This window comes from Coenobita brevimanus, chromosome 15 (assembly GCF_032717465.1).
Source record: "Coenobita brevimanus isolate Jiangsu-jjx chromosome 15, ASM3271746v2, whole genome shotgun sequence".
NCBI classification, from domain to species: domain Eukaryota; kingdom Metazoa; phylum Arthropoda; class Malacostraca; order Decapoda; family Coenobitidae; genus Coenobita; species Coenobita brevimanus.
In genome coordinates, this window is record NC_136968.1 from 3365552 (window position 1) to 3437640 (window position 72089).

The window sequence follows — 72089 nt, forward strand, 5'->3', positions numbered from 1 at the left end:
CTCTTGCCGTCTCCTGCAGGAGGGAGGATGAGCTGCCATTGGCCAACTTGGGGGCAGCACCTTCGGAGCGGCTATCGGCTGTCTGACAAAGGCGGGAGCAGCCTTTTGCCATCTCCTGCCGGAGGGGTGAGCAGCTATCGGCCGACTTGGGGGCCACACCTTCGGAGCGGCTACCAGCTGTCTGATGAAGGCAGGAGCGGCCACTTGCCATCTCCTTCTGCCAAGGGGAGGAGCGGCTATCGGCTGTCTCCTGCAGGAGGGGGTGTTGGGCGGCTATTGGCTGTCCCAGGAAGGATACCTTCTGTCGAAGACGGGAGCGGCTATCGGCCGTCTCCTCATTACCCTCAGGCCGGTGAGACACCGATTCCCTTATGAGGGTTGGGTGGCTATCGGCTGACCCTAAAGAGAAGGCACCTTTGGGGCAGCTATTGGCGCACTCCAGTAGAAGGCGGGAGCGGCTATCGGCCGTCTCCTGAGGGGCGCTAGTCGGAGCTGGACAGACAGCTCCACCCCGATCTGATCTGGCGGTCCCACTCCCTGAAGGTAGTGTCGTCTTCCTGCTAGGGCGACGGTGAGGCAGCTGAGCGCTATAAGGGCGCACAGCCCGGGCTGACTTGTGCCGTTGTCACACTGCATCCTGTCGTTCGGCTGCGGCTACTCCGTGGGGTCTGGGTGGGGGTGTCGGTGAGTTTCTGGGGGCACTATGCTGTAGATCACGCATTTCAGTATGTAATCCTCTCTGTGTTGATGTATTATCTATATTGGCGCAATATTGCCCGTGATACTGCAAGGAAATAACACAGATGTGAGATAAAGATGCTGAACTAGGTGGACAGTGCTTCAGACCATTATCAGTGTAGGGCATTGTGTAATTTCGACTCTGGTCATAGGATATTGTGTGTGTAATTGTTTCTCTCTTAATATATTAGTGTATTTGTTCACCCGTGGTATTTGTGTTTCCCTTCCTTGCCAGTGTTGACCCAGTGAGGAATTAAGGACCCAGAGTTGCACCGTGACTGGACCCGAGAAGTCGGGACACAGAACACGCTGCATAACAATACTTGTAGCCGGATTTGGGTGGTAGGAGGCCTACTACATCTACGGATAACAACTGCCAAGGTTTGTAAGTGGTGATGCTCCCCAACGGGCAAGGTGTGCGGGTGATGTGCTTGCCAAGCGAGCAGGCTCAAGTGGACTGGGTGACTTATCTGGCTAGGTTGGAGGGGTTAGGGGTCCAATAGGCATCAGTGAATACTTGCAAAAGTTTCTTAATGCCCAGGTGAATCCCGTTGTCAGAGTGGAGGTGAGTCATGGCCTCTAGGGCGGTTTTGGGGTCGAGCACTATATGCCCCGACAGGGTAAATAGGTGGTCGCCCTGCTGGTGGAGTTTGGAGAATAAGTGCGGCAGTATCCAGTGGGGACGAAATTTATTGCACCATTGTTGTATCTGTGTAGTCTATCGCTTCCCCAGTGCTTCTTCGGAACCCAGTGTATTTGATTCCATATCCACACAGTTGAGTAACCTTAACCTTGCTCTTAGCACTGAAATTACCATTTTGGGTGATTATAACATACATAATGTTGAATGGTTATTGCATTCTGCCAGGACTGACGACGCTGGTCTAGAGTGCGAGCTGTTTGCAGAATCGTTTAATCTCACCCAGCTGGTAAAGCAATCATCCAGAATACCTGATAATCCTGACCATAATGCCCATCTCTTGGATTTATTCTTGTCAAGAATAAATCCAAGAGATGGGCATTATGGTCAGGATTATCAGGTATTCTGGATGATTGCTTTACCAGCTGGGTGAGATTAAACGATTCTGCAAACAGCTCGCACTCTAGACCAGCGTCGTCAGTCCTGGCAGAATGCAATAACCATTCAACATTATGTATGTTATAATCACCCAAAATGGTAATTTCAGTGCTAAGAGCAAGGTTAAGGTTACTCAACTGTGTGGATATGGAATCAAATACACTGGGTTCCGAAGAAGCACTGGGGAAGCGATAGACTACACAGATACAACAATGGCGCAATAAATTTCGTCCCCACTGGATACTGCCGCACTTATTCTCCAAACTCCACCAGCAGGGCGACCACCTATTTACCCTGTCGGGGCATATAGTGCTCGACCCCAAAACCGCCCTAGAGGCCATGACTCACCTCCACTCTGACAACGGGATTCACCTGGGCATTAAGAAACTTTTGCAAGTATTCACTGATGCCTATTGGACCCCTAACCCCTCCAACCTAGCCAGATAAGTCACCCAGTCCTCTTGAGCCTGCTCGCTTGGCAAGCACATCACCCGCACACCTTGCCCATTGGGGAGCATCACCACTTACAAACCTTGGCAGTTGTTATCCGTGGATGTAGTAGGGCCCCTACCATCCAAATCCGGTTACAAGTATTGTTATGCAGCGTGTTCTGTGTCCCGACTTCTCGGGTCCAGTCACGGTGCAACTCTGGGTCCTTAATTCCTCACCGGGTCAACACTGGCAAGGAAGGGAAACACAAATACCACGGGTGAACAAATACACTAATATATGAAGAGAGAAACAATTACACACACAATATCCTATGACCAGAGTCGAAATTACACAATGCCCTACACTGATATTGGTCTGAAGCACTGTCCACCTATTTCAGCATCTTTAGCTCACATCTGTGTTATTTCCTTGCAGTATCACGAGCAATATTGCGCCAATATAGATAATACATCAACACAGAGAGGTTTACATACTGAAATGCGTGATCTACAGCATAGTGCCCCCAGAAACTCACCAACACCCCCACCCAGACCCCACGGAGTAGCCACAGCCGAACCACAGGATGCAGTGCGACAACGGCACAAGTCAGCCTGGGCCGTGCGCCCTTATAGCACTCAGCTGCCTCACCGTCTCCCTAGCAGGAAGACGACACTACCTTCAGGGAGTGGGACCGCCAGATCAGATTGGGGTGGAGCTGTCTGTCCAGCTTCGACTAGCACCCCTCAGGAGACGGCCGATAGCCACTCCTGGCTTGTGTATGTAAAAAAACATTAATTATTTGTGTAAAAAATATTGACCTATAGAAATAGGTCAATATACAGATCAATAAAATACGGATAACTCACTTCCTTCAAAGGTGTTGAGATGCTGGCAGTAACTTGAAGATGTGGGGTTATGTAGTGTGTAAGCGTGTGCGTGTGTGGGTGAGCATGTGCGTGTGTGGGTGAGTGTGTGTGTGTGTGTGTGTGTGTGTGTGTGTGTGTGTGTGTGTGTGTGTGGGTGTGTGTGGGTGAGCATGTGCGTGTGTGGGTGTGTGTGTGTGGGTGGGTGTGTGTGTGGGTGTGGGTGTGGGTGGGTGTGTGTGTGTCTGTGTCTGTGGCGTATTTTCTCTCCTTGCGATACATTTGCCTAAAACACATGCGATGCACACAATAGATTTCTCCACAAACATTCACTGCACGACATACGTATGTATATGTGGCTGTGGCATATTTCTTGTCTCTGACACTTGCGCTTTGTTTTAGCTAAGTCAGTCAATGCATGAAATATTTCTCTGTGAACACTCGCTGCAACTCTATTGTATTGGCACACACCACACTCCTTCACGAACATCCGCAGCATGTTTGACGTATATTTCACGCAATTCCATACGCATTTTCACTATCAGAATCACAATAATTCCATCCCTAAACACTTCTAATTCTTTCTTCCCGACTATAAAAACTGTATGTGATGCCTGCCCCATTCCACACTATGGTTCCATAATTTCACCAAGCCAGCCACTATATCTTTCACACAAAATACAGTTTAGGCATTGGCTTCATTATATACGTATTTATAATCACGCCAGAGGGCCTTGGGAAGGGCGAGAGGTGAAACCCCGCAACAGTGAACATGCATATCGCCTCTAAGCCTAACGATTGCTAACGGACACAATTCCTTTTCGTGACATATATCTATGTTCCATCGACAATATCACATACAAATATGCTCACAAATATTGCATTATCACACTGAGTCCATAGGGGCTTCGGCTCGGGCAGGAGGGGTAGAATTAGTAGGAGTTTAAAGGGACAGTACACTCGACGCAACCTCACCTCCTGGCTGCTTGGATGAGACTGAGGTTTATCACTACGTGCTGGGCCCCGTGAGGCAACTCAGTGTTGCCAATGCCTTACCATTGGAAAGCGCTGCATTCACTACAATGCTTCAAAATTTGACGCAAATCTGCCAGAAACTACATTTTTGGTGATTTTTTTGTGTACTTAGGAATGTGATTTGAGTGACTGAACATCTTTAGAACAATCCACGTGAAACGCGAATCGCGTGACTGACACTGAGAGGGTGAAAAGTCAGTGCATGAAACATCAGTAATAATATAAAAGAGAGGTGGAATAAGTAAGATAACAGTGAAACAGTGAACATGGCAGGGCAGTGAAATAAATGTCTGTCTCTGTGAACACGCTGCCATATAGTGACACAGCACCACAGTAAGATCATACGGAGGCCAAAGTGCAAGAGCAACTTAACGACACGACAGACAAACCAGTTAGCCCGCCAGCAGTGAAAATAGTGCTATAAACTCCACCCGACATGCAGAACCTAGACTTTCCCAAATAATAGTGTTTAGCTTCACTGCCCTAAGATCCCTGATTATAGTGCTATTCACCTTACCCGATCTTGTCCCAAGTAGTATCCTGTGCGATACTAACACCCAATATCTAGGCCTTAGAATTATAATTGTTCAGCATAACTGTATTTGTGACATCTGCCCATTCCACTGCAGAATTTAGCAATAGACATGCAAGGTTGTTGCCTTGAGTTTTTGTGTCCTGCCTCTCTCTTATTTGTCTAAGCTCCGGTCTAGAAAAAGAACCCAGCTACACACTAGGCATTAGAGGGAGGGAAAGCCGACCCTAAAACACCTAGCATTACAGAGCCCCTACCTGGACTTTTCCCAAACCTCCTTTCTTAACTACACCCTCACCACACTCATACCCACACACACATGAACTGGGTTGCATTCATGTATTCGCCATCACTCATCATGATAGCTTTGTTAGGGCAGTAGTGAGGCAGAGGAAGAATGGGATCACGCATTCTGATCGCTTCGTCTGCTGTGAAATGGCAGATGCTGCTAGCCTGCTATAAATGCCTATCAAGCACTGTTAATTTCAGATGCTGTATTATATGACTCAGTAAATTTAATCTTGTTATCATAACAGCTGTATAACTGGCTGAGCCCTGAGTGGCTTAGACTTTGCTAAGTGCTCTAGTAACGGCTGAAAAATAGAGAGTAATTGTAATTTCTGGGAGTATTGTTTAATGTTGCAACTGCTTTTCTGGCTATCTATCACTATCTATTGCCAAACACCTTAATCCCGTAAGGGGTGGCCACAAACAAATCACCTCCATGTCACCCTGTCCCCCGCCATTTCACTGCCCTGCTCCCAGCTCACATCCTCCTCTTTTATGTACCTCTCCAGTCCATCTCTTCCTTGGCCTTCCCTTCTTTCTCCCCCCTCCACCTCACTCACATACACTCTCCTCATCAGTCTCTCGCTCTCCATCCTCTCCACTACTCGTAATATAACACTGCTTCCTTCTATGATATTCTTGTCTTGAATGGAACAAAATATCAGTAAGAGAAGCCAGCCTAACAAGGGTTGAATTTCCTTGAGACAGACGTATTATAATGACTCAGCGTCTCGCTAGCCAACACATCTCCAATATGATTGCAAAGAAAGTTAGCAGGCAGTTCACCGATGATCATGCTAGCTTGCTAGAGCGAGGTGAACACTTGATCCTAAACCGCTAAACCCCTAGATCGTCACATGGCCAATTGTACAATAAACAACTGCTAGTGTTTTGTGTTCTTGAACTTGGATGTTTCTAAAATCTGCTGAGTATATACACAAGTGCATTTAATTTTATTACAGTAAATCAACAGTCTTCATAATCTAGTAATACCTGTGATTGCCAAGCAGTGAGATGATCATCTGTGTAAGAGTTTCTTCTAAGCGGAGCCAGGCTAACCTGTCTAGTCTGGCCTCCATGATGCATGGGGATATTTCAAGATAATTTCGCGACAAGAAAGTAAGTCTCATACACCGCAAAATACGGCACTCTTGGTACATATTTTTCCACACCTGAATTGTAAAACCCTAAGAAAGATATCCCATTTTTTCTGCATCGCTCTTGTTTCTTCGAATTCTCTCCAGTCTGCTTCTTCGAAAAGTTTCCTCAGTCCTGTAAAGTTTGCTTTCTCAAACTTGTATCTTCCATGCCTGTAAAGTTCATCTCTTGGTGCCATATTCCCTTCTATCATTTGGGACTCAGTCACTACATAATCAGTTTTTCGTAGAGGAGACAGATATTATAAAGATTCATTTATGTTAGGTTGTCTGGTTAGCAGTAAATGTAGTCTTGCTGGTGTCTCATCACCTCTAATCCTTGTCTCTTCTTTGACCCATTGGGTCATTACATTATCCATTGCTATATTTAACAGTGTACTGCTCCACTAATCTTCACTACCTCCTGTGTCCCACCCCTCCCAGTTAACCTCCTTACAATTAAAGTCACCCACCAGGATTATATTGTTGCTTTTCTCAATCGCTTTCTGTAGGTGTCTAACCATGTATGACAACATCTGGTATTCAGCCTCTTTCCACGACCTTGTCTTGGGGGTACATATGCTACTGCGATATCTCTCCTGCCTTTCCCTCTGGTTTCTATCTATCTATCTATATACCTAGGCTGCTTCCCCCAAGGAAAAGGAGGTAGCCGAGACAAGACGACACACTCCCAGTTTACTCATCCAAACACATTCGTTTGCATCTTAGCCCCAGTGGGGAGAAGGGACAGAGCCTCACTGCACCACACCACACGAGGGTCAACTGCGCAGTGCAGTCAGTGACATCTGCTGCAGGGCCCAACAGCAGAGCTGGTTTACCCCTGCCACATCATAATAGACCCATCCCCTTATCTGCACCTGACCTGATCAGCTGATAAGACCAAATGCGGGGGAATATCCCCTCAGGGCTGCGTCATCATTTATTCATTCACAATTTCTCTCCATTTATTTATTTATTATCTTTTTCATCAATTGCTCATTATCCATTCTCTCCATATGCCCAAACCATCGCAACACCCTCTGCTCAACTCGATCAGCCATCTCCCGAAGAACTCCAGTTCTCCTTCGCACTTCATCATTTCGCACTCGATCCATACGTGTCACTCCACACATACTCCTCAGACACCTCATCTCCATTACATTCAAACTTTTCCTCTCTGCTATACCCATATTCTGGTTCCTAGTTTCACATTTATCATTTCAGCCATACCTTCTCCCAGTTCCACATTTATGCTGTTCTTCACTGCTATCATCACTTCTCCTCCCATTTTTTTCTTTTGTATCTCTTCTCCATAGTTTGTATTTGCCACCTTCCACTTGGATATCAATATTCTCTCTTAACTTGGTCTCAACAAAGCATGTAACATCTGGCCCACTTACCCTCAAGAAATAATTGATTTCTAGCCTTGCTGAGATTAAGCCATCTACGTTAGCATATGCCACTGTCAATCTATTTACGTTGTTTTTTATTGCGTCCTTCTCCCTTCCTCTCTTCGTCAGTACCACTTCCTCAATTTCTGATCCATAAATCTGTAATAAAACTCTGTCTTCTCTTTCTCCATTTTCTGGTCATTTTGTTTTCCCTTAGCTTCCTTGACTAGCTCCTTGATTTTTAGCTCTTTCTTTCTCATTTGCATCCATCCTTATTCAAACATTCTTGAACCTCACCTTGTCAGCCAGTTTCCACGTTCTGTTAACACCCTGTGTGCTGGCAGACTTTGGACCCTCATGGAGCTGCGGTGCCGGCCAATTTTCGACTTTTTTTTTTTTTTGCTAGATAGGTTAGAAATGATGAGAAAATATGAACAACCATAAAAGTACTAACAGAAACCATTTAGGTCAATTTTGAGGTCGATTCTCCTTCAGCAGGAGTCTGAAAACTTCGGTGTAACGCCCATAGACTTTATCAGCCGCCGCCTACACCCAGTGAGTTAAGGTAGATCTTCATTTTCTTCATCGGTAACTGTGCTATTCGAGCCAAGGACACTCTTGCTGAGTATATAGATGATATAGGACGTGGGTACAGATGCAGGAAGGGTGCGTGCGTCTCATGCCAGTCCTCTCCCGCCAAATTTGAAAATTCGCATGTTGACGCCGGTTGCAACTGCTGACCGTACAGGTACGGTTTTTTTTTGTTTTTTTTTATGTGTCCGACTCTGGGCAAAGGCTTCAGGGCCTATATCTTGGGGGCAGTAGCCTATCCCAAGGCCCAGTAGTCCTCCTACACCTCCACATCTCACCACTTCGGCGCTAACACCAACCGTCCATATTGAATACATGCTAGGGCTGTCTCATACAGGACTGGTGTATTGGTATTAGCGGGGGTATTTTTACGACATGTCGGCGGGTCATCTGGTAGATCAGGAAAGTCTGCTTTTAATGAAATTCAAATCCTTAAACTGTTCCCTGCCCCAGCCGGGATTCGAACCTGGGTCCATCAGGACTGCAGGCCGCCTCTCTACCGATTCAGCCACCGCCTCCCACAGTTCCAGCGCTGTCTGCAGACGTAGGCATCGCCGTACCTGTATGGTTCCTGCACTCGGCCGGTTAGTGATCCGTGACCTGTGACTGAAACACAACTTTTTGTGGCAACGCCCCACCCTCCCTGTATCTTCCCAGCCTAAACACCTCTTCAATCTCTTCTCGAGCTTCTTTGTCACCCTCCATACAGTAACTATTGATACTATCTCTTTAGCCCTTCCCAGTTCTTCTCTTTCCCTTTCTGATCTTACTGACATAGGTTTTTCTTTCAATCCTGAAATTATCAAACATTTTTTCCTCTCTGGTACATCCCTGACTATAGATTATTACTTTTTGCTACCTTAACCACATCCTTCTCCACCTTTTTCCTGGTTTTCCATTCTCTGCTATTCTAAAATCTTCTTCAGATTTATTTTTCCTTCCTCCTGAATTTTCTTCCACCCCTAGTGCTCTTCCTTAATTTTCCTGACGTGTTCATCATGCATCCTTGTTTTTGATTCATACTCCTCATACTCCTGTTCCTTTCCTCTTCCAGCCACTTATTTTCCCTCTAAAGCTGTTTTATTTGTGGCTGATTCATGACTCACTTTTACCTTTGTGACGTCTCTCTCTTGATCAGCACTGCGTGAGAAAACGCTCTCTAACTCATTTTTCAACACCCTAAACTCCTTCTCCTGTTCTGAGGTCCGTTCCTGTAACTCTCTAATTACTGCACATACCTGTTGTAATTCTCTGGCATTCCTCTCAGCCATTTTCCCACGCCTGCTACTCTTGTCTGGCTCAGTATAATGCTCCCTCTGTTCCGGTTTTCACTGGAGAATCCAGCAATTTCGCTTTCATTGGATGTAAACAATGGACTATTTCCTTCTGCTATGATGCATAACAGTATGTAAGAAAATTTAAACCATCATTGCATTGTTCTCTTGTTTGACCAAATCCTCCTGCTTTTTTTCACTGAATTCAGATGCGACCACCACTCCCGCACTCAATTCACAAAATCACAATAGGCAGACCTCCTTTTCGTCACTGGTTTAGCATCCCGGAGGATTGGAAGTTAGGTATAACTATTCCTCTGTACGAAAGAAATGGGGAAAAATAAGTGTCTGGTAATCATGGGGACATTTATCTTCTTTGTGTAATAGGAAAAGTATATGGTACGAAACTTATTGACATAGTTAGGGAAATAAAGAAGGAATTAATTGATGAAGAACAGGGAGGTTCTAGGAAGGGAAATGGTTGTGCATATCAAATATTCATCCTCAGGTCTTAAGTGGAAAAGTTTCTAGAGAAGAGAAAGAAGTCGTATGCGGCTTTCATGGAGTTCGAGAAAGCATATGACAGAGTGGATAGACAAGGAATGCAGAAAATATTAAGAACATATGAAGTAAATGGGAAGTTCCTGAATTCCATGAAGAGTATGTATGAGGGTGCCAAGGCTGCAGTGCGAGTGGATAGTGAAGAGTTAATTTTTCTATCTGAATGTTGGATTGAAACAGGGATTGTGTCATGTCTCCATGGTTGTTCATTCTGTATATGGATGGGGTTATAAAAGAGATACAAGGTATGGCAGTGGATGCTGGAGTGGTCCTAATGAGAGAGGGCAGCATATGGAAACTTACTGTACGGTTGTTTGCAGATGATACTGTGTTGTTAAGTGAAGACGAAGGGGAACTGCAAGGCTTGGTGAATGAGTCTGGGCGAGTGTGTAAGAAACAAAATCTATGGGTGACTGCAGGGAAGAGTAAAGTTATGGTTTTCTAGAGAACTGAAGTCGCTGAATGTACAGTGGTTGGAGGATGAGGAAATGGAAATGAGTGCATTTAAGTACTTGGGTAGTGTGATGAGTGAGGGTGGAAATTTGAAGGATGAAGTGCTTGAACGGATACAAGGAAGAAAGGTAGATGGTTCTTTGAAAGCAGTGATAGGAAATTGGATGTGAGCATGGAAGTAAAAAAAGTCGCTACATAATATTAATGTAATACCAACTCTAACGTATGGAAGTGAAGTTTGGTGGAATGATAGTGAAATTTTATTTTCTTTAAAATGATGCTGTTGCTCCTCTGGTCAGAGATGTCTCATATACATTTATATATAACCCATATTTTTTCTTATTTGGATACTGGTTGATTCTTACATACAAGGGTCCTTACCGTGGCCGGTCTTTCAAATCCTGAATCTCCTTCCAGCGAGTAAGCCAGCGCCTCACCGTTGTTCTGGTCACCCCAAGCTCCCTGGCAATGTGGGAAATGTTGTGGCCAGCCATATACATGTCCACAAGTTGACTTCTCTCCACAGCACGGCGTTGCTTCGGGACCAGGTCGGGCTGGTTTAGAGTGGAAGAGCCACATAACACATCCATTGTTATTTTACAATGAATTCTGCCATATATTGTCAGCTTTAACGTAGCCTACTTTAAAATCGACATCTCTCAATCCTCAATAATGAATTACAATAAGAATTCTACAGTGCAGTGGAATATGGCACAAGTCATTAAGAAGTGCTATGGAAAGCATATATACAGTAGATGTATTAGTACAGTGACCTTGCATCCTGTATGGTAATTAATGGTAGATCAGAAAATACCATGCATTGTACTAATTCCATTCTGAACAAATAATAAACCTTATGAGGAAAATTCTTTAAGATCAGACAAGACTGAACTAAGGCAAAAAAAAAAAAAATAAATAAAATAAAAAATCCACAGAATGTTGTAAACAATGTCCTTCCAGTCAATAATATTCAACTTCTGTGGTGTGTGGGTACAGATACATACTGTAGATTTTGTCAGGTGTTGCTTTTTTGTGAGGTGGTTGTTGGCATGCATTGCATGATGAGGAAAAAAAAAAAACTATCCAACACGCAGTTATAACGCTAGTATGCTAGTGGGCACAGGGAGACTGATGTATTGTGTAATGGGCTGTATAAAAGCCCGCGTTGCCTAGAGGCAAAGCCGGGGGGATCCTCTCTTTGGCTCAGCGGTAACGTGCGCTCGTCTAAGGCGCGAGGGCGTGAGTTCAAATCCCGGTCAGACCAGTGATTAAGTTGTTAAGTTTCATTTCAGTTATTACACTGGTTGGCAGTGGTGTGGGATGTGAGGCGGGGCTTGGTTGGCAATTTGATGTTGGTCCTTGGTTAGCTGACAGCGTCCCTGCCCTCATCCCTGGGATGGACTGTTTCGGTGTGGTCCGCAGCCTACCCATGGTGGCCTCCAATGCTTACGCTACCTTGTGTGTTCGAAACTCACCAAATTAATCACCAAGGGGAGAAAAGAGGGGTGTAATGGGCTGTATAAAAGCCCGCGTTGCCTAGAGACAAAGCAGGGATCCTCTCTTTGGTTCAGTGGTACCGTGCGCGCATATAAGGCTCGAGGGCCTGAGTTCAAATCCCGACCAGACCAGTGATTAATGAGTGAAGTTTCATTTCAATTATTACAATTGTGATGTCACACAACTGCATGCTGTCACTGGCTGCAGCACCTTTCCCAGCCAATGCATGCTGTCACTGGCCATAGCATCTCTCCCAGGACTTCCCGGAATGATGGATCCTCCCCCCCCCCCGCCAAACTCCTTGCATTTCACCCACATCCATGGAAACAAACTAAGGTAATGTAAGTGTTCCATATGTTACTTACTTTTTACTGAATATTTTGAGTGTCTACCGTATTAAAGGTCATCGTTACTATTTAGAAAAAAAGGGGGGGGGGCATGTTCGACACGAGGCCACTGTATCAAATTTTGCCACTAAGCTATGAGTAAAGAACTGTAAATGGACAAATATCTCTGCCAAATTAAGGTGGACAAATTACAATGTCAAAATACATTAATAATATAATAATAATAATAATAATAATAATATAATAATAATAATAATAATAATAATAAGTACAGTGAGATTTTAGAAAGGGATATGGTTGTGTGGTTGTGCAGATCAGATATTCATCCTTAGGTCTTTGGTGGAAAAGTTTCTGGAGAAGAGAAAAAGGATGTATGTGGCCTTCATGGATTTGGAGAAAGCATATGACAGAGTGGACAGACAAGGGACGTGGAAAATACTAAGAATGTCTGTAGTAAATGGGAAGTTGTTGAATGCCGTGAAGGGTATGTATGAGGGTGCTAAGGCTGCAATGCGTGTGCATAGTGAACTGAGTGAATTTTTCTATCTGAATATTGGATTGAAACTGGGATGTGTCATGTCTCCACGGTTGTTCAATCTGTATATGGATGGGGTTATAAAAGATTTCCAAGGTAGGGCCCTAATGAGAGAGGGCAGCATTTGAAAACTTCCTGCATTGTTGTTTGCAGATGATACTATATATGTACTGTTATGTGAAGACGAAGGGGAACTGCAAGGTTTGGTGAAGGAATTTGGGAGAGTGCATAAGAAAGGAAATCTAAAGGTGAATGTAGGGAAGAGTAAAGTTATGGTCTTTGGGAGAAATTAAGTCACTGAATGTACAGTGAGGCTGGATGAGGAGGAAATGGAAAATGTAAGTGTGTTTAAGTACCTGGGTAGTGTGATGAGTAAGGATGGAAGTTTGGAGGGTGAAGTGCTTGAAAGGATACAACAAGGAAGAAAGGTAACTGGTTCTTTGAAAGCAGTGATAAGGAATAAGGAAGTGAGCATGGAACTAAAGAAGTCGCTGCATGATAATATTGTGATACAAACTCTACCATAGGCAGGTGAAGCTTGGGCCTTGTTGGAAAGACACAGGTCAAGAGTGAGAACAGTGAAAATGAGTTATTTGAGAGGAGCATGTGGAGAGACAGAATGACCTATGAGGAAGTGAAGGAGCGTTGTGGTGTGGATGGGGATGTGATAGAAAGTGTTAGGAGAAATATTCTGAAGTGGTTTGGCCATGTGGAGAGGATGGAGGGTGAGATACTAACTTGGAGCGTGTAAGTGTGTGAAGTGGAGGGGGGGGGGGAGAGCGAGGGGGATGCCGAGGATGAGAAGGAGGGATGGAGAGGAGAGGTTTGAGAGAGGAGGATGTGAGCTGTGGGGAGGGTAGTGAAATGGCGGGGGATAGGGCAATATAGAGGCGATTCATTGGTGGCCACCCCTTACGGGATTATGACATCTGGTAACAGATAGACAGATAATAATAATGATGCAGTAAACCCTTCATAAGTCGAACTATATGGGGCTCTAGGGTAGTTCAACTTGCCGGATTTTCCGACTAACCGGAAATAATTACAAAGAAACCTATTGTTACGTCCCCACCCCACACTGCCACAGGCTCCAACAGCAGTAGTTCGGTATAGGAAGGACGTTGCCCAGTGATTTGTTCTTCCTATGGTCAGCCTTTAGATGTACAGCACACAAGATCAGCTGAGGTGTTGTAAATAAACACTGGCTTCTTAAGTTCACTGTCTTTATTTTCCAAATAATTACACTGAATGCTTTCCAACTTCACTTCACTATTCTCACAAGCACTGTAGCTATACAAACTTTACTAACTGCAATTACAGTTAATGCTTGACAATGCTTCACTATATTCACGAGTACTGATGATATACAAACTTCATTAACACCTCACTGTTTTCCAACAACACTTCACTATTTTCACATCATCATCATCATCATCATCATCCGGACCTCCCTTCCCACCCAAGGGCAGGGTGAGGAGTAGCAATATCCAGACAGCACAAATTTGCCCAATCCAAATAGGCCACACTTCCATTTACTCAGCATTCAAGCCCCCAGAATCCTGGCTCCACCGGATACGCCGAAAAACATTCTCCACATTCTGCAGCTTCACACAAACATATCCGATAGAGTCAATCCGAACGCTGCCATGCTCACAAGGGGTGCCAAAATCCCTGATCATGCACTTCTCCTCACAATATTCATCCAGCCAGCTCGATCTCTTGTCAGTTCCCTAGCCTCACCGACTTCCAAACCTCTCTTCCTCAAATACTCATCCACAATATCTCTCCACCTTCTCCTTGGCCTAACTCGCCTCCTCCCTACTTCAAATTCGCTCAGGTATACCTCTTTTACCACTCTGTTGTTATCCATTCTTTCCACATGACCATACCATCTCAGGACACTCTTCGATTCTGGTGTCCACCGACTTCTTCAATCCACACCTTTCACGAATCACATTATTTCGTATCCTATCCACCCTCTGTACTCCACATACATTCCTCAGCAGTCCCATCTCCACTGCTCTTACACTGTTTTCACAAGTACCAAAAATATACGAACTTCACTGACACTGCACTACACTCAAACTGAACTGAAAACTGACTGAACTTGCTCTAGTCTCTTCCCTATCCTTATACAACTTTACATTACTCTAGAAACTTCTACTTTCTAGGAGAAGCAACAGTTGCCAACACAGAGATATCCAAAGCATACCAGTTTTCTTACACTGCATAACATTCTAAACTATTTAACATACAAACTTAAATTTACATAATTTAGCAAGCAATCACATACTTAAAACATTATACGGAAAAGAGGAACACAGAAATTAATGCATAACTTACGAAACAACTACGCTCACATACAGCAGGCAAACTGGCAACTCTGACTCGTATCGGAACCATGGTAAACATCGGCAATCAGTGAGAAACTTCTTGACTACCTAACTGGCAAATCCCGCTTCTTAACATTACCCCCTCCTTAGTCCTTTGTCGTCCCAACAAAACTACACAGTATATATAAACATAGCCGTAATCCAAACTAAACATCTAACTATGCACAAAATAATCCTTCAACTTATCAGGTCTTCTTGTATGCTGCTTCCAATGACATCCTTGCTCCTCCACACAGTCCACTTCTCCTGGAAGGTCTTGGTCCTCTTCCTGATTCATTTCTTCCCTCGGGAAACTGTCACCAACCTCTTGCACTTCAGCTCTGTGGTCCTCCTCAACATCCTCGGCTGCGGGAGAGCACGATTTCTCAGAGATGTCCCAGCTGTAGTGTCCTGGCCCATGGTACTGCCACAAACGATTCACATGTACCACCTTTGGGCTAGACTTCCTGCCTTCCTGAATCAGACACGTTATGGCTGATAGGCAGTCTAACACAGTGTAAGGCCCGTCCCATGGGCTCTGCAGCTTCGGTGACTGTCCCTTCTTTTGCTAAGGATTGTATAACCAAACTTGGTCGCCATCCTTGAAGCTCACCTCACTTGCCTTGGCATCATACTTGCAGTTCATCACTTCTGAAAATTTAAGGGCTCCTGGCACTTGATGATGTACCTCAACCAGCCTTTCCTGAAGATGCTTCACATAGCTGAAGGTGTCTGTAGGCAGCTCTTCACCAGGTAGTCTTCCCATTAACGTCAACAGGTAAGCATAACTCGTGGCCCAACATCAGTTTTGCAGGTGTGTAGCCAGTTGACTCATGGGATGCAGACCGATATGCCATCAACGATGCAGGTAATTTCTGGTCCCATGCTTTTTGTCCCTCTATGCAGTACTTGGCCAGTTCTTGTCCCAGGGTCCAGTTGAATTTCTCCACCATTCCATGTGACTGTGGCCTTAGTGAGGTCATTCTGGTCTTCTTGATCCCCAATAACCTGCAGCATTCATGGAACACAGCAGACTCGAAGTTTCTACTCCAGTTTGAATGTAGCTCTTGTGGCATCCCAGAACGACAGAAAAACTGATGAACCAACACCTGAGCAACAGTCGCGGCCTCTTGAACAGGGATGGCATAGGTTTCTGGCCACTTCGTGAAGTAGTCCATGGTGACATAAATATTCTGGTTTCCTCTTTCAGTGAGTGGCAGAGGTCCAGCAATGTCCACTGCGACTCTTTCCATCAGTACACCCACTTATTACAGCTGAAGAGGGGCACAACCACGATTCTTTGGTCTCTTCTTGGCACAACACACATCACAGGCCCAACACCACTCTTCAGCATCCCGGCACATGCCAATCCAGTAGAACCGCTGTCGCAGCCAGCTTAGAGCTTTCTTCACTCCCAGGTGCCCACTAGTGATTTGGTTATGGGACACATCCAAGATCTCGGTCCTAATCTTCTTCAGAACCACCAGTTGCCAATACTTGCTGAGGCCATCGGGTGCTTCCCACTGACGCTCCAGTAGTCCGTTGTTCAAATGAAGAAGGTCCCATGACTCCAGCAGCTCTTGGTCGCAGGGGCAAACCTGGAAACTTCTTCCCAAGATGGTCGCACTGTACTCCACTGCAGCCACTCTAGCACTGGTTGTAAATTTGCATCCTCTCCTCTACGGACATCTGGCGTGGAATTTCCATTGCAGCACTCTTGAGGCTAGTAGCAAGCTGCACTGACCTCTCGTACTTCTGCTGCTGTAGCTTGGCATCTATTTCCTCATTAAGCTGCTGCTGTTCTTCCTTCATTTCCCCCATGAAAGCATCTAGCTGTTCTTGCATCCTCAGTTGTAATTCCCTCTGTTGCACTTCTGATGCCTCTTGATGTTGTTCATTTCGTTCTTTTTGTTCGTCACGTTGTGGCTCTAATAGTTCACTCTGTGCCTGTAATGGTTCTTTGAGGTCCTTCTGTGACTGTAGTTGTGCTTGTAATAGCTTCATAATTGCAGCCAATGACACCTCGTCCTCCTGCCCAGCTAGGAATCTTGTCTGCACATCCCCTTACTCCATGTCGAAGGTTAGACTCACTCCAGCCCTTAATAATCCCACTCCTGACATCAGTGTTATGTCCCCGTCCCACACTTCCACAGGCTCCAACAGCAGTAGTTCAGTATAGGAAGGACGTTGCCCAGTGAGCTGTTCTTCCTATGGTCAGCCTTTAGGTGTACAGTACACGAGATCAGCTGAGGTATTGTAAATAAACACTGACTTCTTAAGTTCACTGTCTTTATTTTCCAAATAATTACACTGAATGCTTTCCAACTTCACTGTTCTCACAAGCACTGTAGCTATACAAACTTTACTAACTGCACTTACACTTAATGCTTGACAACACTTCACTATTTTCATGAGTACTGATGATATACAAACTTCATTAACACTTCATTGTTTGCCAACAACACTTCACTATTATCACAAGTACCCAAAATATACAAACTTCACTGACACTGCACTACGCTCAAACTAAACTGAAAACTGACTGAACCTGTTCTGTTAGTCTCTTCTCTATCGTTATATAGCCTTATATTACTCTAGAAACTTCTATTTTCTAGGAGAAGCAACAGTTGCCAATACGAGGATATCCAAAGCATACCAGTTTTCTTACACTGCATAACACTTTCATTTATTTAGCATACTGTACAAACTTAAGTAAAATTACATATGTTAACAGGCAATCACATAACGAAAACATTATACGGACAAAAAGAGCACAAAAATCAATGCATAACTTACGAAACAACTACGCTCACATACAGCAGGCAAACTGGCAACCTGACTCATATCGGAACCATGGTAAACATCGGCAATCAGTGAGAAACTTCTCGACTACCTAACTGGGAAATCCCGCTTCGTAACACTATCTTTACCCCCCACAGTAGTTGCAAATTATGTGATTACTTGTTTATTAACACTAAACTAATGAAGCACTTATAAAGCAATAAAAATAAACAATACAAACAATTCGGTGCATGTCATAGGCTGGCTATGGTCCGTCTATTTTATGAAGAGCGTTTGGGCGTTGTCCCTCTTGGGGAGTCCCCGTCCCACAGTGTTGCCATACTTTGTACTGGGCAACTTAATCGGATTAGAATAAAGGCGCTAATGACAACTCTCCCTCCCAGCACACCACTTTCCTCTCTCTCTCTCTCTGCATATAGAAATTGCATTTTTTATAGATTTATTTCTATAAAAAGTCTATACACTTTTATGAATTTTTAGAATTTGAGGAAAAGCCTCCAGATTGACTGTCTGTATCTTGCTGCACTCTTATTCATTCCCTTTCTCCATGACCTTTCCCCCTACTCTCTGTTTCTGTCTGTCTGTCTGTCTCTCTCTCTCTAACATTATTTTTTATTATGACTGATTTTCTCCTTAAAGTGTGATGTTTATTTGTGGTTTATAACAGCTTTTGAGGAAACAATTATAGGTCCTCTGTTTGCTTTCTCTTCTAAAAAATACTTATTTACGTTGTAAATAAGTTCTTTTTCTCTATTGTGGAGCACACGAGAGCGAGTAGCAGGAGTAAGAGCATCCATCTCAGGTGGCGGCCAGAGTGGAAGTGACCTGGATTAACACGGTCACTCTACCCTTACAAGCGTGACAACATTGGAAAGCAACGTTGCCAAGTGTTGTGGTTTTTATAAAAAGTAATTGTTATTAAAAGAAAAAAAGAGGCATTTATAACACTATATAGCCTTATTAAAGAATTAAATATATATATACTATAAATAAACTTCATTTAGTAGTAGTAAATAGCTGACATGAGACAAAGAGGCTATATAGTGTTATAAATGCCTCTTTTTTTTTCTTTTAATAACAATTACTTTTTATAAAAACCACAACACTTGGCAACGTTGCTTTCCAATGTTGTCACGCTTGTAAGGGTAGAGTGACCGTGTTAATCCAGGTCACTTCCACTCTGGCCGCCACCTGAGATGGATGCTCTTACTCCTGCTACTCGCTCTCGTGTGCTCCACAATAGAGAAAAAGAACTTATTTACAACGTAAATAAGTATTTTTTAGAAGAGAAAGCAGAGGACCTATAATTGTTTCCTCAAAAGCTGTTATAAACCACAAATAAACATCACACTTTAAGGAGAAAATCACAGTCATAATAAAAAATAATGTTAGAGAGAGAGACAGACAGACAGACAGAAACAGAGAGTAGGGGGAAAGGTCATGGAAAAATGGAATGAATAAGAGTGCAGCAAGATACAGACAGTCAATCTGGAGGCTTTTCCTCAAATTTTAAAAATTCATAAAAGTGTATAGACTTTTTATAGAAGTAAATCTATAAAAAATGCAATTTCTATATGCAGAGAGAGAGAGAGAGAGAGAGAGAGAGAGAGAGAGAGAGAGAGAGAGAGAGAGAGGAAAGTGGTGTGCTGGGAGGGAGAGTTGTCATTAGCGCCTTTATTCTAATCCAATTAAGTTGCCCAGTACAAAGTATGGCAACACTGTGGGACGGGGACTCCCCAAGAGAGACAACGCCCAAACGCTCTTCATAAAATAGACGGACCATAGCCAGCCTATGACATGCACCGAATTGTTTGTATTGTTTATTTTTATTGCTTTATAAGTGCTTCATTAGTTTAGTGTTAATAAACAAGTAATCACATAATTTGCAACTACTGTACTGTGGGGGGTAAAGATAGTGTTACGAAGCGGGATTTCCCAGTTAGGTAGTCGAGAAGTTTCTCACTGATTGCCGATGTTTACCATGGTTCCGATATGAGTCAGGTTGCCAGTTTGCCTGCTGTATGTGAGCGTAGTTGCTTCGTAAGTTATGCATTGATTTTTGTGCTCTTTTTGTCCGTATAATGTTTTCGTTATGTGATTGCCTGTTAACATATGTAATTTAATTTAAGTTTGTACAGTATGCTAAATAAATGAAAGTGTTATGCAGTGTAAGAAAACTGGTATGCTTTGGATATCCTCGTATTGGCAACTGTTGCTTCTCCTAGAAAATAGAAGTTTCTAGAGTAATATAAGGCTATATAACGATAGAGAAGGGACTAACAGAACAGGTTCAGTCAGTTTTCAGTTTAGTTTGAGCGTAGTGCAGTGTCAGTGATGTTTGTATATTTTGGGTACTTGTGATAATAGTGAAGTGTTGTTGGCAAACAATGAGGTGTTAATGAAGTTTGTATATCATCAGTACTCATGAAAATAGTGAAGTGTTGTCAAGCATTAAGTGTAAGTGCAGTTAGTAAAGTTTGTATAGCTACAGTGCTTGTGAGAACAGTGAAGTTGGAAAGCATTCAGTGTAATTATTTGGAAAATAAAGACAGTGAACTTAAGAAGTCAGTGTTTATTTACAATACCTCAGCTGATCTCGTGTACTGTACACCTAAAGGCTGACCATAGGAAGAACAGCTCACTGGGCAACGTCCTTCCTATACTGAACTACTGCTGTTGGAGCCTGTGGAAGTGTGGGACGGGGACATAACACTGATGTCAGGAGTGGGATTATTAAGGGCTGGAGTGAGTCTAACCTTCGACATGGAGTAAGGGGATGTGCAGACAAGATTCCTAGCTGGGCAGGAGGACGAGGTGTCATTGGCTGCAATTATGAAGCTATTACAAGCACAACTACAGTCACAGAAGGACCTCAAAGAACCATTACAGGCACAGAGTGAACTATTAGAGCCACAACGTGACGAACAAAAAGAACGAAATGAACAACATCAAGAGGCATCAGAAGAGCAACAGAGGGAATTACAACTGAGGATGCAAGAACAGCTAAATGCTTTCATGGGGGAAATGAAGGAAGAACAGCAGCAGCTTAATGAGGAAATAGATGCCAAGCTACAGCAGCAGAAGTACGAGAGGTCAGTGCAGCTTGCTACTAGCCTCAAGAGTGCTGCAATGGAAATTCCACGCCAGATGTCAGTAGAGGAGAGGATGCAAATTTACAACCAGTGCTAGAGTGGCTGCAGTGGAGGACAGTGCGACCATCTTGGGAAGAAGTCTCCAGGTTTGGCCCTGCGACCAAGAGCTGCTGGAGTCATGGGACCTTCTTCATTTGAACAACGGACTACTGGAGCGTCAGTGGGAAGCACCCGATGGCCTCAGCAAGTATTGGCAACTGGTGGTTCTGAAGAAGATTAGGACCGAGATCTTGGATGTGTCCCATAACCAAATCACTAGTGGGCACCTGGGAGTGAAGAAAGCTCTAAGCTGGCTGCGACAGCGGTTCTACTGGATTGGCATGTGCCAGGATGCTGAAGAGTGGTGTTGGGCCTGTGATGTGTGTTGTGCCAAGAAGAGACCAAAGAATCGTGGTTGTGCCTCTCTTCAGCTGTAATAAGTGGATGTACTGATGGAAAGAGTCACAGTGGACATTGCTGGACCTCTGCCACTCACTGAAAGAGGAAACCAGAATATTTATGTCACCATGGACTACTTCACGAAGTGGCCAGAAACCTATGCCATCCCTGTTCAAGAGGCCGCGACTGTTGCTCAGGTGTTGGTTCATCAGTTTTTCTGTCGTTCTGGGATGCCACAAGAGCTACATTCAAACTGGAGTAGAAACTTCGAGTCTGCTGTGTTCCATGAATGCCGCAGGTTATTGGGGATCAAGAAGACCAGAATGACCTCACTAAGGCCACAGTCACATGGAATGGTGGAGAAATTCAACTGGACCCTGGGACAAGAACTGGCCAAGTACTGCATAGAGGGACAAAAAGCATGGGACCAGAAATTACCTGCATCGTTGATGGCATATCGGTCTGCATCCCATGAGTCAACTGGCTACACACTTGCAAAACTGATGTTGGGCCACGAGTTATGCTTACCTGTTGACGTTAATGGGAAGACTACCTGGTGAAGAGCTGCCTACAGACACCTTCAGCTATGTGAAGCATCTTCAGGAAAGGCTGGTTGAGGTACATCATCAAGTGCCAGGAGCCCTTAAATTTTCAGAAGTGATGAACTGCAAGTATGATGCCAAGGCAAGTGAGGTGAGCTTCAAGGATGGCGACCAAGTTTGGTTATACAATCCTTAGCAAAAGAAGGGACAGTCACCGAAGCTGCAGAGCCCATGGGACGGGCCTTACACTGTGTTAGACTGCCAATCAGACATAACGTGTCTGATTCAGGGAGGCAGGAAGTCTAGCCCAAAGGTGGTACATGTGAATCGTTTGTGGCAGTACCATGGGCCAGGACACTACAGCTGGGACATCTCTGAGAAATCGTGCTCTCCCGCAGCCGAGGATGTTGAGGAGGACCACAGAGCTGAAGTGCAAGAGGATGGTGACAGTTTCCCGAGGGAAGAAATGAATCAGGAAGAGGACCAAGACCTTCCAGGAGAAGTGGACTGTGTGGAGGAGCAAGGATGTCATCGGAAGCAGCATACAAGAAGACCTGATAAGTTGAAGGATTATTTTGTGCATAGTTAGATGTTTAGTTTGGATTACGGCTATGTTTATATATACTGTGTAGTTTTGTTGGAACGACAAAGGACTAAGGAGGGGGTAATGTTAAGAAGCGGGATTTGCCAGTTAGGTAGTCAAGAAGTTTCTCACTGATTGCCGATGTTTACCGTGGTTCCGATACGAGTCAGAGTTGCCAGTTTGCCTGCTGTATGTGAGCGTAGTTGTTTCGTAAGTTATGCATTAATTTCTGTGTTCCTTTTTTCCGTATAATGTTTTAAGTATGTGATTGCTTGTTAAATTATGTAATTTAATTTAAGTTTGTATGTTAAATAGTTTAGAATGTTATGCAGTGTAAGAAAACTGGTATGCTTTGGATATCTCTGTGTTGGCAACTGTTGCTTCTCCTAGAAAGTAGAAGTTTCTAGAGTAATGTAAAGTTGTATAAGGATAGGGAAGAGACTAGAGCAAGTTCAGTCAGTTTTCAGTTCAGTTTGAGTGTAGTGCAGTGTCAGTGAAGTTCGTATATTTTTGGTACTTGTGAAAACAGTGTAAGAGCAGTGGAGATGGGACTGCTGAGGAATGTATGTGGAGTACAGAGGGTGGATAGGATACGAAATAATGTGATTCGTGAAAGGTGTGGATTGGAGAAGTCGGTGGACACCAGAATCGAAGAGTGTCCTGAGATGGTATGGTCATGTGGAAAGAATGGATAACAACAGAGTGGTAGCAGTGGTGGCAGTGGTGATACCAGTGGTGGCAGTGATAACAGTGGTGATAGCAGTGATGGCAGTGGTGGTGCTACTGGCTGAAGTTGTGCTAATCGCCGTTGCCTTGACCACGGCTTTGGGTTTATCTGTTCCCCTGGGGGAGGATTTAGCTCTCTCTTTCCTCTCCCTCTTTCTCTCCTCCTCATTCCATTCACTCTCATATTCACTATCACCAGATTCTTCTTCATTTTCCGTCTCACAACTAAACAGGTATTTCAAGTACTCCTCCTCCGATAAGCCCTTGCCTGCCATTGTAGTTTCAGTGTATAGGAGGGGAATGGTCACAATTGGTTATGAATTTCAAACTTGGATTTCTCTGAAAATATATTACAAAACACTTATAAACCTTTTTCACTAGCACACTGTACTATACATAACACACTATCACTACAATACACGTAAGGTATGGTCGGTGACGTAATAGAAAATGAGGAAGAAGATGGCCAGCCATGTGCTCACACACTCTCCTAGTCTGACTGCCAAGAGGGCACTGAACAGGCCACTTGTCCTTGCGATAGGCTGGTGGATGTTGCCATATATTTTCCTCAGACCTGGCCACTCTCGCCTTTGACTCACCAAAATTTGACGCACTTTCATCTACGGGAAAAGTTTCTATGATCATTTATAGAGAAGTTGCATCATATTGCATCATCGGTTACTCTTCAGATTGAAAGGACTATGACTCATATTGCGTCATAGTGCTTGAGGGGGTTATCTCTAACTCTCAACTCAGTAGAGCCATCTACATAAATCAAGACTTATATAGGATCATTGAATGGGGACATAAAAACCTTGTCTCGTTTATTGCTAGTAAAACCAAATATATACAATTTACTATTAGAAAGATATTGCCAGATTCGTATAATCAATGCTAGTAATATTCTATATATCTATCTATTACCAGACTCCTTAATCCCATAAGGGGTGGCCACAAGCAAATCGCCTCCATGTTGCCCTGTCCCTGCCATTTCACTGCCCTGCTTTCAGCTCACACACCCCTCTCTCATATACCTCTCCACTCCATCCCTCCATCTCATCATTGGTCTCTCCCTTCCTCTCCCCCCCTCCAGCTCACTCACATACACTCTCCTCATCAGTCTCTCACTCTCCATCCTCTCCACATGGCCAAACCACCTCAATGTGTTTCTCCTAATGCTTCCTATCACATCCATATCCACACCACAATGCTCCCTCACATCCTCATTTGTCAGTCTGTCTCTCCATGTGACCTCACAAGCTTCTCTCAAATAACTCATTTCCATTGCTCTCACTCTTGACTTCCGTCCCTCCAACAAGGTCCAAGCTTCACTTCTATATGTTAGAGTTGGTATCACAATACTGTCAAGTAGTAACTTTTTCACTTCCATGTTCACTTCCCTGTTTCTTATCACTGCTTTCAAGGAAACAGCAACCTTTCTTCCTTGTTGTACCTTTTCAAGCACTTCACCCTCCAATCTTCCATCCTTACTCATCACACTACCAAAGTACTTAAAAACATTCACATTTTCCATTTCATCCTCATCCAGCCTCACTGAACATTCACTGACTTCACTTTTCTCGAAGACCATAACTTTACTCTTCCCTACAATCACCTTTAGATTCCGTTTCTTACACACTCTTCCAAACTCATCCACCAAGCCTTGCAGCTCCCCTTCGTCTAAACTTAACAACACACACAGTATCATCTGCAAGCGACAGTACAGGGAGTTTTCAAACACTGCCCTCTCTCATTAGGGCCACTCCAATATCCACTGCCCTACTTTTTACCTCTTTTATAACCCCATCCATATACAGATTGAACGACGATGGAGACATGACATATCCCTGGTTCAATCCGACCTCCAAGTAGAAAAATTCACTCAATTCGCTATCCACATGCACTGCAGCCTTAGCATCCTCATACATACTCTTTACAGCATTCAACAACTTCCCACCAACTCCATATATTCTTAATACTTTCCACAATCCTTGTCTATCCATCCTGTCATATGTCTTCTCCAGATATAGAAACTTTTCCACTAATATCTTCCATCCATCATCCAATCCTACGTTGCCCCATGAGGAGCGTAGAAGCCCAGGGCTAGGCAAGTTGGTCCTCGCATTTACGATGAGAGTGACCAGCCTCACTTATCCCTGAGTGGCATAACGTGAGCAATAAACCCCAACCACAACTTGGATATAAACCTGCACTGGTTCAATCCGATTGGAGTGCAGTAATTACCCACTAAACCACCAGGCGCCAAAATTTGGCTATATGGTTACCACCCAGCATAGTAAATGGTTTCCTGGTGTACAGGAAACCATTTGGTTTGTTACTCAGTGTAGAGTCACCCAAAGGCAGAGGGAAGAGGAAAGAATGATGGAAAGACAGAAGAGGGAGTGGAAAGTCACCCGTAGGCAGAAGGACAAGGAAAAAATGAAGGAAAGAAAGACAGAAGAGGATGGAAGGAAGGAAAGATGGAGGAGAGGAAAGAGCAGACACCCGAGAGCAGCACTACATCGAGTAAGTTGATGATGAGTGCGAATATCTGATCTCCACCTCTTCCCTTCCTAAAACCTCCCTGTTCTTCTCCAACTACTTCCTCTGTTATTTGCCTAACACTATCAATAAGTATCCTACCATATACTCTTCCTATTACACTAAAAAGACAAAGGCCCGTATGATTACCACACACTTCCATTTCCCCTTTTCCTTTGTACAAGGGAATAATCATACCTGACTTCCAATCCTCCAGGACTCTAACTTCCTTCCAGGCCAATCTGCACATCTTCTACATCCATTATACTACTATCTCTCCCCCATGCTTCAGCATTTCACCACACACTCCATCAATTCCTAGGGCTTTCCCCATTTTGACTATCTTCATTGCTTCCACAACTTCCAGCCTACTAATTTCTCCCTCTTTTCTCACATCCCTCCTTCTCCCAGCCATTCCCCAGCCACTTATACTCGCATTACTTTCATTCTCTATGTTCAACATTTCCTAAAAGTGTTCACTCCATCTCCTCATTTTTTCTCCCTTCTCCACTAGTAATCTACCATTTTTAGCTTTCACTCCCCGACTAACTTCTTTGCCACCCTGTCTAACTCTCTTTACCTCTTTCCAGAACATTTTCTTACATTCCCTCCACTTTACACTCAAATTCCTTCCAAATTCCTCATCCACTCTCTTCTTATTCTCTCTTATTAATCTTTTCACCTCTCTCTTCCTCTCTACATATCACTCTCTCTTCCGTCTCTCTTCTGTCCATCTCCAAAAGTACTGAAATCCTCAGTGTTTCAACAATACCCTCAGCTGGACCTCTCACGGCAGATCACATGCTAAAACCGCCTCAAAGAAACTTGGATTACTGTACAGAGTCCGTAACTTCTTCACTGACGAGCAGTTAGCTATAATTTATTAGAGTCATGTGCGCTCTCAACTAGAATATTGCTCACCCTTGTGGAATGGATGTGGAGAGGTTGCACTAAAACAACTAGGCAAAACTCAGAGCAAGGCTGTTGGAATTATTATTAACTCTGCTATTACCAATAAAATACCTCCCCTACAAGTAAGAAGAAATGTTGCCACGCTTGCATTATTTTAGATATTATTATGGCAAATGCTCAAAGTTGCATCCATTGTGCCACCCCTCCATGCTTTCCCTCGTGCTACACGGGCATCTGGTAGCGTTCATGACTGGAATGTCACACAGCTATATTGTTGAACTTCTACCTATCAGAATTCTTTTATTCCCCGAACTGCATGTCTCAGGAACTCTCTTCCCTGAAGTTGATTCCTCCCAAACTTCAACCTACAGCTGTTCAAGTCCAACTGTTACAGATTTTTTTCTGAATGAAGGACACCAGTAATCTGGTGTATTGATTATTTTTTTTAATTCATTTTTCTTTCCTCTGCTCTGTTATGTAAAAAGAACTAAATTCAACAATTCCTTAAACTGTCCTCCCCATATGCTCACTTTTTCACCATTCTCCACTGGCAATCTACTACTTTTATCTTTCATTCCCAACTTTCTTCTTTACCATCTTTTCTAAGTCGCTTTACCTCTTTCCTTAGCATTTTCTTACATTCCCTCCACTTTACACTCAAATTCCTTCCAAATTCCTCATCCATTCTCTTCTTAATCTTTCTTTTCACCTCTCTCTCTTCCTCTTTACATACAACTCTCTCTTCTGTCTCTCAACTTCCTCCACGCCCCTGTTTCCTAACCACTCTCTATATGCTTTCTTCTTTTGTGCCACAGCCTGTCTCACCTCTTCATTCCACCATGCTGTTCCTTGCGTCCCCTTTCGCCTTCTCTTCACCCCACACACTACCTCACATGCTACACAGATTTCTTATGTGAATATCTTGCACACATTTTCCACGTCCCCCATTTGCTCCAAATCATACTTACCCCATCGCTCCTCCACTCCTCTCTTATATTATTCTCTTTTTCCATCCTCTTGCAACATTTCTACCCTCCTTGTATGGAGGATAGAAAAGACATGGTCAATATATTCCCGTACCAAGATGTATCATTAGTGGGTGTGGGTTAGCTAAGCCTTATGGGCATTCAGTGGCTCAATACACATCATTACAACACAACAGTGATGTTGATGGTAATAGCCTAAAGATGACTACTGTACTATGATGATGACTACAGTGATGATAATGACAGCTATTATGATGACAAAAAATGATGATAATTGGAGACATTATTTGGCAAAATAAGTACATAACAACAACTTACATTCGAGATCATGCTTGTGCTGTTTATTGCAACACTCTGAGAATTCTGGTCCAGTCTGAACGGCATACCACAGCCTGGGGAGAAATTAAACAGAAAATGGTTAGTAAGTTCCTGACAGTGTAATTCACCTACCATTTGGCTGTTATTGTTGCTGTGACCTCCAACTCAACTGGAATTATACTTAGTGGGCCGCATCACGACTCTAGCCTTGACTGAAGGAGTGGCAGAGAATGACTGAGGGAGAGGCTGAGTGGGAGGGAACAAAGAACCAATCCAGTTACCGTATGAATCTGGCAGGAAACACCACAGAGCCACCAAAAACAAAGTGGCAAATATACAAACTATGACAATCACATAATGTTCAATTTTACCTTGAAATTTATGTGTTTTTGTTGCTTACCTAAGAACATGGGCGGTTTTCTGAGAGATCCAGTTTTGGGCTCACCAGTTGAAAGATGATCAATTGTATAGTGCAAAATAACATAATTTTATTCTATATCCTTTTCACTAGAATTGCTTAATTAAGGAGATGAATGACTAATAAGAAATATAGCGCAACAGAGTTGCCGGGACTGCACTAAACACCAAAACATATGACGTATAACAGTTACACTGTGAAATTAAACATTTGTTAATGGTATCAGGATTACCTATTTACATGTTCTGAATGATTTCAGATATGTATGTAAAGATATACTCCTAATATAATGTGTTTTGCAGGAAAGTAACATGCGCCTGACCGAACATAGCAAGAGAGATGTTCAAACTAAAATGCAGTATAGTGCCACAGGAGGCGCCCCGACGTCCCCACAAGGAGCCCATAGAGGAGCAACGACAGAGTGACGGGACTCAGAGCGACAACGACATAAGTCCGTCCGGGCCGCGTGCCCCTATGACCAGGAGCTCACCCGCCGCCACCATAGCAAGAATACCAGATTACCTTCCGGGCGAGCCTTCCCCCAACCAGCTTTGGGGTGGAGCTTTTCTCCAGCTGCTGCCAGCACCCCTGAGACGGCCGAGAGCCGCTCAACCCTCCTGAAGGAGACGGCCAGTAGCCGCTCTGAGGGGAACAAGGAGATGGCCGGTAGCTGCTCCCACCTTCGTCAGGAGACAGCCTGTAACCGCACTGAAGATGCCGTCTTTGAGACAGCCTGCAGCCACTCAACCCTCATGAAGGAGACGGCCGGTAGCCACTCTGAGGGGAATAAGGAGAAGGCCTGCAGCCACTCCCGCCTTTGTCAGAAGATGGTCTATCACCGCTCTGAAGGTGTTTTCCTCGAGACGGCCTATAGCCGCTCAATCCTCCTGAAGGAGACGGCCTGTGGCTGCTCTGAGGGCAATAAGGAGATGGCCAGTAGTCACTCCCACCTTTGTCAGGAGATGACTTATAGCCACTCCGAAGGTGTCCAGGTCTGCTGGTAGCTGCTCCCTTCCCCAGGCCACGGCCAATAGCCGGGCCTTGGCGACGGCTAGCAGCCGCAACCCTAGAAGGCCACAGCCAGTAGCTGGGCCTTGGCGATGGCCGGCAGCTGCGCCCCTAGAAGGCCACAGCCAGTAGCCAGGCCTTATGGTAGGAGACGGCCAGTAGCCGCTCCTCCATCAGAAGCTGACACCTGTACTCCAGCCCTCGACCCAGAGGGAGTCCTGGGCCGAGAAGAGCACTGGAGAGGCCCTGTGGGCTCCCCTGGCATCCACTCCCTGCAACCGGCTCTGGAGGAGGCCCACCTGACGGACCCTGATGCAGACTGGTGCCACAGCCACTTCCTGACGGCGCTGCCAAGCACTGGGGACCGCAGCCCTCAGGAACCCCAGACCACCCCCAGGACTCCCGGGCGGGACCTCCCCGCATCCCAATGCTGGAGATTTTCTTCCTCCATCAGGAGCCTGACCAAAAGATTCAGGCAGTTATTCGGCCCCAGCCCTGAAGGCCGTACTCCCGCCCCCGGCCCAGAGAACGCTGGGCCCCTCACCACCCACAGCCACGGACGAGAAAGGACGCCCCTGCGCGTGATCCCGTGGCCTCTGGAAGCAGAGGCCCCTGGCGGTACCCAGCCCCATCAGTAGTGGAGCTGTGACGCCTGCGCAGCTCCTCTTACTTGACAGCCCCGACGCCTGGATCCAAAATCAGTGACAGTGATTATGCAGTGTCTGTGACTTATTAGTATAGAGGCAGAATAGTGAACTAACCCGCTGGTGGAAGTCAGGGGTAATACCAAAGTGGTGGAATGAGTAACAGTGACAGTGTAACCCCAAATACGACCACCCAGTGAGAGTCGGGTCTAGCAGAGTGTATATACGACCACCAGAAAATATCTCCTGATACTAAGACCTTATCCAGACCCAGTGCCAAAGAAACTCCCACCAACACGGAACAGTACTAAGCAACTCCACGAATATAGAAAACCCAGACTCCCTATAGATAATAATATCCTGCCTCGAGTGTTACTTGATCTGAGCAGTATCCTGCATGATACTGATAGCCCATACCTAGATATAAGAGTTTATAATTGTCCAGTGTATTTGTAACAGTGACATCTATTCTTTCCCCTGTCCTACTTAGTAATACACGTGTAAGGTTGTTGCCTTGAGTTTTTATGTCCTGCCTCTCTCCTATTTGTCTAACCTCCGGTCTAGAAAGACAGCCCCACTTCACACTAAGCGTTTATAGGACGGGAAGCCGGCCCTTAAAACACCTAGCATTACACAAACATTTGCAACACTGTTCACAGGGCATTATGTTGAAGACAAATGTGAGGATTTTATACCAGTATCGACCAGTCTTATTGCTATTCTGGCGAGACAATTAGACCGGTACGGACTGGTCGAAATCAGTCCTGCCCCAGAAGCTAGCCTAGGCCAGACTGGTCTGCGCACAAACATATGCGCGTCAGTAACAGCCAAGAAGGAGTGTCCGTGCCAGGGTATAAACATCGGTGGTCAACAATGGCGGACTAGGGAATAAGGTTTGTTTTATATTAGATTTTTAACGTTAGTAGAAGCCCGTGGTCATCCAAGAAGAGAACCAAATAAATCTCACCATGAAGCAGAGGCTTTGTATTACTTTAGATCGCATGAAATAGATTATTAAAGCATTAATGACCGAAATAAAATTTAAGGGGAAGCAGAAGGATAGCTCAAAATTTGCTGAAAGAATGCAGACTCAGTCTCTTCAACTTTAAATGTATTCTGTGAACCTTTAAGGCAGGTTTCAGCCCAAATTGTTTGGGAATTCGGAGAGAATCTTTTATTTCTTACCGTAGGGACATTCTTCTAAGATATTCCCAATCACTTCCAGCCAATAGGAGGCTGGGACAGGATTGGACCAACATTAGTGTTATGCTGGGTGTTTTTAGTCCGACCTCTCGTCCTAAAAACGCCCGCGACTGAGCGGGGTCCTCTTTCTAGACCGGAAGTAAAGCACTCACAAAGGAATGAGGCATAAAAACTCGGCAGTATACCTTAGCACATCTATTGTCTTAATTCAAACTCCTTACAATACAAGAACAAAGATATACTGAATATGGAATGGACAAGGTGACAAAGTTGTTATTATTGGTATGTGTCCACAAACACAGTAATGATGTAGGGGGCAATATACAACTTCATTAATATACTGTACATAGATATGACAGGTCACTAGGGCACAATGTAGGTGTTAGAGTTAAGGCACAATTTTCATTTAGTACACTCGTCTGGATACACTATATATAGATGAAGTAAAGTGCCAGATTAATCAGTATTACTATACATATCACATAGGGGCAATGGCTGTACCCAAGTCGCGGCCCATGGGAATGTCACTTAGCTGCGACGACACTGTTTACTGGTTCTATCTTTATTGACTGGTCTTAGTCTCGGGCCGCCACTGATACATTTCCCTGGTTCCGTAGTGCTTGGGTATAGACGCAGTACCTAGGGTTAATAAGGATAGATATCTGGGTATATCACTTTCATCTCGCTATTCATATTCACTGACCATTAGTTTCTGTCTTTATGTTCATATTTGCTGACTGTCACTTTCTAGTATATTGTTTCTGCTTTACTGGTCACATTCACTACTGTCACATTTACTAAGTCTCTGACACGACTCGAGAGGTGGAAGATGTCGTCACTGGACTGCTTATTCCTAGGGTTAGCAGAAGTGGCACCCGGGCGTGGAGGGGGGGCCCCTCGGGAGAGCTCTCCTGTAGAAGACAGCTCTCAGGGGCGTCACTACCCGGGCGTGTTTCGTAGCTGGGGTGCAGGGAGGCCCTTCCATCTGGGGGCCTCAACCTGATATGTGGCCTTCGGGACTGGGGTCAAACAGCTTCAGGAGTCGGGCCTACTGCCTCTTACTCCGGGCAGAGGGCCGACAGGGAGTGGGGCCTGAGCGGTCCTGCCTTGGGGTCTGCAGGCTGGCCCTGGGAGGCCTGGTGCTGCGGTCACCTACAGAGTGGGGTGCCATCAGGAGTGGGCTGCAGCACCTCTTCTGCAGGGCATCTGTCGGGGTCCGGCATCGTCCAAGGACTAGCTGCAGGGCAGGAACAGGACCTCGCCACCACTCCTGGGACAGCAGCACCTCCGGGAAACCACACCTGGAGGGAGAGAGAAAAGGGTGTCCCACGCAGCCGAGAGGTGGTGAGCTGGTAGCACAAGGGGCCTTCCCCTCCGGGAGAACCCTCAAGACTGCAGGCAAAGGGCGTGCGGTGGCTGTTCCTTCCCCAACACATACGGTGGCCATTGTTGCGGTGCCACACTCTCTAAGGGCAGCAGCAGAAGGATGTACGGTGGCCGTTCCTTTCCCGGTACGTATGGTGGCCATTACCACGGAGCTGCTCCCAAAGAAGGAAGAGGCAGATGAGGGACATATGGTGGCCGTTCCCCCCCCGACACATACAGTGGCCGTTGCCGTGGTTCTGCCTGCCCAACGGGAAGTAGCTGAGGGGCGTACGGTGGCCGCTCGCTCCTCGGTACGTACAATGGCCGTTACCGTGAAGCTACTCCCGTAGGAGGAGGAGGAGGTGGATGAGGGACATACAGTGGCTGTTCCCTCCCCAACATGTACGATGGCCATTGTCGCAGTTCCACTCCTCCTGCCTTTGCCTGTTGGTGTGTGCTCAATAATTAGCACACCGAGGTGGTCTCCAGATGTGGCTGTAGCTGAGGGGCGTACGGTGGCCGCCTCCTCCCCGGTACGTACAGTGGCTGTTACCACTGAGCTACGGGGGGAAGCAACTGAGGGGCGTACGGTGGCCGCTCCCTCCCCGCTACGTACAGTGCCCGTTACTGCGGTGCTGCTTGGGACTGTATCTGGAGCAGTCCCACCCCGATCCTGGTGAGGGCTGCTCCGTCAGTGAGGTCGTGTCTCATTCCTGCGATGTTGCAGTTGGGTAGGTTGAGGGGAAGAGGGACTCAAGGGAGGGGCACCCTGGCACCCATCTTGCTCTGGGCCAGTCCTGCACTCACCTGGCCCGCCGTGGTGTCCTCCTGGGGTGGGGATATGGCTGCGGCTCCATATTGGAGTGGGGGGATTGTGGGGTGGGGGGTCTGGCAGTGGAGGTGCGTATTTTAATTAGCCTGTTCTCGCGACCACTTATGAGTCCAGACTGGTCTAAATCGGTGTCATATGCACGGAGTGACTTTATGCTGGAAGTTACCGTTCCCTTCTCTATTAAGCCTAAACTAACCAAACTTAACCAAACCTAACCCAACCTTAACCTAACTTTATCCTAGATCAACCTAACCTAAATAAAGCTAAATTAAACTAATCTTAATCCACCAAATGACTAATTTGATAATCTGCCTGTAACATACACATATATCTTTATTTATATATATATCCATATATTAACCTATAGTTACCTACAGGTCAATAAGACATCCAACTATCTTCCTGGCACATGTATGTTATACAGTGTTGTTGATAAATGGCACAAAATTTGGGATAACATGCAGATAGAAGCTAAACGGCCACTCGGCGCATGCGCACTGAGCGGAACGGTGACTTCCAGCATGTCACTCTGTGCATACGACACCCAGTCCAAAGTGGCCTGCGAAAACGCAGCTCAAGTCTGTGCTACGTGTCCAAACACTGCAGGTCGTCGGTCAGTTGGTTATGGAGCATGACTGGGCAGTGATAGTTTTGGTTTAAATGTAGCTCATTCAAATACGATAATTTATAATAAGTACACCCCCTGGGGGTAGGAGGTTTTCAAGAATACTCCCCCAGTATCCCTGCTTGTCGTATGAGGCGACTAAAAGGGTTGGTGGTGGGTTAGTGCCCCACCCCGTAAAAAAAACTAAACAAGCGAATAAAGCGCCTCGGACCAGGACGGACCATACATTGACGACTAAGGAACGGACAAAGGACATTCTGAGGGTGGGAATGTGGAATGTGAGAGGAGTGAATGATGAAGTGAAAGAGAGATTGTTCAGGTGCTTGAGGATGCAAAAGTGGATATATGTGGATTGACTGAAACTAAATGGAAATATGGTTTAGGTATATGTGCGGGAGTTAATGAGAATGAGAGGGCAAGAGAAGGAATATGTCTGATGATAAGCAAGATGTGGAAGGAGAATATAAGAGAGTATAGAACAGTGGGTGCAAGGATTGTATGGGTGAGGATGAAGGTAGATATACAAGCATGGGCGATTGTATGTGTGTATGCTCCCACAGAGGACCGAGTGGCAAGAGTGAAAGATGAGTTTTGGGCGAGAGTGGAAGCATGTATGGACAAATCTGAGAGGAGCGAGAGTGTGCTTTTGATGGGAGACATGAATGGGAAAGTTGGGAATGTACGAGTGGATGGAGTGGTTGGTCAGTGGGGTGTGCCAGCTGAAGCAGATGGGAATGGTAGTGCTTTGGTGGACATCTGTGCTGGTAAGGGGTTGGCAATAGCCAACACCTACTTTCGGCATAAGATGATCCACCGGTATACATGGAGAGTAATGAGGAGGATGGATGATGAACTTGTTGAACGAAAGGCAATGATAGACTACGTGTGTGCGGATGAGCGAATGAGAAGACAAGTGTTGGATGCAAGAGTGTGGAGAGGGTGGGGGAATGGAGACTTGGACCATCACTTAGTGATGGCCAAGGTAAAGCTGCAAAGAAAATGGTTGAGGATATGAAGGGGAAGACAGGAGGAAACAACTCCTGTGAGAAGAGTGGAGAATTTGCAAGATAGGGAGAAAATGGAAGAGTATAAGAGCATAATGGAAGAAAGATTGGGAAGGTATGACCTAGAGCAGATGGAAGGGGTGGCTCAATCGGTAGAGAGGTGGCCTGCCATTCTAACGGACCCAGGTTCAAATCCCCGCTGAGGCAGGGAACAGTTTAAGGATTTGAATTTCATAAAATCAGACTTTACTGATCTACCAGAAGATCCGCCGACATGTCGTAAAAATACCCCCCCTAATACCAATACACCAGTCCTGTATGAGACAGCCCTAGCATGTATTCAATATGGACGGTGGGTATTAGCGCCGAAGTGGTGACATGAAGAGGTGTATGGTATGTAGGAGGACTGTTGGGCCTTGATAGCAGGCTGTGAAGTCTATGCCCAGAGTCGAACACATAAAAAAAAAAAAAATATATAAGATATTCATGGAAGAGATAGGCGCAGCATGTGAGGTGGTTTGTGGAGTGAGGAGGAGATGCAAGGGACAGCATGGTGGAATGACGAGGTGAAACGAGCTGTGGAACAAAAGAAGAAGGCATATAGAAAATGGTTACCGAGTAGCGGTAGGGGAGAAGATGAGAGAGAGAAGAGAGAGGTATATGTGAGCAGGAGAAGGGAGGTGAAGAGACTGGTGAAGAAGAGTAAGAAGCAAGTGGATGAAAAGTTTGGGAGGAATCTGAGTGTGAAATGGAGGGAGAGTAAGAAATTGTTTTGGAAGGAGGTAAAGAAAGTAAGGCAGTGTGAAAGGGGAATTAGTAGGGGAGTGAAAGATAGGAATAATGGAGTGTTGGTGGAGAAGAGAGAGAAACTGAGGAGATGGAAGGAGCACTTTGAGGATTTGGTGAATGTAGAGAATGAGAGCAGTGTGAGTATAAGTGGTTGGGGAATGGCTGGGAGAAGAAGAGATGAGAGGAGGGAGGAAGAGATCAGTAGGGCGGAAGTAGTGGAACCAATGAAGATTTCAAGTTGGGAAAGGCCCCAGGAATTGATGGAGTGTGTGGTGAAATGCTGAGGTATGGATGTGAGATTGTTGTGGAGTGGATATGGAAGTTGTGTAGATTGGCTTGGGAAGAGGGAAGAGTTCCAGAGGACTGGAAATCAGGTATAATTGTTCCTTTATACAATGGAAAAGGGGAGACAGAAGTATGTGGTAACCATAAGGGTATCTGCCTTCTTAGTGTGACTGGTAAAATATATGGTAGAATACTCATTGATAGGGTTAGGCATGTGACAGAGGAGCTAATTGGAGAAGAACAAGGGGGATTTAGGAAGGGAAAAGGGTGTGTAGATCAGATAGTTGTTCTAAGATGTTTCGTGGAGAAGTATCTGGAGAAGGGAAGGAAAGTGTATGCTGCCTTCATGGACTTGGAGAAAGCTTATGACAGAACAGATGGGCAAGGTATGTGGAAGGTATTAAGAATATATGGAGTGGAGGGGAAATTGTTGAGTGCTGTGAAGAGTATGTACGAAGGAGCTAGGGCAACGGTGCGAGTAGATGGTGGGCTGAGTGAGTTCTTTGATCTCAGTGTGGGACTGAAACAGGGTTGTGTGATGTCTCCATGGCTGTTTAATATATACATGGATGGGGTTGTAAAGGAGGTGCAAGGTAGGGCAGTGGATGTTGGGGTGGCTCTAATGAATGACAGTGAGATCTGGAAGATTCTGGTGTTGCTGTTTGCTGATGATACACTGTTGTTGGGTGAAGATGAATGGGAGTTGCAAGGTTTGGTGAATGAATTTGGGACAGTGTGTAGGAGGAGGAAGCTGAAAGTTAATGTAAACAGAAGTAAAGTTATGGTGTTTGAGAGGAATGAAGTCACAAAATGTAAAGTGAGGCTGGATGGTGAGGATGTGGAGAATGTGAGTGCATTCAAGTACTTGGGTGGTGTGATGAGTAAGGATGAAACTTTGGGGGATGAAGTACGTGAAAGGGTACAGCAGGGAAGGAAGGTTGTTGGCTCACTGAAAGCAGTGATGAGAAATAGGGAGGTGAGTATAGAAGTTAAAAAGTCACTGCATGATAGTACTGTGATCTCTACCCTGACGTGTGGAAGCGAGGTGTGGACCTTGCAAGAGGGGGACAAGTCAAGAGTGAGAGCAGTGGAAATGAGTTACTTGAGAGGAGCATGTGGAGTGACATAGAGGGACAGGTTGACGAATGAAGAAGTGAAGGAACGTTGTGGGGTGGATGTGGATGTGGTTGAGAAGATTAGGAGAAATACACTGAGGTGGTTTGGACATGTGGAGAGAATGGAGAATGAAAGACTGACTAAGAGAGTGAATGTAGGTGAGGTGGAGGGAGGGAGAGGGAGGGGTAAACCGAGGATGAGGTGGAGGGATGAGGTTGAGAGGTATATGAGGGAGGGGGGGGTGAGTTGGGGGGAGGGTAGTCAAATGGTGGGTGACAGAGCGACTTGGAGGAGTTTTGTCTGCGGCCACCCTTTGCGGGATTAGGGAGTCGGGCTATAGATGGATAGATAGACACAAACTTTTCAAACACTTGCAGTAATACGAACCAAGGACATACAGTTGCTGAGACATTCAAGCGGATTCGACCGGAATCCAATGCACTGAAACACAGGTCAACCCACTTAGAAACTACTTTGAAGAGAATATGCAACAACACAGCGTACATTACTCTTGGGTTTCCACCTAGAAAGACCTGCTGGATATGACGTGTGTGTGTGTGTGTGTATTTATTTACCTAACTGTATTTACCTAATTGTGATATACAGGAAATGAGCTACGCTTATGGGGTCCCGTTTCTGTTTCTCAATAAGTCAAATTTTGCTTTAAACTCGTTTAAGTTTTTAGACTGGACGATCTCTTTGTCCAGGCTGTTCCACAGGTATATGGATGTATAAGGAAAACTATATTTCTTGATATCTTTCAAGCAGCTTGGCTTCTTCAATTTCATTCCGTGTCCTCTTGTTACTCTCCTAACCCATATAAACTGATCTTCTCTGTGAATTTTGTCTACTTCCATCATGGTCCTGAACACTGCAATCATGTCGCCCCTCTCTCTGCTTTCCTCTAAGGAAGGCAAATCCAGCTTTTCCAGCCTCTCTCAACGACAGATGTACCAGACTGGGTACCATCTTGGTTGCTGTTCTTTGTATTCTCTCAAACTTGTTTATATCTTTGTTTTTATGTGGGGACCTCACTACTGCTGCATATTCTAACCTGGGGCGGATCATGGCCACTATAAATTTTTTCATCATCTCATCCATATAATGAAAAGTTACTCTTGTATTAGTCAGTTTATACGTCTCTCTACCTGTCTTGTTAATGTGTTTTTCAGATGACAAACTACCTGGACCAGCACTCCCAAACCTTTCTCTTCTCTCGCTTTTGTGATTGGTTCATTACCCATCAAATAATTCACTGTTGTTGTTGTCATTGTTGTAGATTTTCCTCCCGTAGGAGGACCGGGCCTGTGGGCCCGCCAGAGATGAAGCTGGTGAAAAAGAGGACTATCGTGAGCTAGGAGGCTTCTGGTAGTTGGAGAGATGGTTAGGGGAACTACTTGAGGCCGTCGTACAGCTCCAAATTGTTCGTGAGCCTGATTTTCTTGAGGACGTTGTTGACAAGTTGTTCAGTGTCAAGCTTGCTCCAGTCAGTTTCGGCGATGGTAGGAGGGGACGAGCTGTTTGGTGGCGGCAATGGGCGGAATCACCTGTCTCCATAGGAGGGTCTTTGTCCAAGGCAGCCGGATCTTGGGTGTCTCGAGGGTCAGAGGTGGACTCCCGTTCCTCCTGGACTGCTATTAGAGGTGCTTGGGTCTTAGCGGCGGTTGTATCGAGGTCATCTTTGATGCTGGGTCGTCAGGAGTGATGGCAGTCGCCCTGTTTGATGGCCTCTTGGTACTTTTACCCATTTCCAATATTTTACATTTTTTTTTAAATTGAATTTCATTTCCCACATCCGGCTCCAATCATGTATCCTATCCAGATCCGCCTGCAGCATTTTACAGTCCTCCTTAACCTCTACCTTCCTCAAGATCTTTGCATCATCAGCAAACAGCCTTGCATAACTGTTCACTCCATCTACCATATCATTTATGTAAATCAGGAACATTACTGGCGCCAACATCGAACCCTGTGGGACTCCACTTGTTACTTTCTTCCATCCAGACATCCTATCCTTTATTACAGTCCTCATTTGTCTGTCTCTCAAAAAGTCTCTCATTCATTCCAGGAAATTTCCCTTTAGTCCTCCTATGTGCTCCAATTTCCACATTAATCTCTAATGGGGTACCTTGTCAAAGGCCTTCTCCAAATCTACATACACACAATCCACCCAACTGTCTCTTTCCTGTAGAATCTCAATCACTCCTGAGTAAAAGCTCAACAAGTTGGAAACACATGACCTTCCACTTCTGAATCCAAACTGACTTTCAGGCAAAATATTCATCTCTTCCAGATACTTCATCCATCTATCTTTCAGAATTCTCTCGCACAATTTTGCGACCATGGTGGTTAGGGACACTGGTCTATAATACGGGTTATTCCTTGTTTCCTCCCTCACAAATTGGTGCCACATTTGCCCTCTTCCATTCCCGATGCACTTTCCCCTCTTCCAGAGGACACACAATTAAACCGTGAATCTTATCCACCAGTTGTTCTCTGCATTCCATCAGTATCCTATTAGAGATTCCATCTGATCCTGGGGCTTTCCTTACATCTTGAGTTTCTAGTAATTTATACACTTCCTGGACTTCCACTTTTATATTTTTTATCACTACATTTCTAGTCACTCCTTCCCCCTCCACAAACTCCCTTTCATTAGTGAAAACCGATTGGAAACATTCGTTCATTATTTCAGCTTGCATTGCTGCATCTTTATATACCTTTCCTTCTACTTTCAGTTTGGCGATTCCTTCCTTTTGTTTCAATTCGCCAATGACAAATCTATAAAACAAGTTGGGTTCTTCCTTATATTTATCAATTATACCTTTTTGAAAGTTCCTTTCTTCCTCTCTGCATATTGTTGTATATTCATTTCCAGTTCTTTTATATTCTTCCTTTATTCTGGCATTACTTCTCTTTCTCCAGTTGTTCCACGCCATGTCCCTCTCTTTTTTTGTTATTATACACCTTCTATTAAACCGCTCCTTTTTCCTGTTTTCTTTCCCCCTAACTCTTGGCACATATTTTTGCACTCCCGAATTATCAATCAATCAATCATTTCCTGTGGCACCCTCGGGGATGCATAGGGCCTCGATGAACTCACACCACCACATCCTATCTTGTGCTAACTCCTCAAAATCTCCCCAACACTCACCTCCAGCTTCCCGTCTCATTGTCCTCACCCACGTCTCTTTTGGCCTTCCTCTACCTCTCCTACCAAGTGCCACCCACCCTGGTGTACCTCGTACTATTCCCTGTCTCCTGTACACATGTCCTAGCCACTTCCATCGTGAGAATCTAACATATTCATCGATCGGCTGCACTCCCGTTATTTCTCTAATTCTACTATTTGGTATCCTTTCCCACCACTTAACTCCTAATATTCTTCTAAGTGCTTTATTTTCAAACACCAAGAATTTATTTTCCATAGTCACTGTGCTGTACCAAGACTGGTGTCCATAAATTAAGATACTCCTAACCATTACCTTATAAAGTTTGATTTTTGTATGCACAGAGAAATTGTTATTATTCCAAATATTTTTAAGCATTCCCATTGCCTGATTAGCCTTCTTTAACCTTTCCTCGAATTCAAAGTTCAAAGAACCATCCTTGGCTAAATAAGTACCTAAATATTTAAACCTATCAACTTGCTTTACAACCATACCTCCAATTACACATTCCTGTGCATTTTCCATATTCATATTGATTATTTCAGTTTTTCCACAATTAATAACCAAACCCACCTTTGCGACCTTCACTCACCAAACAGTCCAACACTCTCTGCATCTCTTCTGGCCCATCACAAATCAAAACTATATCATCTGCATAATCTAAATCCAAAAGTTTCCTGTTCTCTCCCCAAAGTATACCTGCACCGGTTTCTGTTCCAACGCGTTTCATAATGTAATCAATGACCAATATAAATAGTAAAGGCGATAGAACACCACCTTGAATTACTCCGGACTTGACTTCAAACGAATCACTCAGACAACCATCAACCATCACTTTACAAATGTGTCCTCATGCATGTTCAAAATGACCCTCACAAACTCCTCTGGTATTCCATAATGTCTCATGATCTTCCCCATAGTCTCTCTCGAAACACTATCAAAAGCCTTTTCAAAATCAACAAAACAAAGACTTAACGGTACTCTCATTTCATTAACTTGCTGCATCAAATGCCTAACTATAAAGATCTGATCATTGCAACCACGTTCCTTTCTAAAACCAGCCTGTTCATCCCTCAGAATACCCTCAACCACCGGCTCACACCTATTTAACAACACTCTACTGAAAACTTTCAAAGCTATCGGTGACAAAGAGATTCCCCTCCAATTACCACATTCACTCAGGTCTCCCTTCTTCGGAACTTTAACAATTACACCATTCTTCCAAACTGATGGTAGTAACCCCGTCACCCATATCTTATTGAATAGCTTGGTCAAGATCATTATTAATCTATCCCCCTCCACTTTAAACATTTCCGGAAATAAACCATCCTCCCCTGGTGCCTTATTATTCTTTAACTGTTTTACTGCTTTCTCCACTTCTGCAAGCCTCAACTCTCCTGTTTCTATATTTAAATCTTCCTGAGCAGACGGTATATCCTCTTCTGGTGGTATTGGTCTATTAAGGACTGTCTCAAAATGCTCTTTCCATCTATTTTTAATATCTCCATCTTTGGTCAATAAATTTCCTTCCTGTCTCTAACTGGTATTTCCTTGCGTTTACCTGCATTACCACTCAGTTCTCTAATCGATTCATATGCTATTCTTTGACTCTGTCCATCATTTTTGTTTATTAAGATTTCAGTCTCTGCAACCTTTTCATCAACACATCTTCTTTTATCTCTCCTAGCTAACCTTCTTACTTCTGAATTCAAACTCCAGTACGCAGCTCTTGCTAATTCAATCTCTCGTTCATCAACGCATTGCATCTCACTCCTCAATTTAGCCTCACCTCTCTTTTTTATCATATCCCACGTTTCCTCTGATATCCATTTCTTTCTCCTGAATCTATGTCTCCTTCCAATCGTACATTCAGCAGTCTCATGCAAAACATTGTTCACATCCTCCCACATCTCATCTACACTTCTCTCCCCCTCTTCCAATGTTTCCAACACCAAAAACCTATTTCTGCATTCTAATCTGAATTCCTCCTTTTCTTCTCCTTCCCTTCCAAGCTTAACAATATCGTATCTACCAACACCAGATTTTTCCTTCTTCTGATTTTTAAGTTTAAACCTTATTTTTGCAATGCTGAGTTGATGGTCACTACCAATATCCGCTCCCCGTTTAACATGAACATCCAGCAGAGAACTTCTATGCCTCCTACTGATAGCAATGTGATCAATCTGATTTTTATATTTTCCACATGGCGACACCCAAGTTGTCTTGTGTATATTGCAATGCTGAAAGAGTGTGCCCCCGATGACTAAGTCATTTGCTGGACAGAAGCTTCCAAACCTCACTCCGTTTTCACTCATCCTACTACCAACTCCCATCTTACCCATACATGCCTCAAATCCCTCATTTGAACAGCCCATTACTGCATTAAAGTCTCCAACACAGATCAAAACATCATGTCTAGGTACCCTTCCTACTCCTTCTTGCAACTTTTCATAAAATGTGTCTTTCCTTTCATCGAGTGCATCATTAGTAGGTGCATAACACACAAACAGACTGATGTTGCCATGATTTGATTTAAACCGTGCGTATAACAATCGCTCATCTATAGGATCCCACTCACATAAAGCCTTATTTGCCTTACAACCCAGCAACAATCCTGCTCCCTGATAATGCATTCCGTCCTGTCGACCAGATATCAATAAACGTATACCATCCTCCAAATCCAACTTATCGACTCCAGTCAATCTAGTTTCTGTCAGAGCACAAATATCAAGTCCATAATTTTGAAAAACCTTCACTAACTCATCGATTTTACCGTCATGATTTAGCGTTCTCACATTCCAGTTACCAATTTTAATTGTATTTTTTGCATTGACAAAGGAATTAGATTGTAATTGAGGCAACCGTGAGATTCTTAGCACCCCCTGCCCATTTAAGGGCTGCACGGGACTGGGGGCCATTATTGTTCTTTCAGAGTCCATCAAGGTTTCTTTGGCTAACTTCCTGAACACCTCGCCATTGTGTTGCAGTCGCAGTAGGCAGCTAACTTGCCTGATTGCCCACACCCGAAAGACCCAGCTATGCTGTAGCCAGTCACGTGCCGGCATGCTTCCCAGCCATTTCACTCTCAAGGAGTTCCTCTGCCTGAGAAAGCAACCACCCCCCTGCTCCCGAGGGCTTTTGATCTGTGTAGGTAGAGGGTGATCACTCCCTCACTAGCCATATACAGTGTATATACAGTGTATAGGCTACACTCACCAGAATTATAGAGGTCTAGAAAGATATCCCACTTCCTCTGTATCTCTCTTGTTTCTCTGAATTTTCTCCAATCTGCATTTTCGAAAAATTTTCTCAGTCCTGTTAAGTTTGCTTTCCCAAACTTGTATCTTCCCTGCCTATAATGCTCATCTCTTGGCACCACATTCCCTATTATCATCTGGAACTCATTTACCACATGATCACTCTTTCCTGTAGGACAAAGATATTTCAAATATTCAGTTATGTCAGGTTCTTTGGTTAGCAGTAAATCTAATCTTGCTGGTATGTCATCACCTTGGAATCGTGTCTATCCTTTGACGCACTGGACCATTACATTATTCATTGCTATATTCAACAATATAGTGCCCCAAGAATCTTCACTGCCTCCTGAGTCCCATTACTCCCAGTTCACCTCTTTACAATTAAAATCACCCATTAGAATTATATTGTTACTTTTCTCAGTCACTTTCTATAGGTAACTAACCATGTCTGACAACATTTCCTGGTATTCATCGTCATTCCATGCTCATGTCTTAGGGGGGAACACATACTTCTGCCATATCTCTCTTGCCATTCTCTCCAGTTTCTAATTTCATATTTATCACTTCAGCCCTACCCTCTCCCATTTCCACAGTATCTACATTTGTGTTGTTCTTCACTGTTATCATCACTCCTCCTCTCGTTTCTTTTCTTCTGTCTGTTCTCCACAGTTTATATTTACTGAAATATCTACCCAGCAGAGCGAGCCCGACACCACCACCCCAGGAGGAGGACATAGGGAGGTAGCCCCCACCCCACTAGGAGACAATGGGGATGTACTTCCACATTCTGCATGGGAGGGACATATCTCCCCTGTGACCCGACTCCCCTAATCCACACAGCTGGACCACCAGGCCGTACTCAGATTGAGTGCACTACCCTTCGACGGAGAGAGCACTCGCCAGGATTGAGATGGGACTTGGATTTGCAAAGTCTCAAGTAGGCCCTCGGACACAGAATCCACTGGACCTGCCTCGAAAAAAGGACGAGCCACTCCTGGAGCTCAGACACTTACTTCACCCCAGGGGAGCAGCAGCACAGTAGCGTCCACTGGATCTATTGTAGGAGTGTCCACCAGACCTTCTCCCACCACCCACCTTCAGGAGCTTGCGTGTCGGACTGTCCCACAAACGACCTTTGCCAGGGCTCCCCAGAAGGGTGGCAGGCCTCATGCTGGTATCCACCGGATCTGCCACAGGAGGAGAGACCACTGGTCGTCCCCAAGCTGCACCATCCCCCGACAGCGGGAGGGCAGCAGAGTCCGCCGGACCTGCAGCAACAGCCAGAAGGCCCTACGGGACTTCTCCTCCGGCCGTCCCCGGGACTAGTGGTCCCCCAGCAGCGTTCACTGGATCTGTCAAGGAGCATCCACCAGACCTCCCACGACCACCCCAGGAGGGAGCCTAAGCAGTGTCCTCCGGACCTGCCTGGCTGAGGAAGTGTCCTCCAGACCTCCATCTTATGCCTCGGCCCGGAGTTTCGGCTGGGACCATCAGGCCCACCAAGCTAGGGAACAGGCCACTGATCATTTCCCTGTGAAAGCAACGCCTCTTGTTCAGCCTGGCCATCCTGTGGCCAAGTGAGGTGCCCCTCCTGCCTCCCCTCCTTCATGGAGAGTGGAGACTGCTCCCCCACAGGACCCCAGCCAGAGATTGCCTGGGACGAGACTACCCTGCAGCCAGGTATCCTGTCGCTGCAGCACAGACCCCAATACCCGCAGCTGCTGACGGACTCCCCCAGAGCGAGTGGCCGCAGATCACCCCTGGCGGCCTCCTCCAGGCGAGACTGTAGCCCCCAGGCGACAGTGAGCCGCTCCCGATTCCCCCAGCAGCTGCCGGACTCCCTGAGTACAGGCGGCAGCAGCCAACCCCTGACAGCCACCTCCTCCAGGCGAGACTGCAGCCCCAGGGAGGCGACAAGTGCCCAGCGGCCGACCCTTGGCTAGGGCCAACCCAGGTCCGCCTCCAGGACTCCCACCATTAAGAAGGGCAAGCGCCGTGCTGAGCGCCTCCTAGCCCTGATCAGCCCTAGCCCAGAGGGCCACCATACTCCCAGGGCCCCCACCAGGAAAGGGCTGCCCATCACTCCGCCCCTCACTTCGACCCGGACCCCAGACTACGCCGCCAGAGATTCGCACCAGGAACACGCCACTGACGGCCCTTCTCCCATACCTGGCCACCACCTATGGCTGCCTGCATAGAGGCTATAGGCACGCCCCTTGTGCCCACCGACAATCAGCTATACCGTGAGTGTAGTGCTACAGACTTTGTGTTTATTCCCCTTCCCCAGTCCCTAAGACATTGTGCCCCTGTGTGTGTCCCCTCCCCACCTGCACCAGCCCCCCCCCCCTTGTTGTGCTAGTATACGCCCTTGTGAGAAGTTCCCCTGTTGCCCCAAGTGACATCCCCTCCTTATGCGCCCCTGTGCAACACCCTGATTCCCCTGTTTACCCTAGGCGCTAGGGGTGATAATATACCGTGATTCAGCACTGTAACAGTGCATTCCGGTGTGGTGTAACTATTCTCAGGCCCTCAAGTGTGTCGTTCCCTTCCCTCCTGTGCAATATATACCTGACCTGACTCTATATCCCAATCTAGTGGCTAAGTGTTCTGTTTATGCCAGAGGTGTTCTGTACTGTGATAGACCGTGCCAGGTCCCATCTTTGTGACTTGCATGTGGTATATAGTGATACATCGCATCTCATGAAGTATTGCGTTCATGTCACGAGTGTGTATTCATACTGTGATATACTGTGTCATAGGCTATATTCTGTGCAAACCCGTGTGTGTTTTATATTGAGATATATCTAGTGTCATTTGTCATAGTGTATTCAGGCTCCCCTGAATGTAGTGTATCGTGATATATTTAGTGTAATTGTACTTTATATTATACTGTGTCATCAAATGTACTTATATTTTGTATAGGTTTCCCCATGTACTTGTGTGTGAATTGTTGTACTTTGTGTGTTGGGTAATATAGTGTAAATCTGGTTAGCCGGTGTTTGAGCCCTATCCCCTTGTCTGTAACTTCAGGCCCGGTCAAAACTATAGAACCCAAGGCCCGCACTGTATCTGAACCCAAGGAGTTGGGCACAGGATACGCTGTATAACATTTACCATCTCCCATATGGATATCAATATCCTCTCTCAACTTGGTCTCTACAAAGCACATAACATCAGGTTCATGTACCCTCAAGAAATCGTTGATTTCTAACCTTGCCGATATTAAACCATAACAGTATATGCCGTTTTCAAACTTTTTTCGTTGTTTTTTATACCCTCTTTCCTTCTCTCCATCGGTACCATTACCTCAATTTCTGATCCATAACTCTCCAATAAAACACCGTCTTCTCTTCCTCCGTTCGCTGTTCTTTTTCTGCCTTTGCTTCCTTTACTAACTCCTTTATTTTTGCTCATTCCTCCTCATTTGCATCTCTCCTTATCCAAACATTTTTGAACCCCTCTTTGCCTGATAATTTTCGTGTTCTATTGACGATTTCATTTACCATTACCTGGGACTTAAACTTTACCTTCAACGGCCTCGCTCCTCCTTCCTTGTACTTTCCTAATTTAAACACTTCTTCAGTCTCTTCTTGAGCTTCATTGTTACCCTCCAGAACTACTGATATTATACCGTTACTCAGTTCTTCTCTTTCTCCTCCTGATCTTACTGTCATACGTTTTTCTTTTACTCCTGAAATTATTATTTTTTCTTATCTGCTGCATCCCTGACTAAAGATTCTCTACTTCTCAGTACCTTAACCACCTCCTTCTCCACCTTTTCCTTGCTGTGTTGTTCTATAATCTCTTTCAAATTTACATTTCCTTCCTCCTGAATTTTCTTCCACCCCTTATGTTGCTCCTTGATTTCCTTTATGTGTTCATCTTGCATCCTTGATTTTCATTCATACTCATCTAGTTTACTTTTCCTCTTGTCCCTTTCTTCTTCCAAGCTTTTATTCTCCCTCATGAGCTGTTTTATTTCGTTTGAGGCAGATTCGTTACTCACTTTTAATTGTGTGACTTCTCTTTCTAGTTCAGCATTGCATGTGCAAACGTTCTCCAGTTTCTTCTGTAGGATTTTTCTCTCTCTCCTGCTCTCAGGTTCGTTCCTGTAACTCTCTAATTACTGCCCATACCTTTTTAACTCCTAGACATTCCTCTCCACCGTCTTCTCTGCTCCTGCTACTCTAGTTTGGTTCAGCTTAGTACCTCCTTTTCCCACATTATCATTGGAGACGCCTGCAAAATCCCCTTCACCAGATGTAAACAAAGCACCGTCCCTCTCTGCCATGATGCAGTCATATGGAAACTTTCTGTTTCCACTGTATCTTGTGCTCTTTATGACCGAACACCTGCGGTTTTTTTAACTAATGTCCAACGGGACCACCACGCACGCACTCATTCATTCACATAATTACAATAGGCTGGTCTCCTTTTCGCCGCGGATTCAGCGATTATTTCCGCACGATCCAGGAAGCGCTCCATCTCTGTCGGCGACGTGTTCTTACCTAATTCTATCTTTACAGGAATGAGTCAAGCTCGTACTGTCCCGTGTCTTAGACCATATTTATCGTACATATCCTTAAATTTGTGAATTGTTTTGGCACACACTATTTCATTCGGTAGTGCATTCTATTGATCAATTGCTCTGTTTGGGAAACTGAATTTCCTTACGTCTTTATCACCTCTCTTCTTATGCAGTTTTTTGCAGTGTCCTCTTGCTGATGCTTCTCCATATGTTAAGTAATCATTTATGTCTATTTTCTCCTTTCCTGATATGCACTTATATAGCATTATCATGTCACCTCTTTTCCTTCTCTCCTGTAGTGTTGGTAGATTCAGTTTATTTAGTCTTTCTTCGTAGCTTAGGTCCCTTAAGCTTGGTATCCATCTTGTAGCGGCCCTTTGAACTTTTTCAATCTTGTCTATATGCTTTTTGAGATGAGGACTCCAGACTATTGATGCATATTCCAGGGTTGGTCTAATGAATGATGTTATTATCCTTCTTAGCATGTCTTCATTTATGTATGTGAATGCTATTCTCATATTTGCAAGCAATGTATACATGTTCCGTACCTTCTCGCTGATGTGGTCAGCCGGAGATAGTCTGTTATTGATAATCACACCTAAGTCTTTCTCTCTTTCTGATGTGTATAGGGTTTTATTTCCTAACTTATAATCCCAATCAGGTCTTTTTCCACTTTTACCAAACTTGATTACATGACACTTGTCCACATTGAATTCCATTTGCCATGTACTACTCCATTCATGAAGTTTATTTAATTCTTCTTGTAGCTCCCTACGAGAGTCTGTGCTAGTAATTCTCCTTTGTATTTTTGCATCATCTGCAAACATATTCAGATAGCTCTCATTTCCAGTGTTACTGTTTATATCATTTATGTACACTAAAAACATGATTGGTGCCAGCACCGAACTCTGTGGTACTCCACTAGTCACTTCTTTCCATGATTAGTTTCCTCTTAGTACTGTCCTCATTTCTCTTTTTATGAGAAAGTCTTGCATCCAACAAAACAGTTTGCCTCGAATTCCTCCTTGATGGTACAGCTTCCATAAAAGTCTTTGGTGTGGTACTGTGTCAAAAGCTTTCTTGAAATCTAAATAGATACTGTCCACCCATCCTTCCCTTTCCTGTATTGTGTTTGTTACTCTGTCATAGTAGCTCAACAGATTAGTAACACATGATTTTCCTTTTCTGAAACCAAACTGTCTTTCTGTTATCATACTGTGTTCTTCTAGATGATTTACCCAAGCTTTTCTTATAAGTTTTTCTAATACCTTGCTTACAACACTGGTCAGTGATACTGGTCGGTAGTTGAGAGGATTTTGTCTATTTCCTTTCTTGAATAAGGGGATCTATATTTGCTTTTTCCAAATATCAGGTAGTTTTCCTTGACTCAAGGATTTCTTGAAAATTAAAAATAATGGTTTACTTAACTCCTTTGCACATTCTCGTAACACCCAACATGAAATTTCATCAGGACCATTTGCTTTTCCTCTGTCTAATCTACTTAACTCCTCCTGTATTACTTTTTCTGCTATTTGTATATCTGGTAGTATGTGTGGACATGCGTGTTCCACATAGTCCCTCTCAAAATTTTTTCTTCTGTAAAAACTAATTGGAAATTCTTATTTAGTGCTTCACAAATATCTTTCTCTTGTGTATAAGTGATTCCCTCGTCCGTAATGGATTGTATTATATCTTTTACTTTGGTTTTGCTTCTGATATAGCTGTAAAACAGCTTTGGTTGATCACTACTTTTATTTATTATATCCTCCTCAAACTGTTTTTGGGCTTCCCTCCTTATTCTTGTATAGTCGTTTCTTGCCTGTTTGTAATTATTATACGCCCTTTCACTATTGTGTCTTCTGTATCTATTCCACAACAGATCTCTTCTTTCTTTTGATTTTTTACATTCTGTATTGAACCATTTCTGTATTTTCTTATCTGCTTCTTCGTGCTGTGGGATGTACTTCTGGACTCCTATTTCATAAAATTCACAAAATTTTTTATATACAGCATTTAAATCTTGTCCTCTAACCTCATTTTCCTAATCAACTTCTAAGAAATGCTTCTTTAGGTCTTGATAATTTCCCTTTTTATAGTTTAGGCTCTTTTTGTAACTGTCATTGCTGTTTACTATGTCATATGCTATCCTGAAGTTATAATTTAGTACTGCATGATCGCTTTTGCCGAGTGGAGGGTGATATATTAAACTGTCAATGTCATTTTCTTGACTAGTAAATATTAGATCTAGCACTGAAGGTACATCAAGTCCTCTTTTTCTAGTGGTTTCCCTCACATGTTGCGTTAAGAAAAACTCTTGTACGAGATCCAGGAGCTTTTGGTCCCAACAGCTTTCTTGGCTATTTATATCTAGAGTATTCCAATTTATATTTGTATTGAAGTCCCCAGTTAGTATAATTCTTTCCGATTTCTCTTCCATTTTATGTAGCAAGGATCTTATACTTTGAATTGTACTCTCTGCCAGGTCCTCATATTCGTCTCTTTCCCATGTGTTTGATCTGGGTGGCATATACAAATTGGCTACAATTACTTTACCTTCAGATGTGTCGATCTCTACTGCAATCAGTTCTACTTGTGATGGTATATCTAGGTTCTATTTCCTTGACTTTTAGATTTTTCTTAGTTAATATTATAATTCCTCCTTTTTTTAAATTTCTGTCTCTTCTCCATATATTGTATTCCTCTAAGTTTAGTATGTCATTGAATATCCTTGGTGTTAATTTTGTCTCAGTTAGGCATATTATTTGTGGTTCATTTTCTCTGACATAATCATTCATCTCTAGTAATTTAGATACCATTCCATCCACATTTGAGTACATCAACTTTATCATCTTGTTTATATACTTGTCATGACATGGTTCTACTAACTTCCTCCTTTTTCTTCCATCCTGTTTGTGTACCACTTTCGTACCTGCAATCCTATTACTTTGTAAAAAAATTTCTTCTTGTCCTCTTCTGATCTTCCCTCATTTTTTGTTTTTGCTTCCTCCCTTTTCTCTTTCAGTAATTCCAGTTCCTCTTGTGTTAGGCATCTTTTTATCCATACATTTGTGAACTCCTCTTTTTCCATAAGATTCTTTGCATTTTTAGTATCTCTTCCACAGTGTTTACACTCTGGAAAGTCACCTTTAGAGGTCTTGTCTTGCTTTTCTCGTATTTCCCTAACCTTTTGTGTTCCTCTATGTCTTTACTACAGATTTCCTCTGATACTTCTTTCAGTAAGCTCATTAGATTTGCCATCTCCTTTTTGTCTCTAGTGATCTTGTTTTTAATTTCTTCCTCTTCTATACCAGTGATTACTATTGATTTATTTATTTCTACTGAATCTCTGACTAACTTTGGATTGTTTTGGATTATTCTTTTCACTTCCTTTTTAATGCTTTTTTCCTCCACCCTTGTTTCTAAGTCTTTCTTTACTTTCACCATTTCAGCATACGTGGTTTCTACATCATTTTTGTAGCTTTGCATCAGCTTCATTCACCTGTGTTATCTTCTCCTCAATATCACTGCTCTGGTCCATAAGACTGCTTGCTTGTCTAATTGTCTCTGTGTCATTTTTTAACTCTTCCATAACACTCTCGTGATTGACTACTGTACTTGCCATTTCACTCACTTTCTTCCTAAGTGTATTCAATTCCACAGCTGTTAGTTCATCTGATGGTTGTGTCTTTCTTATTGGCCTCCCTTCCTAGTTTTTCATTATCCTCGTTCTGCATGTGCAATTGCATCTTAATTTCATCCATTTCATTCTGAAATGCCTTTTCCAATCTGTACACCCACAACATTAGATTGTTATATGTTTCCATTTCAAACAGTTCATGGTAGAAATGATCATCCAGTTTTCTACCTTTATCCCTTTTCTTAATTCCTTCCATATTCGCTTTATTGAATATGGTGGTCATCTTGTGGCATTACTAAATGAACAGAGTATGTACTTACAGAGTATGCACGCTTTCCCCGTGTTGCTGTAGTATAAACAAACCCAGCTGACTCAACGCATCGTGGTTCTGTGTTGTTTGAACCAGTCTTATTTAAACTTATTATTTCTTTACCTTTTAATAATGAAAAATCATTTAGTCTAACCTGGTACAGAGCTTGACTCATTCAAAGATACTAATTTAGGTAATTGCCACTGTTTTAGTGGCCAGTGCAGATCGAGGTGATATGCGTGTTCTCTCTCTGATGCCTCAACTGTGTGTGTGTGTGTGTGTGTGTATTCTTACCTAATTGTATCATTACAGGAATGAGTCAAGCTCGTACTGTCCTGTGTTTGAAACCATCTTTATCTTTCATATCCTTAACTTTATTAATAGTTTTGGGACACACTATTTCATTCAGCAGTGCATTCCACTGATCAAAGACCGTATTTGGGAAACTGAATTTCCTTACGCCTTTACTAACTTTTTTTTATGTAGTTTTTTGCGGTGTCCTCTCACTGATGCTTCCCCATATGTTACATACTCATATATTTGTCTATTTTCTCTTTCCCTGAGATGCATTTATATAGCATAATCGAAATACAGCATAGTGTCCCTTGGAATGCCCAACCACCTCCACCAGGAATTTAGCACAGTGCCCCCGTGAACTCCCAGATACCCCCACAAGGACCCCATGGAGGAGCAGCAGCGGCGCACAGAAACTTGGTGCGACAATGGCCCAAGTCGGCCCGGGCCATACGCCCCTATGACTCGGAGCCCTCCTGCTGTCACCATAGCAGGAATCCTGCACTACCTTCCGGGCGAGTTTCCACCAACCAACCTCGGGGTGTAGCTGTCCGTCCAGCTCCTGCCAGCGCCCCTGAGTTGGCCTGTAGCCATTCCTGCCTTCTTTAGGAGTCAGCCAGTAGCCTCTCTGAAGGTGTCTTCCCTCTTGGGATGGCCAGTAGCCGCCTGCTCTTTGCTAAGGAATCAGCCAGTAGTCGACCTGAGGGTAACAAGGAGATGGCCTATAGTCGCTCCCGCCTTCGTCAGAAGGTGTCCTTCCAGAGATGGAAGGAGTCGGCCTGTAGCTCTCCCACTTTCATCAGACGGCCGGTAGCTGCCCCAAAGGTGTTGCCCCTGAGTCGGCCTGTAGCCGCTCTACACCCCTCCTGCAGGAGTTGGCCTGTAGCTGCTCCCACCTTCGTTAGATGGCTGGTAGCCACTCCGAAGGCGTTGCCCTGAGTCGGCCTGTATCTGTTCCTTGTTCCTGCTGAAGGAGTCGGCCTGCAGCCGCTCCCACCTCCGTCAGATGGCTGGTAGCCGCTTCGGAGTTGTTGTCCCCGAGTCGGCCTGTAGCTGCTCCTGCCTTTGTCAGACGGCGGGTAGCCATTCCTGCCTTTGTCAGATGGCGGGTAGCCGCTCCGAAGGTGTCCCTGGGTTCGCTGGTAGTTATTCACCCTCTCAGGCCATGGCCAGTAGCTGGGCCTCGGCGCTTTGTGGTCACGCCCTTGGGAAGCCACGGCCGGTTGGAAGCAGCAGAGAGCAGCCCCACCACCCCAGCATAAGACGAGTTCCCTGACCTCCAACGCAGAGGACATAGAGGAGTACTGGAGAGGCCCTATAGCCTCCCCCGGTCTCTGCTCCCTACGAAAGGCCCTGGAGAAGACCTAACTGATGGACCCTGATGCAGACCGGTGCCGCAGCCCCTCCCTGATGGCGCTGCCTAGCTCTGGGGGCTGCAGCCCTTGGGAACCCCAGGCCCTCCCCAGAACGCCTGGGCGGGACCTCTCTACGCCCCGACAGCAGAGGGCCTCTACCTCCGGCAGGAACCTGAATGAGAGGTCCAGGCAATTGTTCGGCCCCAGTCCTGAGGGCCACACTCCTGTCCCCAGTCCGGAAAGTATGGGCCCCTTCGCCACCTGCAGCCCCGGATGAGAGCAGATGCCCTGCGCGTGATCCTGTGCCCTCTCAGCACAGCCTTCCCTGGCGGTGCCCCTGCCCCAGCAGAGCTGTAGCCGGCTTGTCTCCCCACCTCACTCGCCGCCCAGTGACCCATAAGACTGTGACTGTGCCCGTGGTGTAATATAACAGTGGCGAGGCGGTAAAGTGCATTCGTAGTACCAGACCAAGTGTTTCAGTGAAATTGGAATAATAATGGTCTAACAGAGACAAGGCGGAACAGTGAATAGTCCATGTAGAATCAAAGTGATAGCAAATAAGACCAAGACACAATACCCATCATATCACAGTAAGAGTTTGTATTAATAATTAACCAAAAGGTCCTTGCTCCCAGAAAATAGTAAAGTGAACACACTACCAGTAAACTCTACCTCATACTACCATAATCACAATTAGACCCTAGTGCCTTACGCCCTCCCTAGTGAGCCTCATCTCTGTACTAATTTTGCATACTCCGCCTCAATTGTTATTTTAAAGCATTCTCCCACAGCATCCTGTGAGATACTGATTATCTAGATATAAGTGTTTGTGATTAACCAAATATTGTGTTAAATCAGGGAAAGCCCCAGGAATTGATGGAGTGTGTGGTGAAATGCTGAAGCATGGGGGAGAGATAGTAGTAGAATGGATGTGGAAGATGTGCAGATTGGCCTGGGAGGAAGGTAGAGTCCCGGAGGATTGGAAGTCAAGTATAATTAGTCCCTTGTACAAAGGAAAAGGGGAAAAAGAAGTGTGTGGTAACCATAGGGGCATTTGTCTTCTTAGTATAATAGGAAAAGTGTATGGTAGGATACTTATTGACAGAGTTAGAGAAAGAACAGAGAAATTAGTTGGAGAAGAACAGGGAGGCTTTAGGAAGGGAAGAGGTTGTGTAGATCAGATATTCATTCTCAGATCTTTAGTGGAAAAGTTTCTAGAGAAGGGAAAGAAGTTGTATGTGGCTTTCATGGATTTGGAGAAAGCATATGACAGGGTGGATAGACAAGGATTGTGGAAAGTGTTAAGAATATATGGAGTAGATGGAAAGTTGTTGAATGTTGTGAAGAGTATGTACGATGGTGCGAAGGCTGCAGTGCGTGTGGATGGTGAACTAAGTGAATTTTTCTCTTTGAAGGTTGGGTTGAAACAGGGATGTGTCATGTCTCCATGGTTGTTCAATCTGTACATGGATGGGGTAATAAAAGAGGTACAAGGTAGGGTAGTGGATGTTGGAGTGGCCCTGGTGAGAGAGGATAGTGTTTGGAAACTCCCTGTACTGTTGTTTTGCAGATGATACTGTGTTGTTGAGTGAAGACGAAGGGGAGCTGCAAGGCTTGGTGGATGAGTTTGAGAGAGTGTGTAAGAAACGGAATCTAAAGGTGAATGTAGGGAAGAGTAAAGTGATGGTCTTTGAGAGAGGTGAAGTCAGTGAATGTACAGCGAGGTTGGATGGTGAGGAATTGGAAAATGTGAGTACGTTTAAGTACTTGGGTAGTGTGATGAGTAAGGATGGCAGTTTGGAGGGTGAAGTGCTTGAAAGGGTACAGCAGGGAAGAAAGGTTGCTGGTTCCTTGAAAGCAATGATAAGAAACAGGGAAGTGAGCATGGAAGTGAAAAAGTTACTACATGACAGTATTGTGATACCAACTCTAACGTACGGAAGTGAAGCTTGGACGTTGTTGGAAGGACACAAGTCAAGAGTGAGAGCAGTGGAAATGAATTATTTAAGAGGAGCCTGTGGAGTCACATGGAGAGACAGGCTGACGAATGAGGATATAAAGGAGCATTGTGGTGTTGATGTGAATGTGATAGGAAGCGTTATGAGGAACACACTGAGGTGGTTTGGCCATGTGGAGAGGATGGAGGGTGAAAGACTGATGAAGAGAGTGTATGTGAGTGAGGTGGAGGGGAAAGAGGGAGGGGGACGCCGAGGATGAGATGGAGGGATGGGGTGGAGAGGTATATGAGAGAGGGGGGTGTGAGCTGGGAGCAGGGGAGTGAAATGGCGGGGGACAGGGCGACTTGGAGGCGATTTGTTTGTGGCCACCCCAAACGGGATTGAGGCGTCTGGCAATAGATAGATAGATAGACATCTGCTGTTGTCCCTTGTCTGACTGAGTAATACACGTGTAAGGTTATTGCCTGGAGTTTTTGTGTCCTGCCTCTCTCTTATTTGTTCTAAGCCCTGGTCTGGAAAGAGGACCCCGTTACACGTTGGGTGTTTTAGGGACAGGAAATCGAGCCTTAAACACCTAGCATTACACTGGTGGACAGCGGTGGTTCTTGACCCGGGTGTATGAGAGAGGTAGTAAGGAAATACCGGCAAAATGGCAACTAAACCATATGTGCAATTGCCCAAGTTTGACCTTGACCAGTATGATGTACACACATATCTGGCGATAATAAAACCTTTACTAGATATTGGTTTTGATAATGATCAACAAAAAATCACAGTCACACTCCCACTACTTGGCAATGCAGCGGCGAACGTAGTGCCGAAAGTCGCTCCGGAGCTCACCTGGCAGGCCATCACCCCATCACTAGGGAAAGTGGTGGCACTATTCCAACTGGATAGTCTTACATTTGACGGGAATCTAGACGATACCCTAATTCAGGCAAGACGCCTGGTCACTGCTGTCTACCCGGAGGCAGATGAAGAAACCCAGGAACAGCATACTTTTAACACTCTTGAGAGTGCTCCCCAGTGTTGTAAAAGAACACTTCACTATCCATGACCCGAATGGAGACATGGATAGAGACATCCAGCGAATACGACGCCTCCTGACCGCCCGCCCAACACCCCAACAGATCAATGTGGTGAAAAAGTTTCCCACTCAGACTCCAGCTCCCCCAGTAAAGCCACATCTACCCATGCCTCACACCAGCCCCACCCCGGCGCCGAGCCCTCCTAGAGCACACCCCATGCACCGGCGCCCCGCCCACAGGGAAAACCCTAACCTGATTTTGGTGAATCCCTGGGAGTTTACAACCTGCAGCTCCATGTGCCCACTGCATGACATTCGGGACCAGTTAACCCGCCCCGTTCCGTCGACGTATAGGTACATTGCAACATTTTGCATCTGCCAGTCCCGGCGACGTACTGGTACGTCGTGCAATTGCAAGGTCCCTAATTTGCACAGTTTTCAATTTTTGAGCATGATTTTTTGTACATATACACGGGACACTTTCCTCTATTCCTCTACAAGATGCCAAGCAGGGACAATGCCTTACACCGCATAACCTCCCCCCTCCCCCCCTCATGCCATTGTCTCGGCAATTCACCTGTTACCAGTGACCTGGCCAGTAAAGACATTCAGGGCCAGAGTGATTCCCCAATCGATGACAGTGTGGAGGACAAAGTTTACATAGCATTAGAGGAAGAAACAGTCAGAAATAATGATCAGGTAATGTGGCAAAAGAAGGTCAGGTATGGTGATGAGTTAGTGAGTGAAACAATGCTTATAATGCCTATATTACTGTTTGAAAACCAATATACTCTCATACTACATATACATTCGTACCAAGTAAATAAATAAATACCGTTTATGAGTGGTGTGAAATAGTTACCCTCCCATAGAACTCGTTTTCTTTGGTGCCAGCCTGTTAGAAAACCCAATCAGGTAAGGAGGTACTGGTACCTGGATCGAATATTTTAAACCTCAGGTGAGCGATTTCTTTATGAATTTTTGGCGTTTCTCACCAAAAGCGGAGGTTTTAGCCAAAAAAAAAAAATCGAAAATACATCGGGATTGGGGGATGTCAGAGGTCCAAAATAGCTCGGGATGTGACAGGTTAAAGGCTGCACGCCGCAAGCCCACTAGCCCAGGTTCATGCAAAGTGTCCTTTCTGGAGGACGAGGCCACAGAAGATGAACTGGCACCTGTAGAGGAGACTGATCCTGGGAAACAGGAGCAGGAGCAGGAAGAAAGAGGCCCATGACAGCTGGATTTTTTGGCCCACCCCAGCACCATCCCATGGTGGTGGGGGCCATTACCTCCAAGTACCGCCTCCCAGTGTACCACAAGATGAAACTGAACGGGGTGAAAGCCAGACTTCTAGTTGATACGGGAGCAGCCAGATCCTGCCTTTACAGCCACTACTTCTCCCACCACAGATCGATCTTTTGCCCGCTCCGCCCCACAGCCACTCACCTTGTGCACGTGAGGGATGGCCCCCTGCCCATCTGTGGGGAGACACGGGCCCTAAGGGTCGACGCCCACCAGCCGGTGTCGACCCAGCACCAGTTTAAAATTTTTGGCTCTTCCTGCCGGAACTACGATGGGTACTTAGGACTGGACTTGCTACAGAAGCTAGGGGCCACCATAGATTGCTGCTACCGACAGCTCCAGTTCTGTGCCCCACCCAACCCCACCCGGGCTGTTTGCACCTGTATGCCCTGGCCCCGGCTGGAAGACTCACCCCCTCCCTCCCTCACCCCCCTCCTCCCTCCCCTCCCATGCCCCCTCCCACTACCCCTCCTCCCTCTTTTCCCACCACCGTTTCTGCCGCCATTACTATTCCCCCTCATCATGAGGCCTGGGTGCTCCTCAAGCGGCCCTCCAGCCCTCTGTCTTATTCTCCCCCATCCTGTCGCTGGGAGCCCTCTCGGCCTGCCTTTTGTCTCCAGCTTTCCTCCCCCCGCATCGCACGGCAGTCCACATCGTGAACCTTGTCCCTTCCCTCCTCACCTTCCCAAAAGGTCTCATAATCGGAGAGATGGAAGAAGCAGAGCCCTGTGCCCCTTCCCCCTCCCACCCCCCTCCCCCCTGCCACCCATTCCTGACCATCTCTCCGCTCATCAGTCAGACACCCTACGCCGCCTTCTCCTGGACTTCCAGGATTTGTTCGCGGCAGGGCCAGCAGACATGGGTCATACCACATAGCTGTCGCATAAGATTCACACAACAGGCCCACCAATTCAACAACCCTCCCGACGGAAGAACCCTAGACAGCGGAAAGAGGAGGACCGCCAAGTACAATAAATGATGGAAGCAGGTGTCATTTCCCCCTCCACTAGCCCCTGGTCCTCCCCTGTCATCCTAGTGAAAAAGAAGGATGGCACGATGTGTTTCTGCATCGACTACTACCGCCTTAACGATGTAACCATCAAAGACGCCACTCCACTCCCTCGAATCGATGATTCCTTGGATTCCCTGCACAGAGCATCCTGGTTCTCCACCCTGGACCTCCAGTCTGGATACTGGCAAGTCTCCTTGCGACAGGAAGACCGAGGCAAAACAGCCTTCTCAAAAAGTAATGGCAAGCATTACGAGTTTAATGTCTTGCCGTTCAGTCTCTGCAACGCCCCCGCCACCTTTTTCAGGCTAATGGAATCTGTCCTCAGCAGCCTCACGTGGGAAATATGCCTGGTGTACTTAGATGACATCATCATCTTCAGCCGAACCTGGGCCGACCACCCGCAGCGCCTCCACCGAGTTTTTACCAGAATTCGTCAGGCAGGCTTCAAACTCCGACCCTTAATGCGTCCTGGCCACTCGGACCGTCTCGTTCCTTGGACATGTTATCTCTCAGGCAGGAATCTTCCCCGATCCCGACAAGCTCCACGTCATTGCAGACATACCCCCACCACAGGACGTCCATGGCATCCGAGCCTTCCTAGGCTTGACATCCAACTACCGCCGTTTCATAAAAGGGTTTGCCCACATCGCCAAACCTCTCCATGACCGAACCCAAAAAGGGGAACTGTTCCTCTGGATGGACGAGAAACGAGCTGCTTTCCAGCAACTAAAAGACAAAATCGTTTCCGCCCCCATCATGGCTTTTCCTGATTATGCCCTCCCCTTCTGCCTCTACACCAGTGTCTCCCTCTCCGCCATAGGCACTGTGTTGGCACAAGTCCAGGAGGGCTGCGAGCATACCATTGCCTGCACCAGCCATACCCTGAATCAGGCAGAGAAAAATTATGCCGCCACTAAACGAGAATGTTTAGCCATAGTATGGGCTCTCTAACGCTTCAGGGCATACCTCTCTGGGACCCAGGTCACCATCATCACGGACCACCAGTCCCTCCAGTGGTCAAGACAATCAGACTCCCACAACACCCAACTCATCAGATGACAGAAGACCCTAGAAGAATTCAATTATGAAATTTACAGACCAGGCAAGCTCCATACCAATATGGACGCCCTCTCCCAGCTCCCCATCCATGCAGTCTAGCCAGAAACAGACCTCCTGCAGCAGTGGCACCGCAAGGAGCGACCCCAGTGGATTCCTCCCCACTTGTTCAAGAAACTATACCGGCAAGGCAACCACCTCCTAACCCCCTCCAGTCATATCCTCCTGGCCCCTGACACCCTTCTCGACGCCTTATGCCACCTTCACGCCCATAACGGCATCGATCTGGGTACCAAAAAGTTGTTGCAAGTGTTCAACGACACATACTGGGCACCAAACCCCTCCACCCTCGCCAAGGAAATTATTCAAAGTTGCCGCACTTGTGCGCTCGGGAAAGACATCACACATACCGCAGGACCATCGGGCCACATCACCGCCCACAAACCCTGGCAGCTCCTAGTGATCAACGTGGTAGGGCCTCTGCCCCCAAAATCGGGTTACAAGTATGTAATCACGTTCGTGGACACTTATTCAAAGTTCGTTGTGGCCTGCCCAGCCAAGGAACATCACGCTGCCGCAGTAGCCGATGCCTTCCTTCGACACGTCTTCCTCTACTTTGGCATTCCCCAAGCCATCCACTCGGATAACGCACCTGAGTTCTCCGGAAAAGTCTGGGAGGAACTTGCCAAAATTTTCGGGTACAACATCTCCCACACCTCCCCCTACTGGCCACGGGGAAATGCAGTGTGCAAGCGCAGCCATTGTACCATTATGAATCAACTCTGCACACACGTAGAAGCCACTAAAGATGATGACTGGCCTGCCCACATAAAAATTGTCCAATGGGGCATCAACTCCTGTCCCAGAGAAGATGGAGTTTCGCCATATGAGCGGATTTTCAGTGAGACACCCCTCCTACTGCCCCTTCAGCAGCACTTGCAACCACCCACCTCTGCTCCCGCAACAGACCCGCCACACCACCTTAAGAGCCGTTTGATACACCTTCAAAATAACTTGGACCTCAGCCCTGACACAGGATCCAGCCCCTACCGACCTGGCGACACTGTCATGATCGCTCAACTCCCCACCCCTCACAAGGTCGCACCCCGCTTCACAGGGCCCCACACTGTCACCCACATCCCCAACCCCTATCAAGTTACCATTGATTACCACGGCGCCCCTTGCACTCTCCAAAACCGCCACATACGTTCCTTCCGCACTCCTGCCCCTGCTGCCCCAGCCCCACACCCTGTCCCTCCTCCTGCCCTGGCACTGCCCCCCCCTCCCACGTGCCAGTGCTACATCTCCTCCTCCCCCTCCCTGTCCCCCTACACCCCTCTTACCACCTCCGCCTCCCCGGCCGCCACCCCACCCCACACCTCACCTGACAGCTCACCTGCACCACCAACCTCCCACCGCTCTCCCTCACCACCTCCTCCCGCCACCCCATCCCCTACACCCAGCACCACGTGTCCTGCCCACGCCAACTCCTCCCGCCACCGCATACCCTACACCCAGCACCAAGTGCCCCGCCCATGAGAACACACCACCACCACCACTCCCTCCCACCGCTGCCTCCTCCCACCCACCACACCTCCACACACCCACTCCCACCTCCCCACACCCCACCTCACCAACCCCACGCTCAACAGCATGCACCTCTCGCCCCTGCCCACCCACTTCCCCACCCATGCTGACCCTCAAAACAACAACCACTTGCTCTGGCTGCCTCTCCCGCCCACCAGCCCAATATACCCACTCTCCCACCCCATCTGCTTCCCCTCAACTTCACAGTCATGCTACACCAAGCCCAAATCCCAGCCACCTGTATTCCCCAGAGACCCTATGCCGCATTACCCTGGCACAAAACCCGACTCCTACCCTCGGTGTCCAGCATTCAGCACCACACCACACCACCAGCAACAACCACGACAATGAAGATCTGATGGGCTATATGGGCACCTACCCTCGGTTGAAACCGCAGGGTCCGAGGACTGCACCACCTCCTCCGCTCCTCCACTGCCACCTCCACCCTCTTCCTCACCTGTGATGCGGAGTAGGATGAAAACATTGCCACCACTACCTGGCGAGCCCTCCTCAAAAATCTCCAGCCCGCGTACGCCACCCATGATACGTCTATCACCTCCAGTCATGGGGACATGACTTTTTCCAAGCGGACGGTGGTGAAAGACAGCATAGTGTCCCTTGGAATGCCCAACCACCTCCACTAGGAATTCAGCATAGTGCCCCCATGAACTCCCAGACACCCCCACAAGGACCCCACTGAGGAGCAGCAGCGGCACACAGAGACTCGGTGCGACAACGGCCCAAGTCAGCCCTGGCCATACGCCCCTATGACTCAGAGCCCTCCCGCCATCGCCATAGCAGGAATCCTGCACTACTTTCCAGGCGAGTTTCCACCAACCAACCTCGGGGTGGTGCTGTCTGTCCAGCTCCTGCCAGCGCCCCTAAGGAGTTGGCCTGTAGCCACTCCCGCCTTCTTCAGGAGTTGGCCAGTAGCCTCTCTGAAGGTGTTTTCCCTCTTGGGACGGCCAGTAGCCACCCGTCCCTCACTAAGGAATCGGCCAGCAGCCGACCTGAGGGTAACAAGGAGACGGCCTGTAGTCGCTCCCGCCTTCTTCAGAAGGTGTCCTTCCGGAGATGGCCTGTAGTCACTCCACACCCTTTCCTGAAGGAGTCGGTCTGTAGCCGCTCCCACCTTCATCAGATGGCTGGTACCCACTCCGAAGGCGTTGCCCCTGAGTCGGCCTGTAGCCGCTCTACACCACTCCTGCTGGAGTCGGCCTGTAGCCTCTCACCTTCATCAGACGGCCGGTAGCCGCTCCAAAGGCGTTGCCCCTGAGTCAGCCTGTAGCTGCTCCTCATTCCTGCTGAAGGAGTCGGCCTGGAGTCACTCCCGCCTCTGTCAGTCAGCCGGTAGCCGCCCCAAAGGTGTTGTCCCAAGTCAGCCTGTAGCCGCTCCACACCCCTCCTGCAGGAGTCGGCCTGTAGCCGCTACCGCCTTCATCAGATGGCCGGTAGCCGCTCCAAAGGTGTCCCTGGGTTCACTGGTAGTTATTTACCCTCTCAGGCCATGGCCAGTAGCTGGGCCTTGGCGCCTTGTGGTCGCACCCTTGGGAAGCCACGGCCAGTAGCCGGACCCCATGGCTGGAAGCAGCAGAGAGCAGCCCCTCTGCCTCAGCATGGAACGAGTTCCCTGACCCCTGACACAGAGGACGTAGAGGAGTACTGGAGAGACCCTATAGCCTCCCCCGGGCTCTGCTCCCTACGGCTGGCCCTAGAGAAGATCCACCTGATGGACCCTGACGCAGACTGGTGCTGCAGCCCCTCCCTGATGGCGCTGCCTAGCTCCAGGGGTCACAACCTTCAGGAACCCCAAGCCCTCCCCAGAATGCCTGGGCAGGACCTCCCTATGCCCCTACGGTGGAGGACCTCTACCTCCAGCAGGAACCTGAACGAGAGGTTCAGGCAATTGTTCGGCCCCAGTCCTGAAGGCCACACTCCTGTCCCCAGTCTGGAAAGTATGGTCCCCTTCACCACCTGCAGCCCCGGACAAGAGAAGATGCCCCTGCGCATGATCCCATGCCATCTCGGCATGGTCTCCCCTGGCGGTGCCCATGCCTCAGCAGAGATGTAGCCGGCTTGTCTCCCCGCAGCACTCGCCACCCAGTGACCCACGAGACAGTGACTGCGCCCCTAGTGTAATATAACAGTGGCGAGGCGATAAAGTGCATTCGTAGTACTAGACCAAGTGTTTAAGTGAAACTGGAATAATAATGGTCTAACAGTGACAAGGCAGAACAGTGAATAGTCCATGGAGAATCAAAGTGATAGCGAATAAGACCAATACACAATGCCCATCATATCACAGTAAGAGAAACACCCAAGCCATGGAGTTTGTATTAATAATTAACCAAAAGGTCCTTGCTCCCAGAAAATAGTAAAGTGAACAAGCTACCAGTAAACTCCGCCTCATACTACCATAATCACAATTAGACCCTAGTGCCTTACACCATCCCCTAGTGAGCCTCATCTCTAACTCGTCCACGCACTCAGAAACCTTGGACTGTACTAATTTTGCATACTCCGCCTCGAGTGTTATTTTAGTGCATTTTCCCATAGTAACCTGTGAGATACTGATTATCTAGGTATAAGTGTTTGTGATTAACCAAATATTGTGTTGTAACATCTGCTGTTGTCCCTTGTCTGACTGAGTAATACACGTGTAAAGGTTACTGCCTGGAGTTTTTGTGTCCTGCCTCTCTCTTATTTCTTCTAAGTCCCGGTCTTGAAAGAGGACCCCGCTACACGTTAGATGTTTTAGGGACGGGAAGTCGAGCCTTAAACACCTAGCATTACAATAATCATGTCTCCTCTTTTCCTTCTATTCTGTAGTGTTGCTAAATTCAGTTTTTCTTGTCTTTCTTTGTAGCTTAGGTCCCTTAAGCTTGGTACCCATCTTGTAGCTGCCCTTTGTACTTTTTCAGTCTTATCTATGTGTTTTTTAAGATGAGGATTCTAGACTACTGATGCATACTTCAGGGTTGGTCTGATGAGTGATGTTATTATCTTTCTCAGCATGTCTTCATTTCTATATGTGAATGTTATTCCCATATTAGCAAGCAGTGTGTTATGCAGCTTATTCTGAGTCCTGACTCCTCGGGTTCAGGTACGGTGCGGTTCCGGGTTCTTTGTTCCCGACCGGGTCATTACAGGCAAGGAAGGAAAACACAAACACCACTGGTCAAAAGGCACACTTATATATTACCAAAAGACAAACACACGCAAGTTCTATGAGGAAAACTGAGGAACTTACATTGACTCGAAATAGGTTTTACAACAATCACTTTCCATCTAGTTCAGTAAGTCTGACCGGTATACCGAGTTACACCTTCCCAATATAGAGTGATGGCCTCACGGTGTCACAGATAATATTCCACAAATATGTCAGGTACGTTATGTTCAGCACACACGGACAATATAGTACAGTATAACCAATATGACATGCACATGACATGGACGATAATATATACCCAAGCCATTAAGTCTAGGTGGTCGCATGACATAGACAAATTCCTATCTAGTACAATACATCCGCGTGACATAGACGATAACCTAGCTAACCTTACGTTATGTATGCATTTACATAGGATGAGAATATATAATATTCTGTACTGGTCGGGCGGGAAGGGGGGTTTGAGTGAGTCAAAGGTGGGTCTGTTCACGGGGGGAGGGGAGACAGGGATCGGGGGCCTGAGAGGGGAGTACACTAAGGGGTTATACTGACATATAGTGTCCTGTGGGGAGGGGGCAACAGGGGGGGTGGTTTTCACGTCTGAGGCTGACCCGTGGGTGGGTGCCACACACTCCGTGTGTGTGGTTATGAGTACAATCGTATACAAAAGGGGAACAACACTAGGTCCACCAGGGGGATAAGTACGGGCTAGTTCACTGGGGTAGGGTGTACGAACACTGAGGGACACAACAACACAGGGGGTATGGGGGTAGGGTTCACTAGTACTGGGGGGGGGGGAACACACAATCTTAGAATTTGTACTCACAGTCCTAGCAAAATGGAGGGCAAGGGCCACGGGTGGCAAGAGGGCCTACACCGGGAACCTCAGGTGGCAGCCAGGCATAGGGGGTGGGTAGTCCAAGGTATAGCACAGGGGTAGGTTGTTGGCGTGGTCGCCACTAGTCCTGGAGGAGTTGGTGGACAGCGTGGTGGGCAGCTCCCTAGCTGTGACAGCCTGGCTGGAGTCGGGGCTCTTCAGGCTAGGACCAAAGAGGGCCAGGAGGTGTGCTGCTTGGTGCTGGCACTTAGTTGTCAGGGTCCTGGGGGCGGACCTGGGGCAGCCCAGGCCTAGGGTCGGCCAGGGGGAGGGTGGTGCCCTGGCTGAGCTGCCATCATGCCCGGCAGGGGCGGCCGTCAGGGAGGAACTGCGGCCATCTGCGCTGGGGGAGGTCCAGTTGCTGCAGCAGGTGTCTCGGGAGGCCTGCTGACTCCGAGAACTGCGGTCTTGTCTGTGGGCGGAGGCTGTCAGGACTGGACTGTTGCCTCTCATCCTGGCGGAGTCCGTCAGCACCTGGGGAGGGCGGGGCTGCAAGGACCGGACACCTGGCCTCGGGGACATCTCATCCAGTCTGGTCTCTGGTGCGGTTCCTGTAGGGGAGCAGATCCTACCCTCTCGAGGAGAGAGATGGGGAGAGGGGCGCCTCTCTCCGCCGCAGGAGGGGTGGGCGGAGCAAGAGGTGTTTCCCTCTGTAGGAGCTTGGGGACTAGTGGAGGGAGAGCTGCCGAGGGCCGGCTCTCCTACTTGGCAGGCCCGTGAGGCCTTGCCAAAACTCCGGTCCGGGGTGTGCGGGGGAGGTCCAGGGGACGTTCTCTCCATCAGGCAGCCCCATTGGGCACTGCCTGTGCTCCTACGGGAGTCAGGGTTGTGAGAGGAGTCAGGGGAAACTCTTCCAGACACCACCAGCCCTGGTGGCTGGGAGTAGGCACCTACAGGCTCACCTGGCAAAAGCCACGGCTCCAGTGGACTCTGCACTCCCGCTGTACTGCCTGAGACTCCTGCCCTGGTGATGTCGGTAGGAAGAGGTCAGGAGAACTCTCTCAGCCTAAGCCACAGCTCCGGCGGAGTGTGTCCTCCTTCCATCGGGGTAGGGATTCCTGTCCCAGTGATGTTGGGAGTAAGAGGTTGGGCAAACTCTCTTGGCTTATGCCACAGCTCCGGCGGAGCATGTCCTCCTTCCGTTGGGGAATGGATTCCTGTCCTAGTGACGTCGGGAGGAAGAGGTCAGGCTAACTCTCTCAGCTTAAGCCACAGCTCGGCAGAGCGTGTCCTCCTTCCGTTGAGGTAGGGGGGTAGCAACCCTTGAGGCTCCTCCTGAGTCCTCTGTTAAATAGGAGGCCGATCCAGGGGACTCGGCGTCCGAGGGTTTGCTTGGGATCTTGTTACTGCAAGTCCCACCCCAATTCTGGCGAGTGTTCCCACTGCTGGGGAGTAGTATACTTTTCCTGTACACTGCTGGGTGGTCTGGCTGCAGGGAAGAGGGGCGTCGAGTCATGGGAGAGATATGTCGCTCTTGCCTGGATGGTGTGTCAGGTAAGCCAGCCTCTCTGTCATCTCCTTGTGGGGTGGGTATCACCCCCTCATACTCTCCTTCTGGGGTGGTGGTGTCGGGTTCACCCCGCCGCGTGCGTATTTCACAGTGTATATAGTACATGTTACGTACCTTCTCACCGATGTGGTCAGCTGAAGATAGTCAGTTATTGATAATCACTTCTAGGTCCTTTTCCCTTTCTGATATATGTAGGGTTGAACTTCCTAACTTATAATCCGTGTTTTTGTTTTTTGTTTTTTTTTACTTTAACCAAATTTAATTACATGACACTTGTCCACATTAAATTCTATTTGCCATTTATTGCTCCATTCATGAAGTTTAATTCTTCTTGTAGCTCTATGCAAGAATCTGTGTCAGTAATATTCCTTTGTGTTTTTGCATCATCAACAAACATATTTAGACAGCTTCCATTTCCAATGTTACTATATCATATATATATATATATATATATATATATATATATATATATATATTATCGCACCAAAAACATAATTGGTGCCAGCACTGAGCCCTGTGGACCTCCACTAGTCACTTCCCTCCATAATGAGTAATTATCCCTTAGTACTATTCTCATTTCCCTTTTTCTGAGAAAATCCTATATCCAGCAGTACAGGTTGCCTTGGATTCCTCGTTGATGGTAGTGTTTCCACAAAAGTCTTTGGTATAGTACTCTGTCAAATTTCTTGAAATCTAATTGGATATTGTCCACCCTTCTCTTTTCTGTAATGTTTCTGTAACTACAGTATCATTCCCACCGAACTGCCTCTCTTTTATCATACTGTGTTCTTCCAGATGGGTTTCCTAAACTTTTCTTATCAGTTTTTCTAGTATCTTACAACACTGGTCAGTGATCCTGGTCGGTAGCTGAGTGGATTCTGTTTATTCCCTTTCTTGAATAGGGGAACAATGTTTGCTTTCTTCCAAATGTCCGCTAGTTAACATTGACCTATGGACTCCTTGAATATTAAATATAAAAGTCTGCTTAACTCTTCTGTACATTCATATAGTACCCAACCTGAAAATTCATTAGGAGAAAATGCTTTTCCTTTGTCTAATTTAATTAACTCTTCCTGTACTTCTTTTTCTGATATTTATATATCCGGTAATATGTGTGGGCATGCTTGTTCCATATCATCTCTTTCAAAATTATTTTTCTCTGTAAAAATTGATTGGATATATTTATTTGGTGCTTCACAAATATTTTGTGTATAGACAATCCCCTCGTCCATAATGGACTGTATTTTATCTTTAACTTTCGTTTTGCGTCGGATGTAGCTGTAAAACAGCTTAGGTTGATCACTACTTTTATTTGTAATGTCCTCCTGAAACTCTTCTTGAGCTACTCTCCTTATCCTTGTATAATCATTTTTTGCCTGTTTATAGTTGTTATATGCCCTCTCACTATTGTGTCTTCTGTATCTATTCCACAGGAAATTACTTCTTATTTTTATTTTTTACATTTTGTATTAAACCTTTTCTTTATTTTCATTTCTGTTCACAGAATTTTCTATATATACATTTAAATCTTGTCCTTAAGCTCCTTTTCCCAATCTGTTTCTAAGAAGTACTTCTTAAGGTTATGATAGTTGTCCTTTTTGTAGTTTAGGCTCTTTTTGTAACTCTGATTGTTAACTATGCCATATGCAATCCTGAAGTTGCAATTTAATACTGCATGGTCTCTTTTGCAGAATGGAGGGTGATACATTATAATGTTAATATCATTTTCTTGCCTAGAAACTATAAGATCTAGTACTGATGAATCATCAAGTCCTCTTTTTCTGGTGTTTTCCATTACATATTGTGTTAGGAAAACTCCTGCACAAGGTCCACGAGCTATTGACCCCAACAGCTTTCATGGCTTCTTACATCAAGAGTATTTCAATTTATGTTTGTGTTAACACCTCCAGTTAATATTATTCTTTTATTAGGCTGCGTTCACACCAAGCGATTCGATTCCATTCAATTCATGGAGAATCAATTGATTCCATTCATTTTGAATCAGCGCCGTTCATACCGACAGAATCAAACTGTCAGAATCAACAGGGAGTAGTGCAAAGGCTGACTTGAACGAGGGTGGACGTAGACGCTCTTGCTGAAATAGAGGTGTTGCTGTGGCTGAGGCGGCGTAGGGGTAGGCGTCCAAGAAGAATATGGGTGCATGAAATTAATGCAAAAAGACCTGATTTTGGGAGTTTCGGACACTTGTTCCCAGATTTGATAAACAATTCAGACAAGTTTTATGATTATTTTAGGATGACCACTGAACAGTTTAAAATGCTAGTGGAGTTGACTGCACCCAACATAAGAAAACAGAATACTAATTACCGACGTGCAGTTGGAGTTGAAGAAAGGATTGCCATTTACCTTAGGTAAGAAGTGAACTGTTAAAAAGTCTGAAAGTTGGGAGAAGTAGTGTTTCATGCAGTATAAAAGACATCTTTTATTTCTGGTTATGAATACAGAATACATTAAGAAAACATATCTTTTATTTCTGGTTGTGCATAGAGTAAAAATAAGTATAAATTCTTTGTTTCTGGTTGTGAATATATTAAGGAAATTTATGGCTGTGAATACAGTAAAAAAATAGACATCCTTTATTTATGACTGAATAGAGTAAAAAAATAGACATATGTTTATCGTTGTGAATGCACCAAAATCATTGTTCCACTTTTTAGGGCTAGCTCTTAGAGATAAGAGTACTCAGAATTATCATCACTAGCAGGAGATGGTAGTGGTGTATGAGTTGTGTGTTGTTCCGTCCAGTAACCGTAGTGGATGTTGGTGCGATGGAAGAGCTTCCTTCGAAAGGCTTCATGTATTTCTATTTTGATGTCAATACTGTCAGCTGGCGACAGTTGCATCATCAGAGGGAGAAGGCTTAACAAGAACTGACGATCTGGATCAGAGTCGTTGTCATTCTTGATTGCTGCATGCTCCCGAAGCATATCGACTTCACTTGCAGAGTCGCAGCGAGGTTTTTTGGTAGCGAAGGGTTTCTTTGGTGTAGAAGTAGGCCGGTTGATAGCAGGTCTATTCCCCCCTTCACAGACGTCTACATTGCTTGTTGTTTCTTGAAAACCTGCATTATCAGGTGCATCCGGGACAACAAAAGTTGATGAATCGTCAGGGGAAACATCTACCGGTTCTTCAAAACTTTGGTCCCCATCAAGAGGTGTTGGTACATTAGAAGATGTTGCTCGTGGCGTTACATAGGGGATGAGAAATTCCATAGAGTCATAGAATACCCACTTCTTTGTTTTGGTGTTACCTGATCCAGATGGTTTGATACTAATCCTCTTCTTTTCTCTCATGAAATTGCTCCTTAACTGGTGCCACTTTTCCTTGCATTCAGTTTCTGTGGAAAGAAAATAATAATAACAATAAAAGGCTAATTACACAGGATTTCATCTGACTTATTCGTCCCTGTATGACCTTCTCTCTCTCTCTCTCTCTCTCTCTCTCTCCCCAAGAAATATAGGTAGTTAATATTTTTTTAAACCTTATTTCCAGACACGTTGCTACCGGAGAATCCTTTGCTTCCCTTGGGTTCCAGTTTCGCACAGGGAAATCTACAGTGCATGAGATTGTCAAAGAAACAAGCAATGCTATATGGGAAATACTGCAGCTGCAGTACATGGCAGTCCCTGATGATCACCACTGAAGAGAGATAGCTAGAACGTTTTTCGAGAAATGCAACGTTCCAAACTGTATTGGAAGTGTCGACGGCAAGCATTGTCGGCTGAAATACCCACTTTCTGCAGGCTCACTTTTCCACAATTACAAAGGGTATCACTCTATTGTACTACTGGCTGTTGCTGATGCCAAGTGCTGCTTTACCCTGGTTGATGTAGGGGCATATGGAAGAAACAGTGATAGTACAGTTATTAGTTACTCAAACTTGGGTAGGGCATTTTTCTCTGGACATTTAGGTGTTCCACAGCCTAGTAACATTCCAGATACTGAAATCACAGTACCCTTCTATCTCATTGGAGACGCTGCTTTTCCTTTAAAGCCCAGTCTAATGAGGCCTTACCCTCAAAAGGACCCAGACTACTCAAGGAAGGTATTCAACTATAGGTTGAGCAGAGCTAGGAGAAATGTAGAATGTGCTTTTGGAATGTTAGCTCAGAAGTTTGGTGTACTTAAAACAACAATGGAGACAAGCGTTGAGGTATCTGAAGCAATAGTTAAAAGTATCTGTGTGCTTCATAATTTTCTTCATCATGACGACAACATAAGATTTCATGAAGATAATGATAAAACTAATAACCACCATCAAAGCATGAACACTCTGTCACCAACAAGAAGTACAAGGCCTACAGCAGAAGCCATGTCAGTTCGCGACACTCTGAGAGAATACTTTGTCTCACCAGGTGGAGCTGTCGAGTGGCAGGACAGAATGATCCACTGACAGGCTACTTAGTTATAGCCAGCACACAAATGATATCACATCACATCTATTGTACTTTTTATTTTGCATGTAGTATATGAACGAATTTTTGTTAGTTGATTTTATTTTATTTGGCGGCGCAACAGCTAAGGTCATACTGCTTTATTATGTTATTATTAGCATTGCCATAATAGTATCGCCTTTACTCCTACGGGGAATATGATTATGAAGGACATTATAACACAAATTCTTGTTTATTATGTTATTTTTAGCATTGTCATAATACTTACATGTT